At 35.5% G+C, this 72,089-nt stretch overlaps 3 protein-coding genes across 3 annotated transcripts; all 3 read left to right on the forward strand.

Moving 5' to 3' along the window:
- Window positions 1-27,338: 27,338 nt before the first annotated feature.
- On the forward strand, window positions 27,339-28,946 carry LOC131179456 (uncharacterized). The gene has a single exon (XM_058146304.1). The coding sequence runs from the start codon at window positions 27,339-27,341 to the stop codon at window positions 28,944-28,946; it is 1,608 nt and encodes a 535-aa protein (XP_058002287.1).
- A 132-nt stretch (window positions 28,947-29,078) lies between these two features.
- LOC131179457 (uncharacterized) lies at window positions 29,079-30,654 on the forward strand. Its single transcript, XM_058146305.1, has 5 exons — window positions 29,079-29,161; window positions 29,244-29,561; window positions 29,650-29,835; window positions 29,987-30,485; window positions 30,604-30,654. Exons 1-4 carry the CDS (start codon window positions 29,079-29,081, stop codon window positions 30,477-30,479), a joined length of 1,080 nt encoding a protein of 359 aa, XP_058002288.1. The 3' UTR covers window positions 30,480-30,485; window positions 30,604-30,654.
- Window positions 30,655-31,084: 430 nt separating this feature from the next.
- LOC110658629 (uncharacterized) lies at window positions 31,085-32,828 on the forward strand. Its single transcript, XM_058145709.1, has 4 exons — window positions 31,085-31,205; window positions 31,592-31,879; window positions 32,012-32,116; window positions 32,231-32,828. Exons 1-4 carry the CDS (start codon window positions 31,110-31,112, stop codon window positions 32,702-32,704), a joined length of 963 nt encoding a protein of 320 aa, XP_058001692.1. The 5' UTR covers window positions 31,085-31,109; the 3' UTR covers window positions 32,705-32,828.
- The last annotated feature ends 39,261 nt before the right edge of the window (window positions 32,829-72,089 follow it).

Below are 72,089 nucleotides of genomic sequence, written 5' to 3' on the forward strand. Positions count from 1 at the left end.
TCATAAATAATATCACAAATAAACTTTCAACAATTCAAAGCAAAAGTAAAATACATATTTCATTCACTTTATCAATGAATTTTAAAGCATAGTGATGTTGTTCACAAACCTCAAGTGAGTCGCCTCTTGGCCTTGACTCGGTTCCTCGAGTTCTTGTCCTGTATTCTTTTCAACTGAAACACACAATTTTACAGTGTTTCAGTACCATAACTTAGCATAAAGCCAAAAATAAATTTAACTTCACTTTTACCTAGCTCTAACGTTCTAAACTCGACATTCTTGAAATTTTGTGTTTCGGGGTTACTATTCACTACACTATTCAAGTCAAATTATTGACTTTCTAAGGCTTAATAGGTATGGGAATTCCAACTTCACCTACATACCACATTTTGGTCACTAAATTTGTTGGTTTTGGTTGTTTATTCAAATTCTAAGTCTTTTAGGCAAATTTGATAAATTTTCAGTTTTGGTGTCTAAGGTTGCACTGTTCCATTGGTCACTTTACTGTTGGAATTTGACAAAACTTCCTTCACAGAAAATGTTCCCTATTGTCTTAATTTTATTCTCCTTTTTGAATCACTCTAATTAGATTTTTGTAGCCCAAGTTATAGCCATTTGAACCATGGCTACCGGATTAGACTCAACCCAGATTTCTGGGCAAATTTTGGTTCTGGCAGTTTTAGGTCACCAACTTTGGGTGGCCAAATGACTTTGTTAATGGCATAATTTGGGTTTGTGTTCTTCATGAAAGTTTTAGGTCTATATCTCGTCTAACCACTAGTAAAATTTCAGGTCATTTAGACCTGCTTAGCTCAAGTTATGGCCAAATGAACAAACACTATTCATTTGGTCAGTTTGTACTGGGCAGACTGAGATTTTTCAAGTTTGATCAATTTGTTCACTAGGTTTTTGTCACTTTTTGGGCATGCTTCCTCAATGAAAATTGTGTCATTTAGTGTCTATTTTCATTCCCAATTGGTCTCATACCAATTGGACTTGTAATTTTTCATTTTTGGTCCCTCAAAGGGACCTTGGTCATGCTGCTAGCAGCATGACCACACTCAATCCGAATTTGGATTTTATTCAAACACTTCTAACACACTTCATTAGGTCACAAATGACCATTTCTCACTTCACATTAGGTCAAAGACATCATTTACCAATTCCTCATATTTTTGTCTCTAAACCCTAAGTCCAAAACCCTAGTTCACAAATTCTTGCATTTAGCTACTTTCAAAGCCTTAAACCATAATAACTCAACTACTTAAGGTTCATATCCCCATCCAAATTAATCAAACCATGCAATAAAACCCCCATACACATGCTGGCCGAAACTCACTCATAGTCCCTCAATAATTTATTTCATTTCATTTAAAGTTTATTTACAAGCTCAATAAGTTAGAAATGTAAGAATCAAACTAAAATTATCAAATTTGCTTACTAACCTTTCTTAGAACTCCAATTCCTTCAAATCTCTATCTTTTGTATTTCTTTCCTCTTTCAATCTTCTTCTCAAGTGACTAAAACAAGCTCTAATGAGGTTTTTATAGAAGTTATTAAGGTTTAGTGAAGAATTTCAAGCTTGAGTGCAAGCTTTAATGGAGGTGTAACAATGGAGAGGGAGAGAGAGATGGGAGACGGCAACATGTGAGGAAGATGACTTTTTGTCTTTTTTTTTTTTCTTTCTTCTTTTATGTATTTTGTCTTATGGAAGACCCAAAACTCCATTTAATTAAATTTATTAATTATAGGATTTATGGCATCATGCATGATGTACCTCCCTTCACTTTTTCATTTTCTCTTTTTTTTATTAGTTCTTTAATTTAATTCTCGATTCCGAAATTTTCTTTTCTTCGATTTTATTTGACAGTTAGGTTAGGAGTCAGCTCTCGGGGTCAATTGACCAAATTGCCCCTCGCCGGTTCAACCCGGTTTGCAAATAATTTAATATTTCTTCCGGCTCCCTAACCTAATTATTTGACTGGCTTAACAATTCTTTTTCGTGATTTTCTCTTTTCCACTGTGTTTGTAATGGTCCTAAGGACAGCGGCGTCATATTTTACGGTTCCAAATTTAAGTTTAAATCGACTTCGCAATCGTTCCTGAGACGGTCACCCATCATTGTGACTCTCGGCTCATTTAACTTATTATGTTCTGTTTTTCTTATTTATACTTAACTAATTGGCAATTGCTAATTATTTGTGTTTATGGCTTCTTTAGTTGTCTTAAGTATGGTTCTAATCCCCTTAAGTATTCGGATCGACACCGGTCACCGGAATAGTGAAATATACCAGGCTATACAAATAGGGGTGTTACACCAGAAGGTTACACGGGCATGTATTACTATATGCATGGCTCGTGTAAAGTTCTGGCTTTCCAATTCTCTCTGTATGAAAATTTTATGCTAAGGTTTTCCTACTACTATGAATCAAATGAATGTAAAAATTAGCGACAGAGTTACTTCCCTGGTTTTGTGCAGTCTCATCTTGTGTGGTTTTGACTTGACGTCTCCTCTCCTCCCTTGCCTTCGGTTCCTTGCTTTTTGCAAAATTACAATTTGGGTTACCTTACAAAATAAAACATGAATCAAACATAAACAAAAATAAAATAAGAATGAAAATAAAGCAAGTTTAAAAATTTTGGGTTCTTGTTTATAGTCTTTAGCTTGAATTTTCTTTCGTTGTTCATGGTCTGTCTGAAGGATTATCGAAGGTGTAGTTGGCTCCTTTCTCTATGGGTTCTCCCTAAAAATATGGCTTCAGCCTTTGCTCATTCACTTTGAATGCACATGAGGTTTCGCTCCAAATCTCTAAAGCTCCGTGCAGGAATACTTGCATAACCTTAAAGAGCCTAGACCATCTTGACTTCAGCTTCCCTAGAAAAAGTTTTAACCGTGAGTTGAAGAGCAGGACAAGGTCTCTTTCTTTTATTTCTTTTCTTGCTATGCATCTGTCATGCCATCTTTTGGTCTTTTCCTTAAAGATCATAGCATTCTCATGCGCATCCTGCCTGATTTTGTCTAACTCACTGAGCTGTAGGAGTCTTTTTTCACCAGTAGCTTTATGGTCAAAATTAAGGGTCTGAATTGCCCAGTAGGCTTTGTGTTCAAGTTCAACAGGGAGATGGCATGATTTCCCATGAACCAGCTGAAAGGGTGTTGTTCCAATTAAAGTTTTATATGTAGTGCGGTATGCCCACAGTGCATCATCTAACTTCACAGACCAATCCTTCCATAAGCGGTTTACTATTTTCTCTAGGATACGTTTCAGCTCCCTGTTTGAAATTTCTACTTGACCATTGGTTTGAAGATGATAAGGTGTGGCCACCTTGTGAGTCACTTCATACCTTTTTAATAGTATTTTAAATTATTGGTTGCAGAGGTGACTTCCTCCATCACTGATTATTGCTCGTGGTGTGCCAAATCTCATGAAGATGTTCTTCTTAAGGAATTTTGTGACCACTCTGGTATCATTGGTTGGTGCAACTATTGCTTCTACCCATTTTGACACATAATCAACACTAACCAGAATATATTTGCTTCCAAAGGAAGATGGGAATGGAACCATGAAGTCTATCCCTCACACATCAAATAGCTCTACTTCAAGTATACCATGCAGTGGCATTTCGTTCCTTCTTGAGATATTACCTGTTCTTTGGTATTGATCACAAGCCAGCACGAAGGATCTCACATCCTTAAATAGATTAGGCCAATAGAATCCCGCTTGCAAAATCTTGGTTCGTGGTGCCAAAATGTCTTCCATATGGTAATGAATGGCAATGCTGAAAAATGCTCTCAATATCTTCCTCTGGTATGCATCGTCTTATCAACCCATTATTACATCTCTTGTACAACAAAGGTTCTTCCCATGTGTAGTATCGCACATCATGCATGAACTTCTTCCTTTACTGGTGAGACATGTTGGGCAGCAAAACCCTGCAAACAAGAAAATTCACAAAATCAGCATACCATAGGGCTTGGGATAAGGCTAATAGGTATTCATTTGGGAATGAGTCATCTATTGATAGCTCTTCAGCTTCTTCTAAGTCCTCTTGTCTCAGCCTTGAAAGGTGATCAGCTACCACATTCTCAGTCCCCCTCTTGTCCTTGTTTTTAAGGTCAAATTTTTATAGGAGTAAGATCCATCGAATCAACCTTGGCTTGGCTTCCTTCTTATTTAAAAGGTACCTGATAGCAGCATGGTCTATGTTTAAAAGGTACCTGATAGCAGCATGGTCTATGTATACAATGACTTTTGATCCAAGAAGATAGGATTCGAATTTGTCAATTATAAACACCACTGCTAGGAATTCCTTTTTTTGTGGTAGCGTAATTGATTTACGCATCATCAAGTATTCTACTGGCGTAGTAAATGGCTTGGAGCTTTTTATGTTTCTTTATCTGAGTACCGCTCCAAGAACATAGTCACTTGCATCGCACATGATTTCAAATGGTAGCTCCCAATCAGGTGGTTACATAATGGGTGCTAAGATTAAGGCCTCTTTTATCCTGTTGAAAGAAGCAAGTCAATTTTCATCAAAATTAAAGGAAACATCTTAACTTAATAAATTAGTCAATGGCTTAGCTATTTTGAAAAAATCTTTGATGAACCTTCTGTAAAAGCCTGCATGTCCCAAAAAGCTTCGCACTTCTTTTACTGATATTGGTCGTGGCATTTTTTCGATGATCTCAACTTTCGCCTTGTCAACTTCAATCCCTCTTTCTGATATTAGGTGGCCAAGAACTATGCTCTCCCTTACCATGAAGTGACATTTTTCTCAATTCAGAACCAGATTTGATTCTTCACATCTTTACAACACTTTGGACAAGTTAGCTAGGCAATTATCAAAAGTTCCATAGACAGAAAAGTCATCCATAAAAACTTCCATGATATTTTCAATATAATTGAAAAAAATGGCCATCATACATCTTTGAAAAGTAGTAGGGGCATTACAAAGACCAAAAGTGTGACACCCCTTACCCGTCTACAGTATATCCGAGTAAGATATGTCACACGGTATACCGGAACACTCTATTTTATCTTAATCATTTTTATTCTTCCTTAATTAATTTTTATCATAGTTTTGAATATAACTTGTGAAATATAATTCATTTAAGTCATTTATTGAAATTATTATTTATTTGAGGTTTCGAAAATTTTATAGAAAATCCAGCAGAGTACCGGCTAAAAATGGAGAAAACAGTTCTTCGGAACCTGTGAAAAACAATTCCAATAATCATATCCAATCATTCTCAAACTCCAATATCAAAATCTCAATATTTTTCAACAACATTTCCATTTCTCAATCATTCATCTCATATGATAATCATGTAAAAGTTATAAATAAATATTCACTTGTTCATTCACAAACACAATTTCCACTATATACATTAATACCAAAATACATTACATAAGTTTCAATTACATATGAGAAAATAAAAGTTATTTACAAAATACCAAAATGAAACCTAGTGTCCTACCAATGCACTGCTGACGGTGAGGTGACACGGACACTATGCAGAGCTGCAGGAGGTCTCACCCAGTCTGTGGTCTACTGGGCTCTCGGTCAGTATCTCCAGAACCTACGCGTGGCAAAAGCAACGCGCTAAGCAATAATGCTTAGTGGTGCCAATAATAAAATAAAAATAAATAACAGAAAGTAAATATGCAGTGAATGTATTGATGTTTCATTTCAAATAAATTTTCGATGAGTATTTGTAATCTTACTTATTTTGTACTTGTTATATTCATTATTTCATTAAATTTGTCCACTTTTATGTTTGGTTGCCCAAGTAACCTATACTGGACGACTGGACTGGATAAACGGGTAAACTGGCACTGGGTATCAAGTACCTCGGGCCGTCACACCATCGGTCACATATGTATCTCCGGCAGTAATGAGCGGCTAATAAGTCAGAATAACATTAGGCACAAGGCCAAGTCTCAACACAATGTCAGAATGGCTAAAAGCCATGAAATCACAGAATGGCATAATGCCATGTGCAGTACTGCTAACTGAACCCTATTGGCATGCCAAACTATCCAAACCAATCTTGTTAGGTATACTAGGGCATTTGATACTTTTGAATTTTGTAATTTTTGAATTTCAAGCTTTGGTGTTACTATTCACTTCATTAGTAAAAAAAAATGTTGACTTTTGCATAGAAAATAGGTACATTGATTTTAACACTCCCAACATACCACATTGTGCATTCAAAACTTGTTGGCATTAATCACCAATACCATTTCTAAGCTTAAAACTAATGGAGCAGAATTTTCAGTTTTTATACCATAACTTTACTGTTCCATTAGTTATTGTTGCAGTGGGAATTTGAGAAAATGATAAACATGAAAGTTGTTGGTCTATATCTCAGCTTATTGCTGTAAAAATTTCAGGTCAATTGGGCCATTCTACAATGAGTTATGGCGAAATGAACAATCACTGTTCATTTGGTCATTCTGCAGAAACTGGTTGCAGGGCACCCGGATTGGGGTAAGTTTTTGGTACACTTGGTTTGGTCTTATGGGCATGGTTTCTTCACCAAAGTTGTGCCATTATGGGTCTAGTTTCATGTCCAATTGGCCAAACACCAATTGAACCTACACAGCCAAAGTTATGGCTGTCCAAACAGGCTGGACTCACAGCCACACCTGCAGGTCACACATGGCAGCCCTATCAACCTCAAATCCCACAACCCAATTCACTTCATTTTTTATTCAAACCAAACCAAATGGTCACTAATTGACCATTAAAACCTACTTCCATCATCACAAGATCAAATCTCATTCTTCAACCTAAACCCTAACTCAACAATTCAAAACCATGCATAATCATTGAATTTATCAATTCACCTATAAGTCACACACTTTAAGGGCAGCCATACTTGCATGTTAGCTCCCCAAAAATTATCACCATATTACCCTAACCATGGCTGCCAAAATTTAGGGTTAGCATACCAATGTTTTTCATCAAATTTCTTGGTCATTTGCTCACCTATATAGTTCTTAAACTTGAAATTAAAGTGAGATTCAAAGGTTTAGGTCACTAACATCTTATGGAATGAATTTCAAACTTATAAAAGCTCCTCCTTTGTTCTTCCTTTTGCTGTATTTAGCTTTCCCAAAGTGTAGAAATAATTTTTTGTGAAGACCAAGATGAGTTTCAAGGAGGTTTAATGGGTTATCTCAAGCTTTCCTAAGCTCCCATGGAGGTTTCTCTTCTCTTTCCCTTTCTCTTTCTCTAATATTCCCGTTGGTTTGGGAAGAAAATGGTTGATAGAATTTTCCTCTTTGTTTTCCAGCCCATTTGGGCTCTTTTAACTTAGTTTATGCCATGTGTCACCATGTAATTGGGTGAAGGCACACTAATGACATCATGTGATGTCATAAATTCCCATTTAATTCATTTTTTTTCTTTTCTTTTCTACTCATTTTCAATTCAATTTTTAGTAATATTTATTCATATTTTATGTTATAATAATTATTTACTTAACTGGACAAGTCGGCCAAAAATCGTCTCTGAAGGCGAAATGACCAAAATGCCCTCCGTTTGGCTTAACGGGTCAAAATTGTCTGTACCGATTGAAAAATTTTTCTAAATATTTTCTTGGAATTCTAATGCCATAGGAACCTCAATGACCCTTCTCTGGAGTCCAAAAAATTATTTTATGAATTTTCTCTCGGGTCTAGGGCTCCTAGTTGCGAGAACCGCAACTTCCCACTGGGTTACCCATCACTTGGGCACCGGCTCATTTGACTTAGTTGTATTTTATTTCTAAAATTTTTACTAAATTTTTCTTATTAATATTTGAGTTAATCATGGTTCCTCACTTTAGTTTAAATATTTTTTTCGGACATTCTAGTTGTCCAGACCGACACTGGTCACCGAAATAGTATAATGTACGGAGTTGCTACAGGGAGGGTGTTACAAAAAGGCATCCTTCTATATGCAAAGGTTCCACAAGGGCATGTGAATGAGGTTTTTTCCTGGTCTTCTGGGTGAATAGAAATTTAGAAAAATTCTGAATACCCATTTAGATAACAAAAATCTTGAATTCAAAGGTTTCACTAGTTCATTATTTGTATTTTGAACGACAGTTGTCCTACCCTTCTTAGGTACTACATGTACTGGACTAACCCATTTACTATCAGAAATTAGGTATACAATACCTACATTTAATGGTTTCATAATTTCTTTCTTAACTATTTCTTTCATGTTTGGGTTAAGTCTTCTTTGGTGTTTAATAGTGGGTTTGCTGTTTTCCTCCATAGGTATCCTGTAACACCCTCTTTATAGCAACTTTGTACATTCTACTATTCCGATGACCAGTGTAGGTCCGGACAGCTAAAACGTCTGGAAAAATATTTAAACTAAAGTGAGAAACCATAATTAACTCAAATATTAATAAGAAAAATTTAGAAAAAATTTTGGAAATAAAATACAACCAAGTTAAATGAGCCGGTGCCCTAGAGATGGGTAACCTAGTGGGAAGTTGCGGTCTTCACAACTAGGAGCCCTAAACCCAAGGAAAAATTCATAAAATAATTTTTGGGACTCCAAAGAAGAGTCATTGAGATTTTTAAGGCATTAGAATGCCAAGAAAAGGTTTAGAAAAAATTTTCAATCGGTACAGACAATTTTAGTCTGTTAAGCCAAACGGAGGGCATTTTAGTCATTTTGTCTTCAGAGATGATTTTTGACCTACTTGTCCAATTAAGTAAATAATTATCATGACATAAAATGTGAATAAATATTGCTAAAAATTTAATTGAAAATGAGTAGAAAAGAAAAGGAAAGAAAATGAAAGAAAATGGGAATTTTGACATCATAATGATGTCATTAAAATAATTTTAACCAATCACATGATGACACAGGGCTAGCACTAGCTTAAAATAAATAAATGGGCAGAAAATGAAAGAAAAAAAAATCATAATTCCTTATCTTTTTTCCTTTGGCCGAACCAGCACCTCCATCCTCTTCCTCCATTAATGCTTTTCCAAGCTTTGGTTCACCCATCAAACTACCTCAAAACCCTAACTTGCCTTCATTAAAAATTATCCCTACCACTATAGCAAGCCTTGGGCAGCAATTTGAAAGGAAGAAAGTGAAGTTTTTAAGTCTTGGAAAGTGCCTAAGTCAAGGTTAGTGCCAATTTCTTTTAAAAATTTTGTGTATGGCTGCCATTGAACATGATTTTGGTGTTGTAAACCATGGATTGTATGTGTATGAAAATTTTAGTTGTTGGGGTTAGGGTTTGGACACAAACTCGAGATTTTGTTCATGTAAGGATGAAAATAAGTTTTAATGGTCAATTGGTGACCATTTGAATATGCATAATGAGGAAATGAAGTGAGTTGAGACTTGGCATTTGTGTATGGGTGAGCTGCCTTAGCTGACCTGTAAGACTGAGCATGAGTCCAACAGGTTTGGGTAGCTATAAATGGAGTTGTAGAGGTTCAATTGGTGCAAAGCCAGTTGGACATGAAACTAGATACATAATGGAACAACTTTGGTAAAGAAACCCTGCCTAGAAAACCAAAATAAGTTGACCTAAAAATTGCCCTAATCCAGGTGACTTGCATTCTGCCTGGGCAAAATGATCAAATGAACAGTGTCTATTCATTTGGTCATAACTCAGTGTAGAAAGGTCCAATTGACTTGAACTTTTACCAACAGAAAGCTGAGAAATAGACCTACAACTTTCATGAAGAACATAAATCCAAATTCTAACCATAACCTAGTCAAATTGCCAACCAAACTTAGGTTACCAAATCTGGCAAAACCAGTTTTGCCCAAAATTTTGGATTCTATCCAATCCGGCCAGTTGTGATTTTTAGGCCATAACTTGAGTTACAAAACTCCAAATGGAGTGATTCAAAAAAAGAAATGTAACTAGACAAAATAAGGAACAACTTTCATGAAGACAATTTTACCAAATTCCTACTGTACAAATGACCAATGGAACAGTAAATATGGAACTTGAAATCTGAAAATTTTGAATAACTAACACTAAGTTTAGAAATGGTATTGGCAACCAATACCAACAATTTTAGAATGCAAAAATGTGATATGTTGGGAGTATTAGAACCAATGAACCTATTGTCTATGCAAAAGTCAATATTTTAGTTGACTAATGAAATGAATAGTAACACCTAAACTTAAATTTCAAGAATTATACAATTTAAAAGTGTAACATGCCCTAGTACACCTAACAAGATTGGTTTGGATAGATTGGCATGCCAATAGGGTTCCATTAGTAGTACTGCACATGGCATTATGCCATTCTGTGATTTCATGGCTTTTAGCCATTCTGACATTATGATGATACTTGGCCTTGTGCCTAATATTTATTACAGCTCATTAGCTGTTCTGTTGTGCACCGGGAGATACATATATGACTGATGGTGTGACAGCCCAAGGTACTTGATACCCAGTGCCAGTTTACCCGTTTATCTAGTCCAGTCATCCAGCATAGGTTACTTGGGCAACCAAAAATGAAAGTGAATAAATTTAATGAAATTATGAATATAACAAGTACAAAATAAATAAGATTACCAATAATGATCGAAAAATTTTCTGTATAAGACATCAGAACATGCACTGCATATTTATTTTCTATTATTTCTTTTTATTTTATTATTGGCACCACTAAGCATTATTGCTTAGCGCGTTGCTTTTTGCCACGCGTAGGTTTTGGAAAGACCGACCGAGAGCCCAGTAGACCACAGCCTGGGTGAGACCTTCTGTAGCTCTGCATAGTGTCTGTGTCACCTCACCGTCATCAGTGCATTGGTAGGACACTAGGTTTTATTTTGATATTTTGTAATTAATTTTTACTTTCTCATGTGAAATTGAAACTCATGTAATGTATTTTGTTATCGATGTAAATAGTGGAAATTATGCTTCTGAATGAAAAAGTGAATATTTATTGATGACTTTTACATAAATATCATATGAAATGAATGATTGAGAAATGGAAATGTTGTTGAAAAATATTGAGATTTTATTGATGAAATGGAGTTTGGGATTGATTGAAAATTTTGAAAGTGTTTTTCACAGGTTCCGAAGAACTATTTTCTCCATTTTTAGCCGGTACTCTGCCTGATTTTCTATAAAATTTGCGGAACCTCAAATAAATTGATGTTTTCCATAAATGACTTAAATAAATTATACTTCACCAATTGTACTTCATAACTATGATAAGAATAAATGAGGAAGGATAAAAAGGATTAAAAGAAAAGGGTGTTTCGGTACACTATGTGACATAACTTACTCGGCCATACTGTAGACGAGTAAGGGGTATCACATTTTGTAACACCCTCTCTGTAGCAACTCCGTACATTCTACTGTTCCGGTGACCAGTGTCGGTCCGGACAGCTAGAACGTCCGGAAAAATATTTAAACTAAAGTGAGGAACCATAATTAACTCAAATATTAGTAAGAAAAATTTAGGAAAAAATTTTAGAAATAAAATACAATCAAGTTAAATGAGCCGGTGCTCTAGCGATGGGTAACCTAATGGGAAGTTGCGGTTCTCGCAACTAGGAGCCCTAGACCTAGGGAAAAATTCGTAAAATAATTTTTGGGACTCCAGAGAAGGGTCATTGAGGTTCCTATGGCATTAGAATGCCAAGAAAATATTTAGAAAAATTTTTCAATCGGTACAGATAATTTTGGCTCAATAAGCCAAACGGAGGGCATTTTGGTCATTTCGTCTTCAGAGATGATTTTTGGCCGACTTCTCCAATTAAGTAAATAATTATTATAACATAAAATATGAATGAATATTGCTAAAAATTGAATTGAAAATGAGTAGAAAAGAAAAAAAAAGAAAATGGAATAAATGAGAATTTTGACATCATTATGATGTCATTAAAACCCCAATGACCAATCATATAGTGACACATGTCCTTAACCCATTTAAAATCAATAAAATGGGCAGAAAATGAAAGAAAAATCCAGCTTTCTTCTTCTTCCCATTTCGAGCCGTGAACCTTTTCTTCTTCCATTAAAATTCCTTTTATTTTCTCTCTTCCAAACCTTGAATTCTCACCACTAAACCTTAAGTTCTCTTCATTAAAAATTATCCTTACCTCTTGGGAAGGTGTTTGGCAGCCAAGAAAACTAAAGAAAGTGAGGGAAAAATCTAAGTTGGGTCAAGAGAAAATTCTGCCACTAAGGTTAGTGCTATATCTCTCCATTTTTTTCCTTTAAATTTGAAGTTAGGTATATGGATTTAGTTAGAAATTCATGAAATTAAAAGAACATATCCATGTATGGACCACTTAAAATTTGTTGGCAGCCTTAGTGATGGAAGTGTTGATGAGTTTTGAATGAATTTAAGTTGTATATGGGTGGTCTTGAACATGAGTATGAGACATAAATATCATTAAATATGTTGAATTGATGTATGTGCATTAATGGATATTGAAAAATTAGGGTTTTGAGCTATATTAGGGTTTGGCCATATTGATGGTAAATGGAAGTTTTAATAGTCAATTAGTGACCATTTGGTTATGGGTAAACAAGAAATAAAGTGTGTTTAGTGATGGGATTTGGGTTTAGTGTGGCTGCCCTAGGTGACCTGCAGAATTGACATGAGTCTAGTAGGTTTGGGCAGCCATAACTTAAATTGTAGAGGTTCAATTAGTGTTTGGCCAATTGGAAATGAAACAAGACACATAATGGCACAACTTTGGTGAAGAAACCATGCCCATAAGACCAAACCAAGTGGACCAAAAGCTTGCCCCAATCCGGGTGACCTGCAGTCTGTTTCTGCAGAATGACCAAATGAACAGTGTTTGATCATTTAGCCATAACTCAGTGTAGAATGGTCCAATTGACCTGAAATTTTACCCACAACAAGATGAGATATAGACCAACAACTTTCATGAGGAAACCTAACCCAAATTATGACCAAAACCTATCCAATAAGTGAGTTGAAGTCACTATTCACTGCACTGTAGATATGGTCAGTCCAGAAAAATTTCAATCCGGCCAGTTGTGGTTTTTGGACCATAACTTGAGCTACAAAACTCCAAATGAAGTGATTCAAAAAAGGAAATTCAACTAGACAAAATAAGGAACAACTTTCATGTTGATTATTTTACCAAATTCCTATTGCAAAATTAACCAATGGAACAGTAAAACAAGGAGTAAAAACTGAAAATTCTGCCCAACTAACATTAAGCTTAGAAATGGTATTGGCAACCAATACCAACAAATTTTGAATGCAAAATGTGGTATGTTGATGATATTAAAACCAATGTACCTATTGCCTATACAAAAGTCAACATTTTTATTGACCAATAAATGGAATAGTAACACTAAAACTTAAATTCCAAAAATTGTGAAATTTAAAAGTGTGAAATGCCTTAGTATACCTAACAAGATTGGTTTAGATAGCTTGGCATGCCAATAGGGTTCAGTTAGCAGTACTGCACATGGCATTATGCCATTCTGTGATTTCATGGCTTTTAGCCATTCTGACATTGTGTTGAGACTTCGCCTTGTGCCTAATGTTATTACAACTTATTAGCTGTTCTGTTGCACACCGGGAGATACATATGTGACCGATGGTGTGACGGCCCGAGGTACTTGATACCCAGTGCCAGTTTACCCATTTATCCAGTCCAGTCGCCCAGTATAGGTTACTTGGGCAACAAAAAATGAAAGTGGATAAATTTAATGAAATAATGAATATAACAAGTATAAAATAAGTAAGTCTACAAATACTCAATGAAAATTTATTTGCAATGAGACATTAATACATTTACTGCATATTTACTTTATGTCATTTCTTTTTATTTTATTATTGGCACCACTAAGCATTATTACTTAGCGCGTTGCTTTTGCCACGTGTAGGTTCTGGAGATACTGACGGAGAGCCCAGTAGACCACAGACTGGGTGAGACCTCCTGCAGCTCTGCATAGTATCCGTGTCACCTCACCATCTTCAGTGCATTGGTAGGACACTAGGTTTCATTTTGGTATTTTGTAACTAACTTTTATTTTCTCTTGTGTAATTGAGACTTATGTAATGTATTTTGATGTTAATGTAAATAGTGGAAATTGTGTTTATGAATGGAAAATTGAGTATTTATTTATTGCTTATATACGAATACCATGAGAAATGAATGATTGAGAAATAGAAATGTTGTTGAAAAATATTGAGATTTTGATGATTATTGGAGTTTGAGAATGATTGGAAATGATTATTGGAAGTATTTTTCACAGGTTTCGAAGAACTGTTTTCTTCATTTTAGCCGGTACTCTGCCAGATTTTCTATAAAATTTTCGGAACCTCAAATAAATTATAATTTCAATAAATGACTTAAATGAATTATATTTCACAAATTATATTCAAAACTATGATAAAAATAAATTAAGGAAGAATAAAAATGGTTGAGATAAAATAGAGTGTTCCAGTACATTGTGTGATATATTTTTCTCGGATATACTGTAGACGGGTAAGGGGTGTCACACATTTAGTGGTATCAGAGCACGGTTTAGGCGTTGTTGGGTCTAGATTGAGTCCATACTATGCATTACGTTTGTAAGAGTCGAGGTGACACTAATGCAGATCTATTTGTCTTTGTTATTTTGATTAGGATATGGACCCCACATCTCAGAGGGCAATTAAGGAGGAAGTGGAGAGTCATGCTCCACCTGCAGTAGCTGAGACTGGAGGTAGGGGAGAACCTACTCCACCAGCTCTAACAGAGCCTGCTCAGCCTCCACAGGCCCTATTCCAGCAAATGGCCGAATTCTTCAGACAAATGGCTGGAGTAATGCCACCACCACCACCATCTCCACAGCAGAAATCACATCTGGAAAGACTGAGAAATTTTGGAGCAGTAGATTTCTTTGGCAAGAGAGAAGATGATTCTATTGCAACCAAAATCTGGTTGAACAGAACAGGGAGAGTTTTAAAACAACTCCACTGCACTCCAGAGCAAAACCTAGAAGCTGCTGTATCTCTGTTGCAAGATGATGCCTACCAATGGTGGGATACAGTGTCTAGTGAAGTGCAGCTAGAAGTAATAACTTGAGACTTCTTCCTCTCAGAATTCAAGAAGAAATATGTGGGTAGTGTATACCTAGAAGAGAGAAGAAGAGAGTTCATTAACCTAAGGCAGAGACAGCTGACAGTGGCCGAGCATGAAAAGGGATTTATCAAACTGAGCCACTATGGAAGGGAGATAGTCCCCAATGAGGCCAAAAAGTGTAAGAGATTTGAAGAGGGATTAAATGACAATATAAAGATTATGATCACTGCCTTGGGAATCACAGACTTCACCAAGTTAGTGGAAATTGCAATAAAAGTTGAAAAGGTTAGAATAAGTGAGCAAACCAGAAGAGAGAGATAGCAGAAGAGGGGCCCAGGTCAGTCTAGTTCATCTCTTACACCTGGGAAGAAGTTCAAAGGTCTACCTGCATAGAGTTCAGGTCAACCACCCCTAGGAGAGGTCAGTCCACACCATCAGTGGGTAGCTCTCTAGGGACGGGGTTCAGGGGACCAGCCCCAGCATCTTCTGCATGTCCACATTGCCTGAAGTGGCATAAGGGGGAGTATTGGGGAGTGAAGGCTGCCTGTTTAAGGTGTGGGTCAACAGAGCATCAGTTGAGGAACTGTCCCACCTTGAAGCACTACTGTTGCTCCAACACAAGCGACAGACACCTTACGCACCACAAAGGGGTAGGAAATCTGGAAAATCTGAGGTAGTGGGACCATTACAGAGGCCTGCATCTGAGCCAGCAGAGAGGCCTGAGGGTAGAGCACCTGCCAGAGCCTATGCCATAAGAGTTCAGGAGGAGCAAGATGCCCCGGACGTCATCAGGGGTACGTTCTCCCTCTACAATACATCTGTACATGCATTGGTGGATCCAGGATCCACTCATTCATACATCTACATCAACCTACCTGTAGAAAGGGGGATATTAGTAGGGGAGAGTGACCGAGACATGCTGGTCACTAATCCTTTGGGCCACAGTGTAGTGGTGAACAAAGTATAAAAGGGTTGCTCGTTAAGGATGTTAGTAGTATGCCCTAGAGCATATCATTTAGTATGTATCTTGTATATATTTTTATTAATAAAAGGCATTTCCACTTTTCCGTTTACATAATATATTTATGTGTAATAGAAAAGGTCCATTGATATTTTGTTAGAAATATTATTCTTAAGTTGTTAAGAATATGAGTGACAATATTTCTAGCACAAAGTATCATAAATAGGTTCACAATCGAGGATACTTCATAATAAGGACATGACTTATCCAGAAAGATTGTATTCATGTTTGTTCCCAAGTTATTTATATGAGATATAAATAAGATGGAATGGTGAGTCTCATGCCATATGACAAACATGATAGGCACTTATAAATGATAAGTAGGCCGAACCAGTGACACTTATGAGAAGCACATGGAGTTTACTCTTGTCAATGTTTTGTCATAAATCATATCAGTGCATATAATCTTTAGACCTGAGATAGCACAGTTATCTTGTATATAGGTAGTTTGAGTTTGATACTGCTTTCATACTTGTACTGTGTATGGGTATATGGGCATGTGTTGGCTCCTACTAGTTATATATGGAGGTAGATGTTGATCAAGATGGAATCTGTTCCTCTAAATAAATAGAGATAAAATCCTATGTTCATTTAATTGTTCTTGATGTTTCAAGTTCCTGGCTAGGACAGATAGATTTATTCAGAAAAGAGTTTCTGATGAGAAAATCTTTTTAATCAAGAACTGGAATTAAAAGAGAACATAATATTCATATCAAATGGAGTTTGACATACTCCAGCTTGAGTTGGGATTTTGTAACAGAGAGATTCTAGTGCATGGTAACATATGATTATAGGTTCATTTAAGGTAAACCTTATTACTAATTGGGTGGCCATGGCATGCTATGCTAGGTGTTAACCATGGTCTATGAGGTTCATAAAATGATTTAGAGAAATCATTTATGGTAAGAAAGAGTTCTGATGATATTAAGAGTTGATATCATGTCTCATTGCCAATTAGTGATGAGCCTAGTAAGTCACACACATACACAAGTTATCACCTATTTAAATATGATTTAATTAATTAATTAAAGAGTTTAATTGATTAATTAAATTGGTTTGGTTTGCAATTAAATTGCAAAGTCCCTAGCATGACTTGAAACCAAATCAAGATTATTGGATGTGTAGTATAAATTAAATTTATATTTAAAGTGTTTAAATATGAATTTAATTAATGAGAAATTAATTAATAGAGATTAATTAATTAATTTATATTTGATATAAATTAATTAGAAGAAGAAAATAATTATTTTGGGTTAAGAACTCAAAATTAAGACACAGGGGCATTTTGGTCATTTCACAGTGTGACACGTGGCATCATGAGATGGTGACACATGGGATTACACATAAGCTTGCCAAATGTTTTTTAATCATGTAAGATGATTAAAATCAAGATTAAATATAGGTTTGACACTTGGCACAATGTGATTTGGTCACTTAAACCTAGAGCTAATCAAATGGTGACATGTGGCAAGGGTTTAATGTGTTAACCTAGCTATTTAAGTGTTGTTATGAGAAAATAAAACACAACCAGCAGCCACACTCCTTTGTCACGCCACTTTGAGGGTTTTCATCTCTTCTTCTTCATCTCTTATCAATTCAAAGAGATTAGCCATCAATCTCTTGAATTAAGAACACTAGAAATTGTTTCTAGTGTCCTGTTTACATCTTTAATCTCTTAAAAGGCAGAACTTGATTTTCTAATTAATAGAAAAAGCTTTAGAAGCTATTCAAGGGCTGCCATAGGTGTTCTTGGTGTGAACAAGCTAGAGGGACAACATCTGGTGTCCTGAAGACGAATCTCAAAGGCGCAGACACGCTGTAGTGCATCAAGAGGTTAGTGTAATCGTTCTTGATTTAATCTAGGGTTCTAAAATTAATCTGATTAATTTTAAAATCTTAAATGGCAAATACAGATCTAAAAACATATTAAAAGAGTTTTAATATGTTGTTTATCATTGAAATCAAATAGATAAAAATAAATCTTGCATGATGCATGTGACCCTAGGTGAAAATTTTTGAATTCAATGGTATAAACTTGTGTTTTTCACGCTTCCGTTCCTTCAATTGGTATCAGAGCCACTATATTTGCCATTTAGATTGTTGATTATATGATTTAATTGTGTGTTTGATCATGAGATCAAAAGTTCATTGCTGGTTGCAAAGCAAGTTGGCGGCATACTTGAAAAAACACCATCAATGGTGCGCATGGTTTGGCTTCCATGGGTGGTTTAAGGTTTGGCTTTTAATTCTGCAATTGTTGTATGATCTAAGGCCTATTCTTTGACTAATTAAAGTGTTTAATTAGTAGCTTTTATCACACAATTAAATTATGATTTAAATCAGAATTTTAAAAATTGTTTGAATGTGATTCAAATCTGAATTTTAAAAGTTGTTTGAATGTGATTCAAATCTGAATTTTTAAAGTTGTTTGAATCATATTTAAATCTAATTTTTTAAAATTGATTGAATAAAATTCAGATCTGATTTTTTAAAAAATGTTTGAATGTGATTCAAATCTGAATTTTTGAAGTTGTTTGAATGTGATTCAAATCTGAATTTTTAAATTTGTTTGAATGAGATTCAAATCTGAATTTTTAAATTTATTTGAATCATATTCAAATCTGGATTTTTAAGTTGAATATGAGATATTCAATTTAATTTAAGTATGTATGTTTTATTTAATTGTTAAATAGTGATATGCATGATAGATGACCATGGACTATAAAAGACCAATGTGATTGGATTTATTTCTTTTATGTTTCTTTGGGATTGTAAATTAATTAATTTATTTTAATTTATTTAGGGCATGTATTATTAAGTTTGTAATAATTTTTGGGTTGTAATTTCATTTATTTAAGTTCTTGTAAATTCGCCTTGGTATGCCAAGGATTACTATGTAATATTGGATTGCAAGAAGTTCAAGGAGGTCAAGAGCATTGGTGGGACCAGTGGGAGGAATTCAAGATCAAGTGTTGATTATGTACTCCTTCAGCAACTCTTGTAAAATGAATGAATGAAATGCACCTAGGAATGCCCTGATTCAATTCTTGGTGGCCCAGAATTGAATCCCTTAGAAAGTCCATGATTATACCATATTTACTGCTTATCCATGAATGCATGAGATGTATGGGAATGTATGCAATTATATGATATATGCATGCTAAATGGATAATGTGCAAAGTGAGACCTTAATAGTAAATAGAATGACCATAAAATCTTCCAAACAAATGATTAAGTTGGAAATGCTATAATTAAAGTAATTATAACATAGGCCCTCCATTGGGGCAATTATTTTAAGAAATTTTAAATAGTTGCATAAGATGCAATTTATTTAAGAGATTTTCTTAAGAATAATTGTTAAGCATGAGATGTTGTAAATATGTAAATGGTTTAGTGGCCAATATTGGATGTACCTGAGGACATTAAAATTATTTGCATAATTACTGGCTCAATGGGATCAACTTAACTAATGCAAGATAAGTCAATAATGGATGTACCTGAGATTTTGAGCATTAGGGGCTAGGTAAAGGATTGAACCTCACATGAGATGTGATGGGCAAAGAGTTGCTCACTTATAGTTTATTGTAATTCCAATAATGGATGTACCTGAGGATGATCAATAGAATTATAAGAATTCAATCACCCACTAGAAATCCATCCAACTAGGATTTTCGTTTTCTACTTTGGAAGTGTAGGATTCGCTAAGTTAGTGGGAGGACCAATTTGATTAAAAGACCATAATCATGTTGATTAATTACATGATACATTTACTAATTAATCTGGTTATTTTTTGCAGTTAATTTTCTGATAAAAATGAGCACAAAACAACCACCACCATCCAATATCCTTGCAAGCATACTTGATCACAATAGGTTGACAGGACCTAATTTGTCTGATTGGCTAAGAAATTTGAAACTTGTCCTGAACCTTGAACATATAGGATATGTTCTAGATTCAAATGTTCCTGGTCCCTTACCTCCAGAGGCCACTTAAGAGGAACATGAAACTTTGGACAAGTGGAAGGAGCATGATATGATAGCTAAGTGTTACATGTTTGCTTCCATGAGTAATGAGTTACAGAAGCAGCATGAAAACTTGCAGAGTGCAAGTGAGATCCTCCTTCACCTGCAAGAGTTGTATGGTGAGCACAGTAGGAATGCTAGGTATGAGATATCTAGACAGCTATTCCGTATGAGGATGTCTGAGGGACAGAATGTTGGGGATCATGTCCACAAGATGATTCAGCTAATTGAGCAGTTGGAACATCTTGACTTCAACATGGATTTCCAACTATAGACGGATTTGATCCTTCAGTCCCTTCCTAAGCCTTTTGGGAATTTTGTGACAAATTTCCATATGACTAAACAGGAATGCACCTTAGCTGGTTTACTCAACATGCTGGTTATTGCCCAAAAGAATATGCCAGGCAATAAAGGAAAAGAGGTAGCTTTGGTTGCATCTTCTTCTACTGGAAAGTCCAACCAGAAGAAGGGCAATAAGAAAAAGAAACCTCAGATTCCTGGTCCTTCCAAGAAAATAGCTAAACAGAAAAGGAAGACTAAAGCTGATGTAGGCAACAGGAAAGTGTTTCCATTGCCAACAGAAAGTGTTTCCATTGCCGAAGAAAGTGTTTCCACGGCGGCAGTATAGCAATCTAAAAAAATGCAATGCCATGGTGAAAACCAACTCTAGTTAAAAATATATTTGGCACTTAAGGTTATGTCATGTTGCGTAAGATAGGATTGCAAAACTGGAGAAAATGGGGATTCTATCCTCATTGGGCTCTGAGCCTACTCCAACTTGTGAATCTTGCCTTCAGGGTAAAATGACTAGATCACCCTTTGTTGGACAAGGGCTAAGAGCTGAAAATATTTTGGAGCTAATACATAGTGATGTATGTGGTCCATTTAAAGAAATGGCTAGAGGGGATTTTCATTATTTTATTACCTTTACTGATGATAAATCAAGGTTTGGGTATTTGTATTTGATGAAATACAAACATGAATCTTTTGAAAAGTTCAAAGAATTTAAATCTGAAGTAGAAAATCAAATAGGAAAGAATATTAAAGCTCTTCGATCAGATCGTGGAGGTGAATATTTGAGTACTGAATTTGATGAATACTTGAGAGAGCATGGCATTGTTTCTCAGCTGACTCCTCCAGGAACGCCACAGCTGAATGGTGTATCTGAAAGGAGAAATCGTACCCTATTAGATATGGTACGTAGTATGATCACTACAAGAAAATATCGGAACAGAAACCGAATTTAGAAACGGATTTATATCGGTTTATAATTTAAAACGGCTTTTGCAACGGAAATTGAGTAGAACTAGTTAAATTTATCAAAAACCGATTAGAAACGGATTTGAAACCGAAATTTGAAACAGAAAAACATCGGTTTCAAAATGCTAAATTAGCATCAGTTTAGAAACCGATTAGAAACCGAAATCTAAAACTGACATATTTTTGTTTCTAATTTGGAGGCTCAAAATTAGTTCTATTGTATTAGGTCATATTAGAAACCAAATAACGTCGGTTTCTAATTCATTGAATTTAATTTAGAAACCGATTGAATTCGGTTTCCACAATGAATATATTTTCTATTTATATTTAGAAACCGATTTTTATCGGTTTCAAAATTAATATAATTTCTATTCTATTTATTAAATTTTAAAGTGAAAATAAAAACCGATTATTTTTGATTTCTAATTTATTGTAGAAACCGATAACTTTCAGTTTCAAAATTTATTTATTGTATATTTTATTTAATAAATTTTAAAGTTAATTTAGAAACCGATTCGTTTCGGTTTCTATTTCTATTAGGTATATTTAGAAACCGATTTTGTTGGTTTCAAAATTAATATTATTTCTACTTTTTTATGAATTTTAATGTCAAAATAGAAACCGATTTTTATCGGTTTCTAATTTTCTTTTTTGAAATTTAGAAACCGATATTTTTCTGTTTCAAAATTTATCTAATTGTGTATTTTATTTAATATATTTAAAGTCAACTTAGAAACCGATTTTTATCGGTTTCTATTTCTAGTAATATTTAGAAACCGATTTTTATCGGTTTCTATTTCTAGTAATATTTAGAAACCGATGATATTCGGTTTCAAACTAATCGATTAAATTTAAAATCAAATTAGGAACCGATTCACATCGGTTTCTAATTCTTTTGGTTAGTTTTAGAAACTGATTATTTTCGGTTTCAAAAATTAAAGTGTTATTTAATTTTATTTAGAAATCAATTATTTTCGATTTCAAATTTAATCAAATTAGAAACTGATTCATATCGGTTTCTAATTCTTCTATTTATATTTTGAAACCGAGTAATTTTGGTTTCAAAATTAATCTATTATTTATTTTATTTATTAAAATTTTAAAAGGAATTAGAAACCGAGTTTTATCGGTTTCTAATTTATTTTGTTATAATTAGAAACCGATTTGTGCGGTTTCAAAAGTTTATGTATACTTATGTATATTTAGAAACCGAATATTTTCGGTTTCAAAAAACTCTTGGATTAGAAACCGATTTTAGTCAGTTTCTAATTGCCATTTATTTATTTAAGAAAAAAAAAACTCTCATCTAATATCACTCAGTTGCCGATGCTTTTTCTCCCAAATACCCAAATAGCTTTCTTTGCTCTCTAGAACAAATCTCCTCAATTCGGTGGATTGAAGCACGAGTGGGATCTGCTCTTAAGGTTTGCCATTTAATTTGATGGTCATTTTGTTTCTTTTAGTTGATATGTAATGTTATCTCATCATATATGAAGGAAACTAGGCAAAATCACAATTTTTTTAGTTGGAAACAGTCAGGTTTGTTTTTCTTGATTTGGTTTCGGGTGTTTCATCTTCCGATCCAGTTTTTGGTCTTTCATTAATCACAATTCAACAAGCTCTCGATCCCCTACTTGCCTGACGCCTGTGAATTAGTTCTATTCTTCTGTTTGGACCCATTACTCTGTTTATTTAACAGAGAAGCAGTGTTATTTGATGCTTCGTTCTTCACTGCAACTCCTTTCTCTTGCTTCCCAGAATTTCCTTTCACGGAAGAGACAGAGTTCGGGGACGATTGTGGATTCTGATTTGCCGACCACGGTGAGATCATGTCGTGGATGAATTTGCACTCGATTTGCAGTGAGTACTTATTGGAGCTGAAATTGTGGTTTGATTTGGCTTCAATGCATGATCTTTATTAGAATTCGCATATTTTGAGTGTGATTATTTGCGGTGTATGGCACCTCACCGACAATTGAACCATTATCGACTGATTTGCTTCCAAAACCAGGGGTTTAACAGAATCAGCTGTTAATAAAATGTGTTATTCCAAAAACCTTTGCTGCACCCACAACAGAACTGCCATTAGGATCCATAGACATTACTTTACCTTGTTTGTGTCCACATAGAAAGATTTTTGGTTGGAGTGAGGATAGTTTTAAAACTTTCATGTGACTTTACTGAGAGGCATCACCGTTTATTCTGAGAAGGCCCTCAACATCTCTAGTTGAGGAGGATGACATTTTTAGTTTATTTGCAGAATCTCTGAACTATAAAGAATCATCTGATTCATTTCTTTCTCCTATGTTTCAGAGTTTCATTTCTTGTCTGTCTATTACTTCAGATGAATTAGACATCTTAAATTTCCTGGAGGGGGTAAGAAATGAATTGGGCATACCTATAATATATCAGCAGGACTTATGGGTATTAAGAACAGAGAAACAATAAAAAAGTAAGTTGCATTTCTTCCTGAGAATTTAGATCCATTTTGCATTAGGATTTCCATTTTTTCCTCTATTGATGATATTATGAAGTGTGAAGATGTCTGTATTAGTACGTAGTTTACCCTGTATATATTATAACCGATGTATGCAGCGAGAGCAAACCTGTATGCTCATTCTGCGTATCTTTTCCTTTTCCTTTAGGTGGCACTAGCGCCTTTTGAAGTGAAGGCAGTTGCTTCCATCGTGTGGACGGCTGTTTCCTATAGCATGTGATGTACATAGTTAATTCCAATTTTTAGAGCTTTTCTTATTCCCCCTACAGCTCCCAAATTTATTTTTGCTGAATTGGCTTTGCTTGTTTTGATTTTGGACTGGATAATTTGACCTTGGTTTTAGATATAAGAAACTTAACCTATCTTCGAAGCCATACAGAGTTGCTTTCTGGAGGTAAAAAAGTCTCTATGTGAATCAAAATGGACAATAGTTTTTATGAAGCTGAACCTAAATTTTAGCAATTTGGAGTGTTAGCTGAGCGCATTTGAGGGAAAGCAATTGCGTTTCAGGCATTCATGAATAAGAGAATTGAGAGAATGGTAGTTGGTGGTCCTTTTTACCACCTTGCGGGTTAAGACATTTTTAATCACAAGGAAGTGCTGCAGAAGGAGGAAAAAGGAAAAAAAAAAGAATTAACAACATTAACAAAATTTCATTGCTATTACCACTCTTCTTACTACAATAAACAAATTCAAAGAACTTAACACTGATGTAAGGCAAACAGCATGTTACACTAACATATGGAACTCATGGGAGACTCTCAATCAAGGGTTGAAACACTGGTTCGAAAGAAGTAGCCTTCTATTTCAGATGAAAGGCTTAACCAGCAATAGCTAAATAGTCTGCTGATTTTATTGGTTGATTGATAATAGGCAACTGTATTTAATGCACACTGATCCTAGTAGTTATCTTTGGCTGAGATTCTGCCAAGGCAATTGATCCATGTGAGATGTCTAACAATCTTATTTGTTAAAAAGACAAATTGATGCATCACTGTGTTGGGCCACTCAATCAATGGAATTTGTTTCTTTGTAAAATGTGAGATGCCCCATGAACTGCAGCCAGTATTCTCAAGACCTGTAGCTGCTTTTAATCTTATTCTTGCCTTTATATTTTTAATTTATAATGATTGAGGTGAATATAAAAGAATTTAGAGCATGAAACTTTCATGGATTCCGCTTTTCCAAACTTCCCATTTGCTTCACTTTATTTGCAATATATGTTTCTGTCATTCTCAGGGTAAATATATGTTTCTGTCATTCTCAGGGTTTTGTAATACCCACAACTACATACATGCGTTGAAGTACAAGCGGTGTGTCTGTTATATGGTGGTTTATTGTCTGCTGACATTTGTTTTGTTTGCTTTATGATCATCAGCATCTCCCCTTGTGTCTTCCTTATATGACTTTTGGCTTTTTGTATTTTCTATTCAATTCTATTTTCACTGTTTCTTATTTTCCTTAATTAGCTCAAAAAAATGTTTGTAGTTAGTGCATCAATTTCATCTCAATGCATTTTGGATCTCCTTAACGTAGATTCAAAAATCTTTTGTGATTGTAGCTAAAGCTAACACTCAAATCACATGCTTCTCGACCTATGATCCGGACAAAAATTGTGTAATGAAGGAGTCTTGTCTGTGAGACATGGAGCATGGCTTTGGGCCAATGTCTCTAAAAATTGTGTAATTGGGGTCCAATTGGACACAGCCAAATCCCTTACGGGGTCAAGAAAGATCCACGTGGACAATACCCATTTCATTTTGTCTGATCTGTGGGAACACTTAAGAAAAACTTATTAATAATTTATATTTTTATCTAAATTTTAATATGTTAATTTTTTTAGAAATTAAATAAGTCAATTTTTAATAATAATATTTAATTATTTACAATAAAAAATAAATATTAATAATTAATTAAAAATAATAAAATAAAAAATTAATTTGATACAATATTAATTATTTTAATTTAAATCACATTCTAATCACACCTAATTCAAATAAGTCAATTCTCACACAACAAAGCACGCATATTTTTTCCCCTTTTCTCATCAACAATTCAATTTTGTGACAACAAGTCTTGACCAATGAAAATAACTGAAATCTAATGAGTGCAAAGCTACCTATATGCTAATAACATAATATATATATATATATATATATAATACAAACATTATACATACAAAAATTATATTTTAAAATTTTTTTAACATGAACTTCACTCATGAAATTCATGATTAGTTTTTAATATTTATAATATATTTATAATTTTTTAATTTAGATATGTATGAATTTTTTTACTTAAACTCAATTCATTATGAATTCAAGATATAAAATATATTATAGAATTTATCTATTAAATATATAAATCTCATATACTTATATTTTCGACCCATAATAGACTAGGAAAAATTTCCCATATATATAATATATGCTCAATTTTACCTTAAGCTAAGAGTGAGGGGACAACAAATCACAAAATTACACTATATTAGGTCCGGCCTCTCTCAGGGATCTTAGCTTACACGTGAGTCGTCCATGTGATTGTAAATTACACTATATTTATAATTACACTATATTTATTTATTTATTTACTTTGAGGTGTTAAATTTTATACAAGAATTTACTGACAGAATTTCTTTTTTTTTTTTTTGGAACTACAGTCTGTCTCATTCTCTTTTGGTCACTATCTCTCGTTATTTTGTCCGTTGCTTTCAGTATCACACAGGTAAGTAATATTTTAATATGGCGTTTTAATTTGTAGATGCATGCATATCAATTTTTGAGGTGATAATTTTTTCTATTTGTAGAAATTTTGTAACATCTCTCATTGTTCTCTGGGTGCAAATTTTATGTTGTGCACTTTGAGAACTAATGGGAGATCCTGCTGGAATTTTTACAAATATATGACATGTCATTATCTGTCTGTTATTGGTAGAGATGATACAATTCTAATTGGGTTAGGGCCTTACCTTTCAACGCATGATTGGGGATATGATGTAATTCTGATATATGACATATCATTACTAATATTCACTTAATTATTACACAGCTATTAGCAAAATGGGATCAGATCGGAGATGGATGTATGCTAGGTTAAAAGATGGTCTATTGACCTCAGAATTCATAGAAGGTATTGAACAATTCATAACATTTGCTAAGCAACATCCAGAGTGGATGGATGGGGATAAACTGAAGTGTCCATGTAATCATCGAAAGTGTCAGAATCGTAATTATGCCGATGAGAATACAATTCGGTTACATTTGATGAAGCATGGATTTGTGCCATATTATTATAAATGGATTTTACATGGGGAACCCCGCACAAGTGATATTGATAGTCAAAACATAAATGTTATGATAGCGGAGTCTGTTCAAGAGGTTGATAATAGCACAAGCAATACCTATGAGCAAATGGTAATGGATGCAAAGAGTCCCGATTTCTTTCAGATGTAATGGAGGAGCCTCCAAATCCATCACTCAAAATTGTATGACATGTTACAAGTCGCTAATCAAGAGGTGTGGCCAGGTTGTGAAAGCCATTCAGACTCGCTTGTTGCAAGGATGTTGAACATCAAGGCAGAACATCATTTGTCAGAAAGGTGTTTTGATGACATTTGTCAACTTATGAAAGAGGTGTTACCGGATGAAAATTTAATGACTGAAAACTTTTACAGTACGAAGAAGTTGGTTCAAGCATTGGGCCTACCTGTTGAGAAGATTCATTGTTGTACTAATGGATGTATGTTATATTGGGCTGAAGATAGTGAGTTAACGAATTGCAAATTTTGTGACCATCCACGGTTCAAACGACATAGTCGAGGCTCTTCTAATTTTCAAACCAATGTGCCACATAAGAAAATGTACTACTTTCCTCTCACACAAAGATTGCAAAGATTATATGCTTCGAATGCAACAGCAAAAGAAATGAGATGGCATGCTGAGCATGACCATGAAGATGGGGTAATGTGTCATTGTTCAGATGCAACTACATGGAAGCATTTTAATAAAACACATCCTTCATTTGTCTTTGAGGTTAGGAATGTAAGGCTAGGACTGCAGATGGGTTTCAACCATTCGGTCACCGACAACAATATTCATCTTGGCTATCATTGTCACTCCTTACAATTTGCCTCCTTGGTTATGGATGAAGGAAGAGTATATGTTCCTAACGGTAATAGTTCCTGGTCCGAGAAACCCAAAAGACAAATTGGATGTGTACTTACCCCTTATTGCAGAGTTGAAACAGTTGTGGAAGTTGGAGTTGAGACATATGATGCATCAAAGAAGAATAATTTTAATATGAGGGTTGCGTTATTATGGACAATAAGTGATTTCCCTGCATATTCAATGTTATCCGGTTGGAGCACAGCAGGCAAGACTGCTTGTCCATATTGTAGGGACGATTCAGATGCATTCACATTGACAAAGGGTGGTAAACAATCATGGTTTGACAATCACCGTAAATTCTTACCAGCTAACCATCCTTTCAGACGGAATAAAATTGCTTTTAGAAAGAACAAGACAGTTACAAAAAGTGCTCCCCCCATTCTATCTGGTGAGGAAATTTTAGAACAAATAGAACATCTAGGATTAATGTGTGTCACAGATATGGGTGCAGATGAGAATAACAGTTGCAAAGCAAAAAACACGGGTTGGAAGAGACGGAGCATTTTTTGGGATTTGCCATATTGGAGTACTAACATGCTTCGCCACAACCTGGATGTCATGCATATAGAGAAAAATGTATTTGAAAATATTTTTAATACTGTGATGAATGTTGAAGGGAAGACGAAGGACAATGTAAAATCAAGGGAAGATTTGAAAGAGTTTTGTCACAGACCTGAGTTAGAGAGGGATATGGCAACAGGAAAGTATCCTAAAGCATGTTACACATTAGACAAACAATCAAAAGCAGTGTTGTGTGAATGGCTTAAAAATCTTAGATTCCCAGATGGTTATGTGTCAAACATGGGTAGGTGTATAGACATGCGAAAACTAAAGTTGTTTGGGATGAAAAGCCATGATTGTCATGTCTTTATGCAAAGATTACTCCCAATAGCATTTAGGGAATTGCTTCCAAAAATGTGTGGCAAGCATTGACCGAATTGAGCAATTTCTTTAGAGAGTTAACTTCAACAACACTTAGAGAAGAAGCCATGTTACACTCAATGAAGAGATTCCTATTATATTATGTAAACTAGAGCGTATATTCCTCCAAGTTTCTTTGACTCCATGGAACACCTCCCAGTGCATTTGGCTTATGAAGCATGGATTGCTGGTCCTGTGCAATATCGGTGGATGTATCCATTTGAGAGGTAACTAGTTTAATGTATTGTTGTATACTATCATTACATTGAAAAATGAAAATTTGTTGTGACTAAATAGTAAATGGTACAGGTACCTTAGGAAGTTAAAAAATAATGTGAAAAATAAAGCCAAAGTGGAAGGTTCCATATGCAATGCATATTTAGTTGAAGAAGCATCGTCATTCTGCGCTCATTATTTTGAACCCCATGTCAACACAAGGCATCGTAAGGTTCCACGCAATGATGATACAGTCGAACATATGGATGAACATCTAGGGAATCTATCAATTTTCACTCATTCCGGTAGGCCACTGGGAAAAGGAAAGGTTAGATATCTCACAGAACAAGAATTTCAAGCAGCACAAATGTACATCTTGTTGAATTGTATAGAAGTAAAACCGTACATTGAGTAAGTTTTTCTAATATTCAATTATTATAATTGTTGCAATGCCATTATTGATTCCAAACATGTAATTAACTATTTTCATTGTGTGCAGCATTTTTGTTAATGAGTTACACATGGCCAATCCAAATATCAATGATAAACAAGTTGATGAGAAACTAGAGCGTGAATTTGATAAGTGGTTCAATAAATATGTTCACAATCCCTCCAACAATATATCAAGCCAGTTTTTAAAGGATCTATCAAAGGGTCCATTAAGAAGTGTTATGTGCTACAATAGGTCTGTAGTTAATGGTTATAAATTTCACACTAAAGGTTATGGTTCGCATAGGGCAACGCGATGAGCGATGGGGTATGTATCAAGGGGACTAATTACGCATACTAATGAAAGTGACTACTATGGACAATTAATTGAAGTGCTACGATTGGAGTACTGGATTACCAATCAAAAGAATCGTATTGTTTAAATGTGATTGGTTTGATCCAACACCAAATGTGGGAACAAAGATTCATCCAAAATATAAACTTGTGGATATTAATCATAAAAGATCCTTCAATAGGTATGAACCATTTGTTCTTGCTATCCAAGCTGCTCAGGTGAATTATTCCATATATCCAAGCTTAAAACGTGACAAGGATGATTGGTGGGCTGTGTTCAAAATCAAAGCGAGATCTGTTATTGATCTTCCTGAGCAAGTGAATGTCACAACCCCCCCTGCACGGGAAGAACCATTTCAAGAAGATGAAATGGAAGTCCCTTTGATTCAAATTGACGATGATGATGATCAACAACAATACTTGAATGATCAAAACGGTGTACTAGTTGAAATTAATGAAGAGGATGTTGAAGATGAAGAAGAGCTTGAATTGGACTCAGAAAGTGATGAGGAATGCGATGATGTATATGATAGTGATACTAATTAGAATTAGGTATTTCTCTTAATGAATTTATATTTCTAAACTTGAAGTATAAACTCTAACTAATTTCATCTGTATTATGTATCATAAGTTGAATGAAGCTAACTAATTAATACAATTATTTATGCAGGATGCGAGGCAACGGTCGCAGGGGAGGTTTGTTGGGTCATTCACAGTCAAGCGATTACATGCGTGATGAGCCCAATGATCAACTAGACCAATCTACATGTGGTCACCTCAGGTTCCTTCACGATCCACTGGGAGGTCGGCACCAGATCCAGAGGGGTCTACTGCTTCAACACAGCATCGAGCTATACCTCCACCTCCACCGCCACCACCTATTACCCCATCTTCTGAGCCTGCAATTGGATCAACCTCTGGTCATGAAGGTCATTCAGTTGGGGCAGCACCAATATCATCGATGGATGGCCTATCACTCACTACATTTGGAAGAAAGAAAAGAATAAAGCTCATTAATGGCACGTAAGTATTTAAAATTAATTAACTTTATCTATGATTTGGTATTACATATCATTGGGAATTGAAGTACTGTGTTTCTACATTTACATAAAATCAATGTATTTCTTGTCTTTCTTTTGTACAAAGTTACATCCATCTGAGGAATGTGCTAAGAAGATGAAGAATATCTTCAAGGAGAGGATGGACCCAGAGGGGCACTGTTGGAAAACTATCACGCCTGAAACAAAAGAGTTTTACTGGGATGAATTTCAAGTAATAAAATAAATATTTAAATATTAGCTATCAGATAACTAATTTGCATAGTTTATGAAACCTCAAAAAAGAATGTTATGAACAAATATCATTTAAGTGATGAGAATTTGTGAATTAATGTAAAAGAACACAATTGAAGTATATTAATGCTTAAATGATCTATATGTACAGCTTGTGTGATATTGAAAATATATATTGTTGTGAGTTATTGTAGTTGGGGTGGATGTTATTTATTGTTGAGAATATATGAAGTGTTTTTAACAGGTGCAATTAATACCTAATAACTAGGTTGGATTGTCCAAAATTAAGGGGAAATGCTGTCAATTTTTTTCTAAAATATTTTCATACTAATACAACTGTCTTAATTTTTATTTATTTTATACCAGAAATACTTTGATTGGCAAGAGGTGACTCCACTAGTAAAGGAAGCTTGGAGGCGTAAGGCTGCAGAGCGCTATAAGGCCCTAATGTGGAATGTCAGGAAAGGAAAATCCAAGGTCATCGTGCCTAATAGTACAATGCAAAAATGGAAGGAGGCATGGAGTAGCCCAGAGTTTAAAGCCAAGAGCCATCAATTCACTGCTAACCATTGTAGTGAGATAGGGGGAGTTGGGGCAGGCATCTCTAGACACACAGGGGGTTCAGTTTCACATGCTACTCACGCAGATAGAATGGTAATGATTTCATATTTACTATAGGATGGTAATGATTTCATATTTACTAGTTTTGTTATTGTCTGTCTACATATTAGTAGCAAATAATCGAACATTATTATAAACATCACTAAAATCATTATATCTTTTCAGGAAGCCCAGCTTGGCCGAAGACCTTTTCCTTATGAACTTTTCCATAAGACCCACACTAGGAAAGGCACCTCCGATATGGTTGATTCACGAGCGCAATCAATTAAGGTAAGTGAACAAGTATTTTATGTCTTTCAATTATATGAAAAAAATAAATAAGTGAGTTTGTTTATTCAATTGCCAAGAAAAATAAATTTAAAATATGTGTATTGACTTATGCAGGATGCATTTTTGGCGCTTAAGGAGCAGTCGTCTCAACCACAAGAGGGGTGCAGTGACCCTCCTATTGTAGATGAGGTCGCACTATATTATCAAGTTGTGGGGGGGGAGAAGAAGAACAGGGTTTATGGCATTGGATCTCAAGCATCAATTTTTTACCCTAGCTCATCACATGGATCATCTTCTACTGCATCCTATTGTGCTCAGTCAGAGGCAATGGAGGAAGAGATTCAACAATTGCATCAGACTATTGCAACGCTCAAGGATAGTTTGGTTGCAATGGAGGAGAGAGATCGACAACGCGAGTTGATGCTAGAGGAGAGATATAGACAACGTGAGCAGACACTGGAGGAGCGCATGCAACAAATGATGCAAAACATGATGGCACAAATGATGCAGGGTACGCAGTTTACAGCCCCAACTCCACATGCGACTCATCAAGATGATGGTAGAGAGGCTGATAGTGTTGATGAGTGATTATCTTGTTGATGACAAGTAGCTTGTTTTTTTGTTATTATGATATTTTATTTTTCCATACAGTATATTATTGTCATAACCCTTCACTGTCATATTTATATATAATATTGACTGATATTTGATATTTGATAGCCTGATATTATAAATATTATGATATTGAGCATTTAAAATTAATATTATATTATATGCTTCAATACAGGAAATAATATATTAAATAAAAAAATAAAAATTTTCTACTATTAATTTGAAACGGATTAAAAACGAATTTTTCCGTTTCTAATCCAATAACACAAGGATCGGTTTCAGAATTTAGAAACCGATTTGAAACGGAATTTATGTTTCAAAAAAATTGAAACCGAAATATCAGTTTTTAAATTAAAACGGAATTTGAAACCGAATATATGTGGTTTCTAAATTTGAAACGGAATAGTGGTTTGAAAATAGATTCAGAATTTGAAACGGACGCCATTTTCCGTTTCAAATTTATTTAGAAACTTGCGGATTTAAAACTGAATATTTCGGTTTCAAATCGGTTTCTAAATGTATTTAGAAACCGATTTTCACTGATTTGAAACCGAATATTCGGTTTCAAATCTCCTTTTTTCTTGTAGTGGATGAGCTATACTGATATGCCAATCTTCTTTTGGGGATTTGCATTAGAATTAGCTTTGTATATTCTGAATAGGATTCCATCAAAATTAGTTTCTTCCACACCTTATGAGATATGGCATGGAAGAAAACCAAGTCTTAAGCATGTTAAGATTTGGGGTTGTCCAGCTTATATCAAAAAGATGAACACTGATAAATTGGAGACCAGATAAAAAAAGGGTCGATTTGTTGGACATCCAAAAGATAGTTTTGGATATTATTTTTGTTTGCCTACTTCACAAAAGGTTGTGATAAGTAGAGATGCCACATTTCTTGAACAACAGTTTGTTCAAGAAGGAGGCAAAGGAAGGCAAATAGAGTTAGAATTGGAGAATTCTGACCAACCAACAGATAAGATGGATATAGATCCATCTAGTCAACCAATACCCGTTGATGAAACATCTACAGCTGTTCCTCGTAAGACAACCAGGGTATCTCACCCACCAGTGAGATATGGTTTTCTTCATGAAGAAGAACAAGAGTTGTCTACTCATAAAGAAGTAGATCATGGAGATGATCCACTTACCTATGAAGAAGCTATATCAGATATAGACTCTTCAAAATGGATTGATGCTATGAAATCCGAGATTGATTCCATGTATAAGAATCAAGTTTGGGATCTTGTTGACCCACCTGAAGGTATTGTACCTATAGGGAACAAATGGGTTTTCAAGAAGAAAATTGGTTCTGATGGAAAGGTAGAGACCTATAAGGCAAGGCTAGTAGCGAAAGGGTTTCGCCAAAGGCAAGGAATCGACTATGAGGAGACTTTCTCGCCTATTGCCATGCTTAAATCAATTAGGATTTTATTAGCAATAGCTGCGTACTATGATGATGAGATTTGGTAGATGGATGTCAAAACAGCTTTTCTCAATGGATACATTGAAGAAAACATTTTCATGGAACAACCTAAGGGATTTGAATCCCAAGATGGTTCCAAGGTATGCAAGCTAAAGCGATCCATCTATGGGTTGAAACAAGCTTCGAGGAGTTGGAACATTCGTTTTGATGAAGCCATTAAATCCTTTGGTTTTATAAAAAATGAGGATGAGCCATATGTATATAAGAAGGTTAGTGACAGTGCTATCACTTTCCTTGTCTTATATGTGGATGACATACTGTTGATGGGTAATGACACAGGTATGTTGATGACTATAAAGGTATGGTTGTCAAATACATTCTCCATGAAAGACTTAGGGGAGGCACCCTATATTCTTGGGATTCGCATCTATAGAGATAGAGCGAAAAGAATAATTAGTTTATCCCAAAGTCTATACTTGGAAAAGGTGTTAAAGAGGTTTAACATGCTTGATTCCAAGAGAGGATTGTTACCAGTGAGACATGGTATCCATCTTTCTAAAGAGATGTCTCCAAAGACACCTGAAGAAAGAGATAAGATGGCCAGGATTCCATATGCTTCGGCTATTGGAAGTTTAATGTATGCAATGTTGTGTACTAGGCCGGATATCGCATATGCTGTTAGTTTGACTAGCAGGTATCAATCCAATACAGGTTTGGAACACTGGATAGCTGTCAAGAATATTCTTAAGTACTTGAGAAGAACTAAGGATTTATTCTTGATTTATGGAGGTGGAGACTTGCAATTGGATGGTTATACTGATTCTGATTTCCAATCAGATATTGAGTATAGAAAGTCTACCTCTAGATATGTGTTCATTTGTAATGGAGGTGCAGTCAGTTGGAAGAGTTCCAAACAGAGCACGACTGCAGATTCCACTACAGAGGCTGAGTATATTCTCGCATCGATGTCGCAAAGGAAGCTGTTTGGATAAAGAAGTTCGTGACAGAACTTACAGTAGTTCCTTCCATTGAGTCAGCAGTTCCACCACACTGTGACAACAATGGAGCAGTCATACAGGCTAAGGAACTAAGGTCTCACCCAAAATCCAAATACATAGAAAGGCACTACCACATTATCAGACATATAGTTGGGCAAAAGCGATATAGCCATGCAGAAAAATAACATCAGCTGAAAAAATTCAGCTGATCCATGCACTAAGCCTTTGTCACAAGCTCAGTTAGACTGACATCTTGAGAAGATGGGTCTAAGGTATTGTAATGAATGGCTCTAGTGCTAGTGGGAGATTGTTAGTAGTATGCCCTAGAGCATATCATTTAGTATGTATCTTGTATATATTTTTATTAATAAAAGGCATTTCCACTTTTCCGTTTACATAATATATTTATGTGTAATAGAAAAGGTCCATTGATATTTTGTTAGAAATATTATTCTTAAGTTGTTAAGAATATGAGTGACAATATTTCTAGCACAAAGTATCATAAATAGGTTCACAATCGAGGATACTTCATAATAAGGACATGACTTATCCAGAAAGATTGTATTCATGTTTGTTCCCAAGTTATTTATATGAGATATAAATAAGATGGAATGGTGAGTCTCATGCCATATGACAAACATGATAGGCACTTATAAATGATAAGTAGGCCGAACCAGTGACACTTATGACAAGCACATGGAGTTTACTCTTGTCAATGTTTTGTCATAAATCATATCAGTGCATATAATCTTTAGACCTAAGATAGCACAGTTATCTTGTATATAGGTAGTTTGAGTTTGATACTGCTTTCATACTTGTACTGTGTATGGGTATATGGGCATGTGTTGGCTCCCACTAGTTATATATGGAGGTAGGTGTTGATCAAGATGGAATCTGTTCCTCTAAGTAAATAGAGATAAAATCCTATGTTCATTTAATTGTTCTTGATGTTTCAAGTTCCTGGCCAGGACAGATAGATTTATTCAGAAAAGAGTTTCTGATGAGAAAATCTTTTTAATCAAGAACTGGAAGTAAAAGAGAATATAATATTCATATCAAATGGAGTTTGACATACTCCAGCTTGAGTTGGGATTTTATAACAGAGAGATTCTAGTGCATGGTAACATATGATTATAGGTTCATTTAAGGTAAACCTTATTACTAATTGGGTGGCCATGGCATGCTATGCTAGGTGTTAACCATGGTCTATGAGGTTCATAAAATGATTTAGAGAAATCATTTATGGTAAGAAAGAGTTCTGATGATATTAAGAGTTGATATCATGTCTCATTGCCAATTAGTGATGAGCCTAGTAAGTCACACACATACACAAGTTATCACCTATTTAAATATGATTTAATTAATTAATTAAAGAGTTTAATTGATTAATTAAATTGGTTTGGTTTGCAATTAAATTGCAAAGTCCCTAGCATGACTTGAAACCAAATCAAGATTATTGGATGTGTAGTATAAATTAAATTTATATTTAAAGTGTTTGAATATGAATTTAATTAATGAGAAATTAATTAATAGAGATTAATTAATTAATTTATATTTGATATAAATTAATTAGAAGAAGAAAATAATTATTTTGGGTTAAGAACTCAAAATTAAGACACAGGGGCATTTTGGTCATTTCACAGTGTGACACGTGGCATCATGAGATGGTGACACATGGGATTACACATAAGCTTGCCAAATGTTTTTTAATCATGTAAGATGATTAAAATCAAGATTAAATATAGGTTTGACACTTGGCACAATGTGATTGGGTCACTTAAACCTAGAGCTAATCAAAGGGTGACATGTGGCAAGGGTTTAATGTGTTAACCTAGCTATTTAAGTGTTGTTATGAGAAAATAAAACACAACCAGCAGCCACACTCCTTTGTCACGCCACTTTGAGGGTTTTCATCTCTTCTTCTTCATCTCTTATCAATTCAAAGAGATTAGCCATCAATCTCTTGAATTAAGAACACTAGAAATTGTTTCTAGTGTCCTGTTTACATCTTTAATCTCTTAAAAGGCATAACTTGATTTTCTAATTAATAGAAAAAGCTTTAGAAGCTATTCAAGGGCTGCCATAGGTGTTCTTGGTGTGGACAAGCTAGAGGGACAACATCTGGTGTCCTGAAGACGAATCTCAAAGGCGCAGACACGCTGTAGTGCATCAAGAGGTTAGTGTAATCGTTCTTGATTTAATCTAGGGTTCTAAAATTAATCTGATTAATTTTAAAATCTTAAATGGCAAATACAGATCCAAAAACATATTAAAAGAGTTTTAATATGTTGTTTATCATTGAAATCAAATAGATAAAAATAAATCTTGCATGATGCATGTGACCCTAGGTGAAAATTTTTGAATTCAATGGTATAAACTTGTGTTTTTCACGCTTCCGTTCCTTCAAAGGATTCAGGGGTATAAATTCTTGGCAGACCTGATTGAGTTACCTTTCCATGAGTTTGACGTGATTTTGGGAATGGACTGGTTGTCACGTCATCAAGCAATGGTTGATTGTAAGTTGAAGAGGATCTCATTAAAAACTCCTGAGAGTAATGAGATTACAGTTGTGGGAGAAATGATAGATTTTTTGTCCAATGTCATCTCAGCCACAGTTGCAAGAAAACTGATGAGAAAAAGCTGTGAAGCCTACCTAGCACATGTGGTGAATACTAGACAGGCTAAGCCAGATCTATGTGACATACCCACAGTAAGAGACTTCCCAGATGTGTTCCCTGAAGAATTGCCTGGTTTGCCACCAGAAAGAAAAGTTGAATTTGCTATTGAGATATTACCGGGTACAGCACCAATCTCTATTGCTCCTTATAGGATGACACCTACTGAGTTAAAGGAGCTGAAAATCCAGTTGCAGGAGTTATTGGATAAGGGGATTATACACCCCAGTGTGTCACCATGGGGAGCTCCAGTGCTGTTTATAAAGAAGAAAGATGGGACTTTGAAGTTATGCATCGATTATCGGTAGTTGAATAAAGTGACTATGAAGGACAAATATCCATTGCCTAGAATTGATGATCTGTTTGATCAGTTAAAGGGAGCAGGAGTATTTTCTAAAATTGATCTCAGATTAGGGTATCATTAGTTGAGGGTGAAGGATGCAGATGTGCCAAAGACTGCATTCAGGACCCGGTATGGGCATTATGAGTTCCTAGTGATGCCCTTTGGCCTAACAAATGCACCAGCAGCATTCATGGACCTTATGAACTGTATCTTCCATCCATACCTAGATCGGTTCATAGTGGTTTTTATTGATGATATTTTGGTGTATTCCAAGACCAGGGAAGAACATGATGAGCATTTGAGGATTGTTTTGCAAACCCTGAGAGAAAAGAAGTTGTATACTAAGTTGTCTAAGTGTGACTTCTGATTGAATAAAATTGTATTCCTTGGACACATAGTGTCAGCTGATGAGATTAGAGTGGATCCCAAGAAAATAGAAGCAGTGATGGAATGGAAGCCTCCTAGAAATACAACTGAGGTCAGAAGTTTCTTGGGGCTAGCTGGGTATTACAAAAGATTTGTAAAGGGATTTTCCTTAATAGCTGCTCCAATGACCAAGTTATTACATAAGAATGTCAGATTTGACTGGAATGACAAGTGTCAGACCAGTTTTGAGAAGTTGAAGGCTATATTGATAGAGGCACTAGTGTTAACACAGCTAGTGTCAGGAAAGGACTTTGTGGTCTATAGTGATGCCTCTCATAATGGGTTAGGGTGTGTATTGATGCAAGAGGGGAAGGTGGTCACTTATGCTTCTAGGTAGTTAAGGCCACATGAACATAATTACCCTACCCATGATCTAGAGCTTGCAGCAATTATCTTTGCACTGAAGATATAGAGTCATTACTTGTATGGTGAAAAGTGCTATATTTACATAGACTACAAAAGTCTGAAAAACTTGCCAACCCAGAAAGAGCTCAACCTCAAACAGAGGCGATGGATTGAGTTTCTGAAGGACTATGATTGTGTGATTGACTATCATCCTGGGAGGGCAAATGTAGTTGCTGATGCTTTGAGCAGAAAATCCATCACAGCTTTGAGATCATTGAATGCTCGTCTATCTTTGGCTCGAGATGGAGCTATTTTGGCTGAGTTACAAGTGAGGCCAAACCTACTACAGCAGATTTTAAATAGGCAAAAGGTAGATGAGAAGCTAAAGGCTATTATGAGCAAAATCCTAGAAGGGAAAGAAACTAACTATAAAGTGAAAACAGATGGGTGTCTATACTACAAAGGAAGATTATGCGTACCAGATAATGGGAAATTGAAGGCCAGTATTCTAAAAGAGGCACACACCAGTGTTTATGCTATGCACCCAGGAAGTACAAAAATGTATCATGATCTGAAGCTTCAGTATTGGTGGCCTGGTATGAAGAAGGACATAGCTGACTATGTGACTAAATGCTTGACATGTCAGCAAGTCAAGGCAGAACATCAAGTTCCATCGGGTTTGCTACAACCTATACGCATACGTGAATGGAAATGGGATCAGGTCACCATGGATTTTGTAAGTGGTCTACCTCTCACCTAGAAGAAGCATGATGTAGTATGGGTGATAGTAGATAGATTGACGAAGTCAGTACACTTTCTGTTAGTTAGAACTGACTACTCACTAGAGAAGTTAGCAGAATTGTATATCAGTGAGATAGTTAGACTGCATGGAATTTCACTTTTCATCATATCTGATCGAGACCCAAGGTTTACATCGAGATTCTGGAAGAAGTTGCATAAATTCTTGGGTACACAACTCCACTTCAGCACAGTTTTCCATCCTTAGACGGATAGGCAATCAGAAAGAGTAATCCAGGTAAACAATTGAAACCAATTGAACTAATACAAATATTAAACTGAAATGATAATATTAACATGAAATATATGTCAGGTCCTTGAGGATATGCTGAGGAGTTGTGTCATTGAGTTTGAGGGAAGTTGGGATAGATACCTCCCACTGATAGAATTTGCATACAATAATAGCTACCAAGCTAGCATTCAAATGGCCTCATATGAAGCACTGTATGGGAGGAAATGTAGAACTCTAGTGTGCTGGACTGAATTGGGCGAATACAAACTAGTAGGGTCAGACTTGGTGAAACAGACTGAGGAGAAGGTAAAACTAATCAAAGCCAATCTGAAGGTTGCCTCAGATAGACAAAAATCTTATATCGACCTGAAGAGAAAAGAAATAGAATATGCGGTTGGCGGCAAAGTGTTCCTCAAGGTGTCACCGTGGAAGAAAGTACTAAGGTTTGGAAGAAAAGGTAAGTTAAGCCCTAGGTTCATTGGCCCATATAAAGTCATTGAATGTATGGGTCCAGTGGCCTACAGGCTAGCTTTACCACCAGAGCTGGACAAGATCCACAAAGTGTTCCACGTATCTATGCTAAGAAGATACCGCTCAGATCCTTCACATGTCATCACCATGGAAGAAATTGAAGTACAACTGGATTTGACATATGAAGAAGAACTCATGCGGATCTTGGCTCGGGAAGTGAAAGAGTTGAGGAATAGGCAGATTCCACTGGTGAAAGTTTTTTGGAGGCACCACAACACTGAGGAGGCAACTTGGGAAAGTGAAGAGATGATGAGGCAACAGTTCCCTCAATTGTTTGCATCAGGTAAATTTTGAGGACGAAATTTTTAATTAGAGGGGAAGAGTTGTAACACCATAATTGTAGCAACTCCGTACATTCTACTGTTTCGGTGACTAATGTCGGTCTGGACAGCTAGAATGTAACACCCCTAAGTTCGGTAGTGCGTTCTGCTGCTCCGGTGACCAGTGTTATCCGGACAACTAGGATGCCTAGAATTACACTTTGATATGAGAGAGAAGACATAAAATAATGAAATACAAGAAAAGAAAATACAAGAAAAACAAAGGAAAAATAATAGCAAAGAAATGTGATCAAGTTAAGCGAGCCGGGAACCCTAACGATGGGTGACCGCACTGGGAAGTCACGGCGTGTATCTTTGACTAGCTCCTCGGATCATGGGAACCCTGGAAAACATTTTTAGGACTTAAATAGACCCTTATTGAAGAATAAATATCATTAGAAAGATCAAAGAAAAATTAAATAATTAGTACAAAGAAAAGTGAGAAACCGAAAAATAGACAAAACTCGGTGTTACTGAAAAATGCAATCCGAACAGGAGCATTATGGTCATTTGACACCCCGAATTGTCTTTTGACCTAAATGTCCATTAAAAATAAATGATATTACACTTAGAAAATAAAATGAAAAATTAATTTGGTGGTACCTAAAGTAAATAGTGAGAATTAAGGGTTTAATGTGGAATAAGTGAAAATTAAGCTTATTATATGATTTAAATTTTGTGAGTGGACCACTAGGGATTTAATTAAACACTAAATGGCAGCTGTAATTCCATTATCCAAGCTGAAACTCCATCTTCTCCAAGTGCTCTCAACCTAGCCGAATTGAAGAAGGATAAACCTCCATTGCCGTTTTCTTTAAGCTTCACCTAACCTCTCCATTTCACCTCCAATCACTTAGAATTCTTCATTAAAGATTGTCTACACATCATAAGGAAGAGCTTGATACCAAAATCAAGAAGTTTAATCAAGGTTTGGCAAGTCCCAACCATAGGTAAGTTTACATTTTTGAATATTGCTTTGTTAAACTTTGTGTACATGTTATGGGTGTTGGATTTGTGAAGAAAATTTTCAAGTTTGAGAAGTTATTGATATGTTCATTTTGGGACAGCCATGGAGTTATATATTTAAGGAAATATTTATACATATATTTGATGAGAAATGATGTTGATTAGGGTGATTTAATATCCTAGTAAATTATTCCACATGTATATGGTGATTGTGCACTTGGAATGGAAATTGATGAATTGTAGGACACTTTGGCATGGTGAAGATTTTCGGCAGCCTTGGGACTTTTGGATAAATGTATGTGTTTATGAAGGTATTGGCAGAATATTGACATTGAGGATTGATGGATATGTATATAGAGTGATTGTGTAAAGTGTATGTAAGAATTAGTAATGTTTAGGTTTATATGTGATTGTACTTAGACTTTGTAAATTTGAGTTTTAATTGGTGTATTGAGGATAATTGTAATATGCCCAAAGTGACTTTAAAGTGAAGTGGTATATGGTTTTGGTAATGTACCAAAACAGAATTGGTAAGGGAAGTGGACATATAGTAAGATAAATGTGTCATTGATGTATGTTTAAGCAAGGTAATTAAGGGCAGTATGCATTTTAGCCTATAACTTTAAATGTGTAACCTCAATTGGTATGAGACCAATTGGAGGTGAAACTAGGCACAAAATGTGTCAACTTTCATTGAGAAAGCATACCAAAATTCTGCTTGCAAGGTGACATGAAAAATAACCAATTCCGATTAAGTGCAAGTGAGGCCTGAAAACTGACCATTTGGGCAGCAGTTAGTGTTTAGGCCATAACTCACTCAAAACAGGTCCAATTGACCTGAAATTTTAACCATGAATAGTTAAGACCCATACCTACAAGTCTTATGAAGACACCAAAACCCAGAAATGACCATAAGCAAGTCAAACAGCTTGCACAAGTTCGGGTCCAAAAACTGGCCGAACCAAAGTTGACCAAATTGACCTAATTTGATGCCATTTGACCAGCAATAGTATAATGACCATAACTTGGTCTACTTAACTCAGAATGACCTAAAATTTTGCCCCGCTTTCCATAAGACATAGATCTACAAGTTTGTAGTTTTAACCAAAACTCGAAAACCGAGGGAACTAGGTCGTCCGGCTAGGTCAAACTAGTATTCCGGAATCCAGCAAGTTGCATTAAAATGCACTAAACAAGGAAATGAGTTTGGTAAAACGTACCAACCCTAAAACCCAATCGAATGTGACATATTAATGATACTAAAACCTAATTTACCTAAAACGCATCGAGGGTCGGTATATTAAGTGATTGAGCAAATAATAGCCTTCAATGAATTAATTATCGAACATTATCATTAGAGACAATTTAATTTAGTACTGAAACATTTCAAATTGTGTTTCTCAGTTACCAAAGACTCAGGAAAAGGGAAGGAAACACTGAGTCCAGACCAGGAGACAATTATCAGAGGTTTGTGCACAACTAGTTTTCAACTGATTTTGCTCTGAATAATATTTCATATGATTAATTGTATGTTATTGTTTTAAATTGTGTTTGTGCACAACAGTTATTTCTTTTGAATTTTTCAATTGAAATAAATTATGACTATTTGAATATTATTATTTTCAATTATGGAAATGTGTTTGAATGGATACTTATTTCTTGAAAAGCATTGTAAATAGTTTGAAATTGTGAAAAATTGTTTGAATGACATTGATGGATACTTATTGCTTGAAAAGCATTGTAAATGATTTGAAACTGTGGAAAAACTGATTTAGTGTGATTTGTGAAAATTGAAGTTAATTATGAATTGTGTTGCCATTTTGTGAATGAAATTATGACTTTGGAAATTTATTGGATTCTCACGAATCATTTGAATAAAATGTTTGGAATTGATTTTGTGTTCACACTTAGCATGACAGTATCATATCATTCCTTCTCCATTTATGGGGTTGTGATTGTTTATTTTCCTTCTCCATTTATGGAGTCGTGATCGTTTATTTTTCTCCCTCTCTGGTTTACCAGTTGAAGTGATCGGATGAGTACTCATTATATAGCTAGCTCCCTTCCTCATTGATTTTGATTAGTGGGGTTGTGATTGCTTTGTCGTGGTGTACAACGCGGCATTGATCGGAAATTTGTGTCATGGCTTAAGTTGTGAATGAATTGGCAACACTGTATTCTTAACTTATTCGACTAAATTGTGTTGTTATGCGATTTGATAATTTGTGAAATGAAGTTTAAATTCTTATTGACATTTACTGTCTTTCGAATTTAACTATGTTTTGATTATTGAGATTTATTGTGATAATGTGTTAAATTCCTTATGACAGTATTGTCTTGAATTTAACTATGGTTTTTAAGTATCCACTATTTATTTGAATTATGAATTGTGATTTAAATTTGTATTTAGTTAATGTTGTGCACCACTAAGACATTGTTTCAGCGATAGCTTTTTATTGCTGTCGCAGGTAGACAGACAGACAGTGCAGCAGACTAGGCTGCTAGTACCTCCAGCGAGAGACTACCGGGTATAATGAGTATACTAATATTTTGTATTTTGTAATGTAATGTATGTTCACTGTATGTACATATGGTTGTTGGTTTTGAGCAGTTGTAAATAAAAATTGTACATTGAAGTTGCAAAATAGTTATGAGTTATTTTGGCTTGTAAAAATTGTATTATATTTCTTTTACCTCAGTCTTTGAAAAATCACTGTGGATTTGAGTTGAGAAATGTGTTGTGTTGAGAAATATGTTGGAGTTGAGATTTGGAAATCTATTGAAGTGCTTTTTACAGGTTTTCTGAAGAACTGTTTTATCCAAAATACAGATGGCACTCTGCCAAAATTTTTACAGAAACTCCAAATAATTCAAATGTGTTAGTTCTATCACTTCAGTTCAAAAAGGTTTTTAACACTTGTAAATAGTGCTCACCCCTGTAAAAGAAGTAAGAAAAGTTTATAAAATCCCTTGTAGTGTATTTAATGGATTATCAGTAGACGGAGTTGGTAATTCATTAGGTATACTACGGGATCATGTTATGCCTTACAGAGGGGTAGGGTGTGACATGTTTTAGTGGTATCAGAGCAAAGTTTTTAAATTCAGTTTTCACCTGTTATTTGAATATTCTTTCTTCATAGTACAACTGCTCAATATCATTATTTGATACATACAGTACATTACATTATAAATACGCACTAACGGGAGGAAATCTCCTTGTGTTATTTGTTCAGGAGATCTAAAATCCTCGCATTGACTATGGAAGAGGGTGATCGTTCAGTCGATCAATCTATTGAGGCTGAGGTGCAAGGGGATGCCCCAGGCCTACATAATATCAGTGGTTCAAGACACCAGCCCTGCGATCGCAGCTTCGCTCGATTCGCTCAACAGATGGCTGCAATGTTCCAACAAATGGCTGGTAATGTGCCTACTCAAGTCCCAATACAGACACCAGTGGTACAACCACAGTCTCCTACTAAGCAGTATGACAAATTGATGAAGTATGGGGCTACAGAGTTTAAGGGGACAGTAGATCCTCTAGAAGCTGAATAATGGTTAGAGAGGATGGACAGGGTATTCAAGAAATTGCATTGCACGGAAGAGCTCAGATTTGAATACTCAGTGTCTTTGCTACAGGGGGATGCTTATGACTGGTGGAAAACCATTCCCCATAGTCTGGTAGAACCTGCATTGTTAACATGGAATGACTTCCTCAGGGAATTCAGACAGAAATATGTCCTTGATGCTTATGTAGACCAGAAGCTGCAAGAGTTCCTAAGTCTGAAACAGGGGGGTAGATCAGTGGTGAGTTTACTTTCTACCAGCAGGGAGAGATGCAAGAGGTTTGAAACTGGCTTGAAGCCCAGTATCAGATTACAAGTAGTCGGCTTCAAACACACTAACTTCTCTGAACTTGTTTCTCAAGTCCTAGAGTTGGAAAGAATTGAGTTTGAAGCTGCTCCTGAGAAAAAGAGATCAGAGAAGACAAAGAAAGAGGAAAAATCTGTAGAACAGAGTTCCAGTGGTCCCACTGGAAAGAGGAAGAACTATGAGGGACACAACAGAGGTGGCAAGAAGTCTGGTAGGGGAAGACATTCAGGACAGAAACCTCCTCTATCTAGTCAGCAGAGTACCGGAGGTTCCTACCATTCCCGCCAATGTGAAAATTGTGGAAGATATCATGGTGGGATATGCTATAAGGCTATTGGAGCCTGTTATAACTGTGGAGGCACAGGACATTTTGCCAAGGACTGCACCAGTAGTCGCAGAGTTGGACCACCTCCTACTACTGCAGAAGGGTCAGTTCAGAGCCTTGTCACCAGAAGCTCACAACCACCTAGCAGAGGTAGAGGCAGGGGTAGAGGTAGCCCAGCAGGCAGCCAAGGCACGGTAAAACATTCAGAGCAAGACAGTGCTCCGGTCAGAGTCTATGCAATGAGACAGAGGGAAAATGCCGAGACATCTAACGTTGTGGCTGGTACCTTCTCAACTTTTAACCAAGATGTGTTTGTGTTATTTGATCCGGGTTCTACCCATTCTTATGTGAGTGCTAGCATCATTGATTGCATTGCTGTTCCATGTACAAAAATGGACTTTGAGGTGCTAGTAACAAGTCCGCTAGGACAGGAGGTCAGGGAAATAAATTTTGATACATTAGTGATTAGTCCTTTAGGATAGGGATTGTGATAATAAGTGAAATTAGTTTTGGAAGAGTTTATCGGCGAAAAGTATTTCCTGACACACCATAAATTATAAAGCTAATTGGCAAGCCTATTTAATGTAAAGCAAGAGGACGTAAAAGTAAGTTACAGTAATAGAATTGCTCTAGATGAAGGCAGAGATGTTACTGTTAGTAATTGTTAATGGATATTGTAATTAGAATAAGTTCGGATATCAGTGAATTCGAAAAGGACAAAGGATAGGAAAGTTTGATCTATTGGGATATATTGTAGTAACTATGCAATGTTCTTGATTGTTTATACTGTAAACTGCGGATTACAGTACTAACTTGAGATTATTGTGTAGAGCTACATACTATCTGATAGTACACCTAGATGAGGATAGTTGCCAACGGCATCTGTTTTTGTATAGTTATGCCAGGACATAATTTAATTGTTAGAAATAAGTTTGAAAATCCTACTTAGGGATCTAAAACTCAAAAGTTAGAATATAGAAAGGTTATAGTTCAGTACAAAAGAAAGTAAGTTATAAAATATTAACAGATAAAAAGAGTTATGGAAGTAGAGATTTGAACAGTTGATTCATATATAACAAAGAAATATTACTAATGTGAGGAAGACTATGGACCAGAATGGTCAGAGGACCAATGACTGATGAATGATTCTAACATGACCTCAAGGGTCATTCAAGAAGCAATGTGAACCGAAATATTAGACAGCATAATAGTAAGAGGAGATTGGTGTTATCCAAACAAATTAAATATTGTATTAGATTGTTAAAAGTCTTATACAAATTTGAAAAAAAAAAAGAGAGATTATACGATCATATAGAAAGGAGAAAATAAACGTATGACTATTGTAAGATGGCTATTGGGTAAAATTTCGTGGACGAAATTTATTTAAGGGGGGGAGAATTGTAACACCCCTAAGTTCGGTAGTGCGTTCTGCTGCTCCGGTGACCAGTGTTGTCCGGACAGCTAGGATGCCTAGAATTACACTTTGATATGAGTGAGAAGACATAAAATAATGAAATACAAGAAAAGAAAATACAAGAAAAACAAAGGAAAAATAATAGCAAAGAAATGTGATCAAGTTAAGCGAGCCGGGAACCCTAACGATGGGTGACCGCACCGGGAAGTCACGGCGTGGATCGTTGACTAGCTCGGATCATGGAACCCTGAAAAACATTTTTAGGACTTAAATAGACCCTTATTGAAGAATAAATATCATTAGAAAGATCAAAGAAAAATTAAATAATTAGTACAAAGAAAAGTGAGAAATCGAAAAATAGACAAAACCCGTTGTTACCGAAAAATCGGGAATGCAACTCGAACAGGGGCATTATGGTCATTTGACACCCCGAATTGTCTTTTGACCTAAATGTCCATTAAAAATAAATGATATTACACTTAGAAAATAAAATGAAAAATTAATTTGGTGGTACCTAAAGTAAATAGTGAGAATTAAGGGTTTAATGTGGAATAAGTGAAAATTAAGCTTATTATATGATTTAAATTTTGTGAGTGGACCACTAGGGATTTAATTAAACACTAAATGGCAGCTGTAATTCCATTATCCAAGTTGAAACTCCATCTTCTCCAAGTGCTCTCAACCTAGCCGAATTGAAGAAGGATAAACCTCCATTGCCGTTTTCTTTAAGCTTCACCTAACCTCTCCATTTCACCTCCAATCACTTAGAATTCTTCATTAAAGATTGTCTACACATCATAAGGAAGAGCTTGATACCAAAATCAAGAAGTTTAATCAAGGTTTGGCAAGTCCCAACCATAGGTAAGTTTACATTTTTGAATATTGCTTTGTTAAACTTTGTGTACATGTTATGGGTGTTGGATTTGTGAAGAAAATTTTCAAGTTTGAGAAGTTATTGATATGTTCATTTTGGGACAGCCATGGAGTTATGTATTTAAGGAAATATTTATACATATATTTGATGAGAAATGATGTTGATTAGGGTGATTTAATATCCTAGTAAATTATTCCGCATGTATATGGTGATTGTGCACTTGGAATGGAAATTGATGAATTGTAGGACACTTTGGCATGGTGAAGATTTTCGGCAGCCTTGGTACTTTTGGATAAATGTATGTGTTTATGAAGGTATTGGCAGAATATTGACATTGAGGATTGATGGATATGTATATAGAGTGATTGTGTAAAGTGTATGTAAGAATTAGTAATGTTTAGGTTTATATGTGATTGTACTTAGACTTTGTAAATTTGAGTTTTAATTGGTGTATTGAGGATAATTGTAATCTGCCCAAAGTAACTTTAAAGTGAAGTGGTATATGGTTTTGGTAATGTACCAAAACAGAATTGGTAAGCGAAGTGGACATATAGTAAGATAAATGTGTCATTGATGTATGTTTAAGCAAGGTAATTAAGGGCAGTATGCATTTTAGCCTATAACTTTAAATGTGTAACCTCAATTTGTATGAGACCAAATGGAGGTGAAACTAGGCACAAAATGTGTCAAGTTTCATTGAGAAAGCATACCAAAATTCTGCTTGCAAGGTGACATGAAAAATGACCAATTCGGATTAAGTGCAAGTGAGGCCTGAAAACTGACTATTTAGGCAGCAGTTAGTGTTTAGGCCATAACTCACTCAAAATAGGTCCAATTGACCTGAAATTTTAACCATGAATAAGACCCATGCCTACAAGTCTTATGAAGACACCAAAACCCAGAAATGACCATAAGCAAGTCAAACAGCTTGCACAAGTTCAGGTCCAAAAACTGGCCGAACCAAAGTTGACCAAATTGACCTAAAATTGACCTAATTTGATGCCATTTGACCAGCAATAGTATAATGACCATAACTTGGTCTACTTAACTCATAATGACCTAAAATTTTGCCCCGCGTTCCATAAGACATAGATCTACAAGTTTGTAGTTTTAACCGAAACCCGAAAACTGAGGGAACTAGGTCGTCCGGCTAGGTCAAACTAGTATCCCGGAATCCAGCAAGTTGCATTAAAATGCACTAAACAAGGAAATGAGTTTGGTAAAACGTACCAACCCTAAAACCCTATCGAATGTGATATATTAATGACACTAAAACCTAATTTACCTAAAACGCATCGAGGGTCGGTATATTAGGTGATTGAGCAAATAATAGCCTTCAGTGAATTAATTATCGAACATTATCTTTAGAGACAATTTAATTTAGTACTGAAACACTTCAAATTGTGTTTCTCAGTTACCAAAGACTCAGGAAAAGGGAAGGAAACACTGAGTCCAGACCAGGAGACAATTATCAGAGGTTTGTACACAACTAGTTTTCAACTGATTTTGCTCTGAATAATATTTCATGTGATTAATTGTATGTTATTGTTTTAAATTGTGTTTGTGCACAACAGTTATTTCTTTTGAATTTTTCAATTGAAATAAATTATGACTATTTGAATATTATTATTTTCAATTATGGAAATGTGTTTGAATGGATACTTATTTCTTGAAAAGCATTGTAAATAGTTTAAAATTGTGAAAAATTGTTTGAATGACATTGATGGATACTTATTGCTTGAAAAGCATTGTAAATGATTTGAAACTGTGGAAAAACTGATTTAGTGTGATTTGTGAAAATTGAAGTTAATTATGAATTGTGTTGCCATTTTGTGAATGAAATTATGACTTTGGAAATTTATTGGATTCTCACGAATCATTTGAATAAAATGTTTGGAATTGATTTTGTGTTCACACTTAGCATGACAGTATCATATCATTCCTTCTCCATTTATGGGGTTGTGATCGTTTATTTTCCTTCTCCATTTATGGAGTCGTGATCGTTTATTTTTCACAATTTATAGTTTACCAGTTGAGGTGATCGGATGAGTACTCATTATATAGCTAGCTCCCTTCCTCATTGATTTCGATTAGTGGGGTTGTGATTGCTTTGTCGTGGTGTACAACGCGGCATTGATCGGAAATTTGTGTCATGGCTTAAGTTGTGAATGAATTGGCAACACTGTATTCTTAACTTATTCGACTAAATTATGTTGTTATGCGATTTGATAATTTGTGAAATGAAGTTTAAATTCTTATTGACATTTACTGTCTTTCGAATTTAACTATGTTTTGATTATTGAGATTTATTGCGATATTGTGTTAAATTCCTTATGACAGTATTGTCTTGAATTTAATTATGGTTTTTAAGTATCCACTATTTATTTGAATTATGAATTGTGATTTAAATTTGTATTTAGTTAATGTTGTGCACCACTGAGGCATTATTTCAGCAATAGCTTTTTATTGCTGTCGCAGGTAGACAGACAGACAGTGCAGCAGACTAGGCTGCTAGCACCTCTAGCGAGAGACTACCGGGTATAATGAGTATACCAATATTTTATATTTTATAATGTAATGTATGTTCACTGTATGTACATATGGTTGTTGGTTTTGAGCAGTTGTAAATAAAAATTGTACATTGAAGTTGCAAAATAATTATGAGTTATTTTGACTTGTAAAAATTGTATTATATTTCTTTTACCTCAGTCTTTGAAAAATCACTGTGGATTTGAGTTGAGAAATGTGTTGTGTTGAGAAATATGGTGGAGTTGAGATTTGGAAATCTATTGAAGTGCTTTTTACAGGTTTTCTGAAGAACTGTTTTATCCAAAATACAGATGGCACTCTGCCAAAATTTTTACAGAAACTCCAAATAATTCAAATGTGTTAGTTCTATCACTTCAGTTCAAAAAGGTTTTTAACACCTGTAAATAGTGCTCACCACTGTAAAAGAAGTAAGAAAAGTTTATAAAATCCCTTGTAGTGTATTTAATGGATTATCAGTAGACGGAGTTGGTAATTCATTAGGTATACTACGGAATCATGTTATGCCTTACAGAGGGGTAGGGTGTGACATAGAACATTTGGAAAAATATTTAAACTAAAGTGAGGAACCATAATTAACTCAAATATTAATAAAAAAAATTTAGGAAAAATTTTAGAAATAAAATACAACCAAGTTAAATGAGTCGATGCCGTAGAGATGGGTAACCCAGTGGGAAGTTGCGGTCCTCGCAACTAAGAGCCCTAGACCCGAGGGAAAATTCATAAAATAATTTTTAGGACTTCAGAGAAGAGTCATTGAGGTTTCTAAGGCATTAGAATGCCAAGAAAAGGCTTAGAAAAATTGTTCAATTGGTACAGACAATTTTAGTCTGTTAAGCCAAACGAAAGGCATTTTGGTCATTTCGTCTTCAGAGATGATTTTTGACCGACTTGTCCAGTTAAGTAAATAATTATCATGACACAAAATGTGAATAAATATTGCTAAAAATTTAATTGAAAATGAGTAGAAAATAAAAGGAAAGAAAATGAAAGAAAATGGGAATTTTGACATCATAATGATGTCATTAAAACAATTTTAACCAATCACATGATGACACACGGCTAGCACTCACTTAAAATAAATAAATGGGCAGCAAATGAAAGAAAAAAAAATTAGAATTCCTTATCTTCTTCCTTTGGCCGAACCAGCACCTCCACCCTCTTCCTCCATTAATGCTTTTTCAAGCTTTGGTTCACCCATTAAACTACCTCAAAACCCTAACTTGCCTTCTTTAAAAATTATTCCTACCACTAGAGTAAGCCTTGGGCAGCAATTTAAAAGGAAGAAAGTAAAGTTTTTAAGTCTTGAAAAGTGCCTAAGTCAAGGTTAGTACCAATTTCTTTTAAAAATTTTGTGTATGGCTGCCATTGAACATGATTTTGTTGTTGTAAACCATTGATTGTATGTGTATGAAAATTTTAGTTGTTGGGGTTAGGGTTTGGACACAAACTTGAGACTTTGTTCATGTAAGGATGAAAATAAGTTTTAATAGTCAATTAGTGACCATTTGAATGTGCATGATGAGGAAATGAAGTGAGTTGAGACTTGGCATTTGTGTATGGGTAAGCTGCCTTGGCTGGCTTGCAGGACTGAGCATGAGTCCAGCAGGTTTGGGCAGCTATAATGGAGTTGTAGAGGTTTAATTGGTTCAAGGCCAATTGGACATGAAACTAGACACATAATGGCACAACTTTGGTAAAGAAACCCTGCCTAGAAAACCAAACTAAGTTGGCCTAAAAATTGCCCTAATCCGGGTGACTTGCATTCTACCTGGGCAAAATGACCAAATGAACAATGTCCATTCATTTGGTCATAACTCAGTGTAGAAAGGTCCAATTGACATGAACTTTTACCAACAGAAAGCTGAGAAATAGACCTACAACTTTTATGAAGAACACAAATCCAAATTCTGACCATAACCTAGTCAAATTGCCAACCAAACTTAGGTTATGAAATCCGGCAAAACCAGTTTTGCCCAGAATTTTGGATTCTGTCTAATTCGGCCACCTATGGTGTTTAGGCCATAACTTGAGCTACAAAACTCCAAATGGAGTGATTCAAAAAAAGAAATGTAACTAGACAAAATAAGGAACAACTTTTACGAAGATAATTTTGCCAAATTCCTACTGTACAAATGACCAATGGAACAGTAAATATGAGGCTTGAAATTTGAAAATTTTGAATAACTAAAACTAAGCTTAGAAATGGTATTGGCAAGCAATACCAACAATTTTAGAATGCAAAATGTGGTATGTTGGGAGTATTAGAACCAATGTACCTATTGTCAATGCAAAAGTCAACATTTTAGTTGACTAATGAAATGAATGATAACACCTAAACTTAAATTTCAAGAATTGTACAATTTAAAAGTGTAACATGCCCTAGTACACCTAGCAGGATTAGTTTGGATAGGTTGGCATGCCAATAGGGTTCCGTTAGCAGTACTGCACATGGCATTATGCCATTCTGTGATTTCATGGCTTTTAGCCATTCTGACATTGTAATGATACTTGGCCTTGTGCCTAATATTTATTACAGCTCATCAGCTGTTTTGTTGCACACCGGGAGATACATATGTGACTGATGGTGTGACAGTCCAAGGTACTTGATACCCAGTGCCAGTTTACCCATTTATCCAGTCCAGTCATCCAGTATAGGTTACTTGGGCAACAAAAAATGAAAGTGAATAAATTTAATGAAATTATGAATATAACAAGTACAAAATAAATAAGATTACTAATAATGATCGAAAAATTGTCTGCATAAGACATCAGAACATGTACTTCATATTTATTTTATGTTATTTCTTTTTATTTTATTATTGGCACCACTAAGCATTATTGCTTAGCGCATTGCTTTTTGCCACGCGTAGGTTTTGGAGAGACCGACCGAGAGCCCAGTAGACCACAGACTGGGTGAGACCTTCTGTAGCTCTACATAGTGTCCGTGTCACCTCACCGTCATCAGTGCATTAGTAGGACACTAAGTTTTATTTTGATATTTTGTAATTAACTTTTACTTTCTCATGTGAAATTGAAACTCATGTAATATATTTTGTTATTAATGTAAATAGTGAAAATTGTGCTTCTGAATGAAAAAGTGAATATTTATTGATGACTTTTACATAAATATCATATGAAATGAATGATTGAGAAATGGAAATGTTGTTGAAAAATATTGAGATTTTATTGATGAAATGGAGTTTGGGATTGATTGAAAATTTTAGAAGTGTTTTTCACAGGTTCCGAAGAACTGTTTTCTCTATTTTTAGCCGGTACTCTGCCGGATTTTTTATAAAATTTGTGGAACCTCAAATAAATTGATGTTTTCCATAAATGACTTAAATAAATTATACTTCACCAATTGTACTTCATAACTATGATAAAAATAAATAAGGAAGGATAAAAAGGATTAAAAAAAAAAAGGGTGTTCCGGTACACTGTGTGACATAACTTACTCGGCTATATTATAGACGGGTAAGGGGTGTCACATATCCTATGCATGCAAATTGAAGGATTAATTCCTTTCAGGTCTTCTATTTTATACCCTATATGTGACACCCCTCACCCGTCTACAGTGTGACACCCCTCACCCGTTTACAGTGTAGCCGGGCAAGGTATGCCACACAGTGTGCCGGAGCACTAATTCACATTTCCATTACAATTTACCCTTTTTTATTCATTAATTTACAATTTTGATTAATCTGAATTTTTTTGAATATTTTATAGAAAATCTGGCAGAGTGCCGGCTATAAATTGGAAAAACAGTTCTTCTGAACCTGTTTAAAAGACACTTCCAATATAATTTTCAAATCTAGAACTCCATTATACACACATCTCAACTCAATGTCAAAATCTTAACACTATTTTCAGAATTTTTCTATTCACATCATTACTTGAAGCACATTCGTGAATATTTCTCAACATTTCATTTTTCAAAATAAAATACAGAAAATTTCAATAACATGAAATTTCATATCTTTACATTATCACATAAGTTCAAGAACTTGGAATTACAATCAAAATTAATACAAAATTCAAAATACAAAATGCCACCTAAAGTCCTAATGTCCTACCAAGTGCACTGTAGATGTGAGGTGACTCTGGACTCAGTATGCAGCTTTGAAAGTTCACCCGGTCTGATGTCTGTTGGGCTCTCCAGTTATGTCTCCAGTACCTGAGCATGGCAAAAGCGACGCGCTAAGCAATTCTGCTTAGTGGTGATAATATAAAATAAAATAAAATAACTAAAATAATATAAATATGCAGAATGTATATTTATATTTTAGGTAGATTTAATTTTTGGCATTTATTACAGTATAATTTGATTAAAATTTTGTATGATTCATTATCATTGCCTGAGTAACCCATACTAGTCGGCTGGACTGGATAAACGGGTAAACTGGCACTGGGTACTAAGTACCTCGGACCATTATACCATCAGTTACATTGTGTCCCCCGGTGTGCAACAGAACAGCTAATAAGCTGTAATAATTTTCAGGGATAAAACCCAAGTATAACAACTCAACCAACATAGCCAAAGGCTATTATGTCACAGAATGGCACGTGAGGCCATAAAACATAGAATGGCATGAAGCCATATGCAGTACTGCTAATAGAACCCTATTGGCATGCCAACCTATCCAAACCAATCTTGCTAGGTGTACTAGGGCATGTTACACTCTTAAATTATACAATTCTTGAAATTCAAGTTTAGGTGTTACTATTCAATTCATTAGTCAACAAAAATGTTGACTTTTATATGGACAATAGGTACATTGGTTTTAATACTCCCAACATACCACATTTTGCATTCTAAAATTGTTGGTATTGGTTGCCAATACCATTTCTAAGCTTAATGTTAATTGTTCAAAATTTTCAGATTTCAAGCGTTGTGTTTACTGTTCCATTAGTCATTTTTGCAGTGGGAATTTGGCAAAGTGGTCAACATGAAAGTTGTTCCTTATTTTGTCTAGTTACATTTAGTTTTTAGAATCACTCCATTTGGAGTTTGGTAGCTCAAGTTATAGCCCAAAAACCACAACTGGCCGGATTACAAATTTTTCATATTTTCTGGACTGACCAAATCTACAGTATTTTGAGTAGTGACTACAGCTCACTTTTTGAATATGTTATAGTCATAATTTGGGTTAGGTTTCTTCATGAAAGTTGTAGGTCTATTTTTTAGCTTGTTGCTGGTAAAATTTTAGGTCAATTGGACCTTTCTACACTGAGTTATGACCAAATAACTAAACACTATTCATTTGGTCATTTTACCCAAGTAGATTGCAGGTCACCCGGATTAGGGCAATCTTTAGGTCAACTTAGTTTGGTTTTCTGAGCATGGTTTCTTCACCAAAGTTGTGCCATTATGTGTCTATTTTCATGTCCAATTGGCCTTGCACAAATTAAGCCTCTACAACTCTAGTTATTACTGCCCAAACCTGCTGGACTCATGCCCAGTCCTGCAGGTCACCAAGGGTAGCCACACTAACCTCAATTCCCACTCCACAAACCACTTCATTTCTTGTTTACACATAACCAAATGGTCACTAATTGACCAATAAAACTCACTTTCACCATTACATGATCAAGGTCACCATTTTATACCCAAACCCTAACCCTAACATCTCACATCATGCATTTAACTTGCATTTCATCATTTCACTTAAGAGACTAATGTTAAGGCAGCCATACTACCATTTCTAGTTCCATGAAATCCTCAAAACCTCACCATATCCAAGGCTTCTGAAATTATGGGATGGGTATACACATGATATTTATTTAATTTCTTTGCAAATTTACACTCATTCATACTCCTTCAACATGAATTGAAAGAGAAAAGCAAGTTAAGTCACTAACCTCTAATGGAGTGAAATTCAAACTTGTAAGAACTCTTCTTTAACACTTCCTTTTGCTCCCAAAAGCTTCACTATGAGGAAAGAACAAGTTTTTGTGTTGGGAACTTAGGCTTTAGTTGGGTAAAAACCAAGAAAATCAAGCTTGGCAAAGCTTGGCTATGGAGGGCTATGGTGCGGCAAGGAAGGAGAGAGGAAGAGCAATTGGTTGTTCCAGAATTTTTGACTTCTTTTCTGCCCATTTTACGTATTATAAGTGTTTTTCTTTAATTTGATTGGCTAAGCATTTTAATTACCTCATACTTACATAAGCATGAGGTAATAAATCTCATTTATTTACAATTTCTCTTCTTCCTTTTTCCTATTCATTTTTAATTAATTTTTTTCATTAATATTTGTTCATATTTTATGTCATACAATTCACTTACATAAATGGACAAGTTGGTCAAAAAGTATCTCTAAAGACGAAATGACCAAAATGCCCTCCATTTGGCTTAACAGACCAAAATTGTCCATACAGATTGAAAATTTTTTCTAAGTATTTTCTTGGCATTCTAATGCCATAAGAACCTCAATGACCCTTTTCTGGAGTCTCAAAAATTATTTTATAAATTTTTCCCAAGTCTAGGGTTACTAACGGCCTTCACCGTCACTTCCCTTTCGAGTTACTCATCCCTAGGGTTTCGGCTCGTTTAACCTTAGTGTATTTCATTCCTATAAAATTTCCTTGATTTTTATGAGCATTATTTAGTTTCCTTATAACTCTCCACTTTAGTCTAATTATAATTTCAAACATTCTAGCTGCTCAGACTGACATTGGTCGCCTGAACAGTAGACTGTATGGACTAGCTAAAGTGAGGATGTTACATACAGTGTAGCCGAGTAAGGCATGTCACACTCTGTGCCAGAGCAGCCTATCTTATCTTACTTTATTCCTTTAATAATTTTGTTCTCGTTATATTTTAATATCAATTATTTTTCTAAGGAGAAACCAGTGGATTTCCCCTATTTCTATTACCATTTGACGTATTTCACTATTCACTTACTTAAAAATCTCAATAATATTTTCCATACAATATACATAATTCATCCATACTCATTTCATCATTTCAAAAATCGTTATGTAATTCAAATCTATACTCATTTGTGCAAATTCATTCATGCTCATTTCGTATATCAAAATTCTCAAATTTCCATTAATTACATAATTTACAAACTCATTACAATTCCATAAAAAATACATAATGTGATCTACATGGGCCTTAGCTATATGCATTGCTGAAGAGGTGACAACCTTGAATACTTCAGACCCTTCTGCAGATCCAGACTCCAAAATCCCAGTCTAATGTCCCTTGGGTTTTATCTTCAGTACCTGCGCGAGGAAACAAATCTATCGCGCTAAGCATTGTTGCTTAGTGGTGCAATAATATAATAAGAAAATAATATATAAATAAAGAAAGAAATGGATTATACTTTGGATACTCTGGAATTTAATCAAATTTAATATAATACTTCTAGTATCAACTATCTTTCATTCTAATTTATTCCACTTAAGAAGTAATTTATTCCTAAATTCACAGTAGTAATATACAATCCCCAAAAATTCTACGAATATTATTATTCCTAACTTTATATTATTATAAAAAAAATAAGTGCATTTGTAATGCTTATTTAAGTTATATCTATTTTGCAAATCTTTTTATCATTTCACTGAATACTTTCTAGATTATCACAAATTATTTCTTAATAATTAAATTTTAATATCATTCTAATTCATTTCAATTCTTTCTACTATATAACTAATCTAATTTATTTTAAATATGCTTACTCATTTATTTAATTGCTAATATTTTCAGTTGCTAATGTTCTTAACTTATTTCAATAAATTTCACTTTCCAAGTAACCTATTACAGGATGATTAAACTGGATAATGGGTCGTTGGCATTGGACACCGCGGTGCCTCGGGCCGTCATACCATGAGACGTGAAATGCGAAACGTCAACCACTTATGCAGTCAATATGGCTAAAAAGCCATGATAACATATCAGTATGGCTAAAAGCCATGATAACGAATAATGGAGTATAAAAGCCTTGAGTGTGGGCATAAAGCTATGAATATAGGCATAAAGCCTTACGCAGTACTGCTAAAACAATACTCTATTGGCATGCCAATCTATCCAATCTGACACATTCTAGGCAATAGATCGGCACATTAGTACTATTGAGCATTAATATGTATTATTATGTCATTATTTCATTATACGGTTCAATTACAATTAATAAAATTTTATTCTATTTCTAGTGAAAACATAAATTCCTAAATTACAATTACACATAATTCATGCATTTCTCGTAATTTATACATTCATCATTCCATTTATGATAATTGCGATTCACATCAATAAATTTTTGTGTACTATTTGTACATCGAAATATTTTCCTAAGGCCCTCCATATGGATTATTCCTTTCTGTCCTAGAGTCACTAAAGTTTAAGAATTTTTAATTTACTAATTATACTATATATTAGTACTCATAATGGCTTCTTTAATTTCTTTTATTATTCCTTATGTTTTTTTTGTTACTATTCACATATTATTATTCACTCAATTTGTTAACTTTTCATACATAATAGTTACATGAATTCTAACCACATGAGATTACCACATTTTGGTTCACAAAAGTGTTGGCATTGGTTGCCAATCAATAATTCAAACCAATAGGAAATAAATCAAAAATTTCAGTTTTAGGTGCTAGAGTTCACTATTCCATTAAGCAATTCTACAGTAAGCATTTGGCCATATGTTCTTAACCAAAGTTGTTCCTTATTGTGTCTAGTTCAATTTCTCTTTTTGAATCACTCCATTTGGAGTTTTGTAGCTCAAATTATGGCCATTTTATCATAACTAGCCAGATTGAACTGTACCTAGAATTATGGGCAGAATTGGTTCTACCAGATTTAGTGTCCTGACTTTGGTGGATAATTCCATTAGGTTAAGTCTAGAATTTGAGTTTGTGTTCTACATGAAGGTTGTTCTAAATTGTCTAAGCTTTTCATTGATATAAAATTTAGGTCAATTGGATATTTTTACACTGAGTTATAACCATTTGAACAAATACTATTCATTTGGTCATTTTCCAGGGATAGCTTGTGTGTTACTCGGATTCGGTCAATTTTTAGGGTATTCTAAGTTTGTTTTCTGGGAAAGGTTTCTTCATCAAAGTTGTTCCATTATGTGTTTAATTTCATTTTCAATTAGCCTTACACCAATTAAACCTACATCTCTCAAGTTACAGCAGCCCAAACTTGCTGGACTCTCATCTAGCCCTATAGGTTACCTAAGGCAGCATACCTAACCTCAATTCCATTAGCATAAATCACTTCAATTCCTCATCAAATATAGCAAATGGTCACTAATTGAGCATTAGGACTTCCATTCACCAACTCATAATTAAAACCCTAATTCATGATCACTAACCCTAATTTCAAATTTTCAAATTAGTGCAAACTCAATTCATTCTACTTCCTAAGCATATCAACTTAACAAGCATCATCATGGGATAAATTTTCATCAAAAAAAACATAAACCCTAAAGGATTTCATGGCTGCCAAATTTAGGAAGTTTAAGTTTTTAGTCATTTCTTTAAATTTTTTTGCCATTCACCCTTATTTAGGCATGCTCACCATATCTAAAGTTATAAAAGAAGAAGTTAGAGCACTAACCTTTTGTTACCAATTTTTCTACTCACTAAATCTTCAATCTCCTTGCTCCCTTTTGCTTATAATCTCTTAAGCTAGGTCTAAAATCAAGTTTTTGTGTTTGATGATTGGGAAAATATGAATGATTTTGATGGAAAATTAGAGCTTCAAAAAGCATCCATGGAGGAAAGCTCAAGGGGTGGTTCGGCCAACATAAACCAAATGAAGAAGATAAGCTGATTTGTTTCTAATTAATCTCTTTTTATCCCATTTTAATTAGTTTGTCAAGTTGTGATTGGGTGAAGCTTTTTAAATGATATCATAGTGATGTCATAAGTCCCATTTTAATTCATTTTCTTTTCTTTTCTTTTCTACTCATTTTCAATTTAATTTTCATCAATTTTTATTCATATTTTATGTCATATAATTCACTTATATAAATGGACAAGTTGGTCAAAAATCATTTCTGAAGGCGAAATGACCAAAATACCCTTCATTTTGCTTAACGGACTAAAATTATCTGTACTGATCTAAAAATTTTTTTAAGCATTTTTTTGGCATTCTAATGCCATCGAAACATTAATGACCCTTATCTGGAGTCCCAAAAATTATTTTACGGAATTTTCCTTGGGTTTAGGGCTACTAGCTGTGAAGACAGCAACTTCCTATTAGGGTCACCCATCACCAGGGCACCGGCTCGTTTAACTTCATTGCATTTTATTTCTTAATTTTTTTCTTAATTTTTCTTATACTTATTTGAATTGTTTATGACTCCTCACTCTAGTCTAATTATAGTTCCAGACATTCTGGCTCTCCGGACAGCCATTGGTTACCGAAACAGTAGAATGTATGGAACTACCTAAAGTGAGGGCGTTACAATTCTTCCCCTCTAACAAAAATTTCGTCTTCGAAATTTACCTGTCACACCCTATCCCTTATAAGGCACGACATGTTCCCGTAGCATACCTAATGAATTACAAAACTCCACCTACAGATAACCCATTAGTTATGCTACAAAGGATTTTAAAACAAACCATAACTTTTTATCTTATCAATTCTTTTGCGGAAAACTGCATGAGAATAGTTAAAATTCCATGTAAACATTCATTGGAAATAATGATAGACTAAATATTACAAAAGTTACATTTTCATAAGTCTCAAAGTAAAATACAAAATAGTTACAAACTCAAAATGAGATAACAATGCAATGCTTTTAGATACAAACTGCTCAATATCCGTACATCCACACATATAGGTACAAAATACATCCAAAGGAATCACAAGGATATACCTAACGTAAATACCCATAAAAAATACCAAAATGCTGCTTTCAACTCTCTCACTCGGCAGCCCTCTCCTTTCCCTTACCTGCGACAGCATAAAGAAGCTATCGCTGAGTATATCACTCAGTGGCGCACAACTAATAAATTTAAAACTTAAGATAAAAAACAATTTGTCAAAGCATAATAAATCACATTTTTCTTAAGCATGAAAACTTCACAAGAGTTCTAAGTTCATAAGAGCCATTTATTTGAATAACATTGCAAATGAGAAATCATACTTCATAAATCACAATTCACAAAGCATTAGTGTTGCCAACACCAACACACAGTTCAAGCCATGACACAAAATTTCACGATCAGTGCCGTGTTGTACACCACGACAAAGCAATCTCAACCTCACTAACCGTTATTAATGAGGGAATGACTAGCTAGCTAATGAGTACTCATATAGTCTTACCCCACTAACAGTTATTAATGGGAGACATAATTAATATCAATTACCAACCCCAAGTACACATTACTCGGAGAGTTCGAAAGGGATCATGCTAACTGTGGTTTCAAAACAGTTTCCAAAAATTTTCCATTCAACAATCACATTTATAAACCAATAAACACATTTAAATTCATCATAATATCCAAATAAAGGTAGCAACACCTAAATTTCTTAAATGCAAGAGAAAAACCATATTTCTGTCAAAGTAAACTTGTTCAAAGCAAACTCATTCAATTTAACACATTCCAAGCAATTTACAAATTTAAAAACGAAGAAAATGTTAGTTGTGCACAAACCTTCAATGCTCCCCTTTATTGTTACCTACTTCTCCTTGTTCGTTCCAACTTCTTTTTCTACTGAAAATACACAAATAGAATACCTCAATACCAATCTCAATTGCTACCAAGAACTCATTATATGCATGTCTAATGCATCCCAAGTTAGCTTCGAAAATTTTAGAATATTTTGGTTTTGGGACAGCTTGGTGCCTTAATTTTTGAACCCAATTTTTACCTAGTTTCGATCATAATTTGGTGAGGTGTTCTTCATGAAAATTGTTCATTTAGGTCTTAACTTTATTTTCCTTTTTGAATCGCCTAATTCGGAGATGTGTAGCTCAAGTTATGCCCAAAACACCATTACTATTCGTGTCACTGTTCATGCTGGAGATTTTGTTCTGGCAGATTTATCGATCCAACTTCGTTCAGCAATTTAACCAAGTTAAGTCCATAATTTGGTCTAATGTTCTTCATATGAAATGTTCTATTATGTCTTATGTTTCCATCGGTTTAAGAATCGCCTAAATCGGAGTTTTCTAGAAAGAGTTATAGCCTTGCAAAGTTTACTATTCATTTGGTCAATTTTAGGTGCCCAGATTCTGGCAGATTCGGTGACCCAAATTCGTTTCTCAATTTGATTGAGTTAAGTTCATAATTTGGCCTAGCATTCTTCATATGAAATATTCTACTATGTCTTAGGTTTCCATCGGTTCAAGAATCACCTAAATCGGAGTTTTCTAGAGAGAGTTATAGCCTTACAAAATTTACTGTTCATTTGGTCAATTTTAGGTGCCCAGATTCTGGCAGATTCGGTGACCCGAATTCGTTTCGCAATTTGATTGAGTTAAGTTCATAATTTGGCCTAACATTCTGCATATGAAATATTCTACTATGTCTTAGGTTTCCATCGGTTCAAGAATCACCTAAATCAGAGTTTTCTAGAGAGAGTTATAGCCATTGAAACTTTACTGCTCATATGGCAATTCTGCAGTTTTGCAGATTCAGTAACTTAATTTTGCTCAATAATTTGATTAGGTCAATGGCATAATTTGGGTTTGTGTTCTTCATGAAAGTTTTAGGTCTATATCTCATCTAACTACTGGTAAAATTTCAGGTCATTTTGACCTGCCTAGCTCGAGTTATGACCTAAACACGATTACTGTTCATGTGTCATACTGCAGTTTTTCAAGTTTGGTCAGTTTGTTCACTAGGTTTTGGTCACTTTTTAAGGCATGCTTCCTAAATGAAAATTGTGTCATTTAGTGCCTATTTTCAGTCCCAATTGGTCCCATACCAATTGGACTTGTAAAATTTCATTTTTGGTCCCTCAAAGTTGACTTTTGGTCATGCTACATACCCAATCCGAATTTGGCTTTGATTTAAACACTTCTAACACACTTAATTAGGTCACAGATGACTATTTCTTTCCTTAAACTATTTCAAAGACATCATTTAGCACTTCTTCACATTTTTGGTCTCTAAACTCTAATGTTCAAAACCCTAATTTTTCTCCCATTTGGCCAAAACCCTAGTTTAGGTTCCATATATGTTTTCTTTCATTTTCTTATAAAATTTCATCATAAATTAACTTCATTCCAAGCTTATACAACTAATCTAACATGAAAAGAAAATTACCTCTTGTTGATTTCTTTCCAACTTCACTTTTCTTCCAATTTTTATTCTCCTTGCTTTTAATCTCTCAATCAAAGATCTCTTCGATGCTTTCTTTTAGTGGGCTATGGAATTTATGAAGGGAATTTAAGGGAATTAAAACTTGGGAGGGGAAATTAATGAGGGAAAGAAGTGGAAGAAGAAGAGAAAAAGAGAGAGAGAGAGAGAGAAAGAGAGAGGAGAGGGTGGTGGCCTGTGACACCCCTTACCCGGGTACAGTGTATCCGAGTAAGCTATGTCACACGGTGTACCGGCACACTCTATTTTACCTTAATTAATTTTTTTTTGTCAAAGTTTTGAATATAATTTGTGAAATATCGTTCATTTATTGAAATTATAATTTATTTGAGGTTCCGGATATTTTAAAGAAAATCCGGCAGAGTACCGGCTTAAAATGGAGAAAACAGTTCTTCGGAACCTGTTAAAAACACTTCCAAATAATTTCCAAACAACCCCAACTTCAATTCATCAACAAAGTCTCAATATCAAGATCTTCACAATATTTCTCAATTTCAGTTCTCAATAACCTTTTTATTTCTCAAACATCCATTTCTCATATACAAACAATAAATAAATGCTCAAATGTCACATGTGAAGGATCTGAGCGGTATCTTCTAAGCATGGACACGTGGAATACGTTGTGGATCTTGTCCAGCTCTGGTGGTAAAGCTAGCCTATAGGCCACTGGACCCACACGTTCAATGACTTCATATGGGCCAATGAACCTAGGGCTTAACTTACCTTTCCTTCCAAACCTCAACACCTTCTTCCACGGTGACACCTTGAGGAACACTTTGTCGCCAACCGCATATTCTATTTCTTTTCTCTTCAGGTCGGCATAAGATTTACATGCATGCGAGGCAACTTTGATTGGCTTTGTTTAGTTTTTCTTTTTCCTCGATGCTTTTACTGTGTCCGGCCCTACCAATTTGTCTTCGCCCAATTCAGTCCAGCACACTGGAGTTCTACATTTTCTCCCATACAGTGCTTCATATGGGGCCATTGGGATACTAGTTTGGTAGCTATTGTTGTATGCAAATTCTGCCAGTGGGAGGTATCTATCCCAACTTCCCTCTAACTCAATGACACAACTCCTTAGCATATCCTCAAGGACCTGATATATATTTCATGTTATTATTATCATTTCAATTCAATATGTGTATTTGTTTAATTTGTTTCAATTGTTTACCTGGATTACTCTTTCAAATTGCCCATCCGTCTGAGGATGGAAGGCTGTGCTAAAGTGGAGTTGTGTACCCAAGGATTCATGCAACTTCTTCCAAAATCTCGATGTAAACCTTGGGTCCCGATCAGATATGATGGAAAGTGGAATTCCATGCAGTCTAACTATCTCACTGATATACAATTCTGCTAACTTCTCCAGTGAGTAGTCAGTCCTAACTGGCAGAAAGTGTGCTAACTTTATCAATCTATCAACTATCACCCATGCTGCATCATGTTTCTTCTGGGTGAGAGGTAGATCACTTACAAAATCCATGGTGACCCGATCCCATTTCCATTTAGGTATGCGTATAGGCTGTAGCAAACCTGATGGAACTTGATGTTCTGCCTTGACTTGCTGACATGTCAAGCATTTAGTCACATAGTCAGCTATGTCCTTCTTCATACTAGGCCACCAATACTGAAGCTTCAGATCATGATACATCTTTGTACTTCCTGGGTGCATAACATATACACTGGTGTGTGCCTCTTTTAGAATACTGGCCTTCAATTCCCCATCATCTGGTACACACAGTCTTCCTTTGTAATACAGACACCCATCTGCTTTCACCTCATAGTCAGTTGCTTTTCCCTCTGAGATTGTGCTCATAATAGCTATTAACTTTTCATCTGCCTTTTGCCCATCTAAAATCTGTAGAGTGATTTGGCCTCACTTGCAACTCAGCCAAAATAGCTCCATCTCGAATCAAAGTTAGACGGGCATTCAATGATCTTAAAGCTGTCATGGATTTTCTGCTCAAAGCATCAGCAACTACATTTGCCTTCCCAGGATGATAGTCAATTACACAATCATAGTCCTTTAGGAACTCAATCCATCACCTCTGTCTAAGGTTGAGCTCCTTCTGGGTTGGCAAATATTTCAGGCTTTTGTGGTCTGTGTAAATATAGCACTTTTCACCATACAAGTAATGCCTCCATATCTTCAGTGCGAAGATAATTGCTGCAAGCTCTAGATCATGGGTAGGGTAATTCTGTTCATGTGGCCTCAGCTGCCTAGAAGCATAAGCGACCACCTTCCCCTCTTGCATCAATACACACCCTAACCCATTATGAGAAGCATCACTGTAGACCACGAAGTCCTTTCCTGACACTGGCTGTGTTAACACTGGTGCCTCTGTCAACATAGCCTTCAACTTCTCAAAACTGGTCTGACACTTGTCATTCCAGTCAAATCTGATATTCTTGTGTAACAACTTGGTCATTGGAGCAGCTATTAAAGAAAATCCCTTCACAAATCTTCTGTAATACCCAGCTAGCCCCAAGAAGCTTCTGACCTCAATTGTGTTTCTGGGAGGCTTCCATTCCATCACTGCTTCTATTTTCTTGGGATCCACTCTAATCCCATCAGCTGACACTATGTGTCCAAGGAATGCAATCTCATTCAACCAAAAGTCACACTTGGACAACTTAGCATACAGCTTCTTTTCTCTCAGGGATTGCAGAACAATCCTCAAATGCTCATCATGTTCTTCCCTGGTCTTGGAATACACCAAAATATCATCAATAAAGACCACTACGAACCGATCTAAGTGTGGATGGAAGATACGGTTCATAAGGTCCATGAATGCCGCTGGTGCATTTATTAGGCCAAAGGGCATCACTAGAAACTCATAATGCCCATACCGGGTCCTGAATGCAGTCTTGGGCACATCTACATCCTTCACCCTCAACTGATGATACCCTGATCTGAGATCAATCTTAGAAAATACTCCTGCTCCCTTCAACTGATCAAACAGATCATCAATTCTAGGCAACGGATACTTATTCTTCACAGTCACTTTATTCAACTGCCGGTAATCGATGCATAACCTCAAAGTCCCATCCTTCTTTTTCACAAACAGCACTGGAGCTCCCCACGGTGACACACTGGGGCGTATGAACCCCTTATCAAGCAACTCTCGCAACTAAGTTTTCAACTCCCTCAATTCAGTGGGTGCCATCTTATAAGGAGCAATAGAAATGGGTGCTGTACCCGGCAGTGTCACAATAGTAAATTCAACTTCCCTTTCTGGTGGTAAACCAGGCAACTCTTCAGGAAATACATCTGGGAAGTCTCTTATTGTGGGTATATCACTCAGGTTTGGCTTAGCCTGCCTAGTATCCACCATATGTGCTAGGTAGGCTTCACAGCCTTTTCTCATCATTCTTCTTGCAACTGTGGCTGAGATGACATTGGACAAGAAATCTGTCCTTTCTCCCATAACAATAATCTCATTACCCTCAGGGGTTTTCAAAGAAATTCTCTTCAATTTGCAATCAACTATTGCCTGATGACGTGACAACCAGTCCATTCCCAAAATCACGTCAAACTCGTGGAAGGGCAACTCAATTAGGTCTGCCAAGAATTCATACCCGTGAATCCTTAACGAGCAACCCTTATACACTTTGTTCACCACTACACTGTGGCCCAATGGATTTGTGACCAGAATGTCTTGGTCACTCTCCCCTACTAGTATCCCCCTTTCTATGGGTAGGTTGATGCAAATGTAGGAATGAGTGGATCCTGGATCCACCAATGCATGCACAGGTGTATTGTAGAGGGAGAACGTACCCCTGATGACGTCCGGGGCATCTTGCTCCTCCTAAGATCTAATAGCATAAGTTCTTGCAGGTGGTCTGCTGTCAGGCCTCTCTGTGGCTCGAATGCGAGCCTGCGTGATGGTCCTCTGACCTCGGACTTGCAGATTTTCTACCCCTGCGTAGTGCGGGAGCAGTGCATGCGCTTGTGTTGGAGCAGCTGTAGTAGTTCTAAGTGGGCAGTTCCTCAGCTGATGCTCTGTCGACCCACATCTTAAACAGGCACCAGTTACTCTCCAACATTCCCCCTTGTGCCATTTCAGACAGTGTGGACATGCAAAAGATGTTGGGGCTGGTCCCCTGAACCCCATCCCTAGAGAGCTGCCCACTGATGGTGTGGACTGACCTCTCCTAGGGGTGAACTGTGGCTTGGGCCCCTGAGACTGACCCTGACCTTGTAGCTGACCCGAACTCTGTGCAGATGGACCTCTGAACTTCTTCCCAGATGCAGGAGATGAGCTAGACTGACCCGGTCCCCTCTTCTGCTGTCTCTCCCTTCTGGTCTGCTCACTTATTCTTACTTTTTCAACCCTTATTGCAGCTTCCACTAACTTACTAAATTCTGTGATTTCCAAGGCAGTGAGCTGGATCTTTATATTGTCATTTAGTCCCTCTTCAAATCTCTTACACCTTTCAGCTTCATTAGGGACTATCTCCCTTCCATAGCGGCTCAATCGGACAAATTCCTTCTCATACTTACCACCGATAAATGTCTGCTCGCATTAATAAACTATCTTCTTCTCTCTTCTAGGTATACAGTACCCACATATTTCTTTTTAAATTCGGAGAGAAAGAAGTCCCAAGTTATAGTTTCTGGCTGCACTTCACTGGACACAGTATCCCACCATTCATAAGCATCATCTTGCAACAGGGATATGACAGCTTCTAGGTTTTGCTCTGGGGTACAGTGGAGTTGTTTTAGAACTCTGCCCGTTCTGTTCAACCAATTCTCGACTGCAACAGAGTCATCTTCTCTCTTACTGAAAAAGTCCACTGCTCCAAACTTTCTTAGCCTTTCCAAGTGTGATTTCTGCTGTGGAGGTGGAGGTGGTGGTGGTGCTGGCATTACTCCGGCCATTTGTCTAAAGAAATCGACCATTTGCTGGAACATGGCCTGTGGAGGCTGAGCAGGCTCTGCCTGAGTTGGCGGAGTAGGTTCTCCCCTACCCCCAGTCTCAGCTGCTGCAGGTGGAGCATGACTCTCCACTTCCTCCTCGACTGCTCTTTGAGATGAAGGGTCCATATCCTATTTAACAAAGACAAACAGATCTGCATTAGTGTCACCTCGACTCTTACAAATGCAATGCATGGTATGGACTCAATCTAGGCCCAGAAACGCCTAAACCGTGCTCTGATACTACTAAATGTGACACCCCTTACCCGGCTACAGTGTATCCGAGTAAGCTATATCACACGGTGTACCGGCACACTCTATTTTACCTTAATTAATTTTTTTTGTCAAAGTTTTGAATATAATTTGTGAAATATAGTTCATTTATTGAAATTATAATTTATTTGAGGTTCCGGATATTTTAAAGAAAATCCGGCAGAGTACCGGCTAAAAATGGAGAAAACAGTTCTTCGGAACCTGTTAAAAACACTTCCAAATAATTTCCAAACAACCCCAACTTCAATTCATCAACAAAGTCTCAATATCAAGATCTCCACAACATTTCTCAATTTCAGTTCTCAATAACCTTTTCATTTCTCAAACATCCATTTCTCATATACAAACAATAAATAAATGCTCAAATTTTGCATTCATAGCCATAACTTTCATTATTTACATGAACATCATAATACATTACATAAGTTCAAATACATATGAGAAAGTAAAAATTAGCTACAAAATATCAAAATGACACCTAGTGTCCTACCAATGCACTGCAGAAGTTGAGGTGACACGGACACTGTGCAGAACTGCCGGACAGACTCACCCAGTCTGCGGTCTACTGGGCTCAAGATCTGTATTTCCAGTACCTACGCGTGGCAAAATCAACGCACTAAGCAATAATGCTTAGTGGTGCAATAGTATAATAAAAGAAAATAGCAGAAAATAAGTATGTATAGAATGTGTATGATTTCTTTGTTTGGTATTGGTGTATCCATTATTTCATTATCTTTGTCCATTTTCATTCATTTGGTTACCCAAGTAACCTACACTAGATGACTGGACTGGATAACGGGTAAACTGGCACTGGGTATCAAATACCTCGGGCCGTCACACCATCGGTCACATATGCATCTCCCGGTGTGCAACAGAACAGCTAACAAGCTGTGATAACATCAGGCACAAGGCCAAAGCTCAATACAAGGTCAGAATGGCTAAAAGCCATAAAATCACAGAATGGCATATTGCCATGTGCAGTACTGCTAACTGAACCCTATTGGCATGCCAAACTATCCAAACCAATCTTGTTAGGTATACTAGGGCATTTGAAACTTTTTAATTCTTTAATTTGTGAATTTCAAGTTTTGGTGTTACTATTCACCTCATTGGTCAACAAAAATGTTGACTTTTGGATAGAAAATATGTACATTGACTTTGGCACTCCCAACATACCACATTTGGCATTTAAAACTTGTTGGAATTGGTCACCATTACCATTTCTCAACTTAAATCTAAGAGGGCAGAAATTTCAGTTTTTGTGACCCAACTTTACTGTTCCATTGGGCCCTGTTGCAGTGGGAATTTGAGGAAATGGTAAACATGAAAGTTGTTCCTTATTTTGTCTAGTTGAATTTCTTTTTTTGAATCACTCCATTTGGAGTTTTGTAGCTCCAGATATGGTCCAAAAACCACAGCTGGCCGGATTGCCAAAACTGTAGAGTTACCAAAGATACAGTACCATGAATAGTGACTGCCACTGCTTGGTTGGATAGGTTATGATCATAATTTGGGGTAGGTTTCTTCATAAAAGTTGTTTGTCTATGTCTTTCCTTGTTTCTGTAAAAATTTCAGGTCAATTGACCATATCTACAGTGAGTTATGGCCAAATGAACAGTTACTATTCATTTGGTCATTTTTGTAGGTGCTGTTGCAGGGTATCCGGATTGGGACCAACTTTTGGTCCTCTTGCTTTGGTCTTTTGAGCATGGTTTCTTCAGCAAAAATGTGCCATTATATACCTAGTTTCATGTCCAATTGGCCAAACACCAATTGGACCTACACAGCCAAAGTTATGGCTGTGTAAGTGGGCTGGAATCTCAACCACCATGCTGCTGTCTTTAGGCAGCCTACCATTCCACTTTGCCATGCCATTTTTCAGTCCAATTTATGGTCAACATACCTCAAATGGTCACTAATTGACCATTAAAATGTTCTTTAACCATTTCATAAGCCAAGTCAAATTTTCATTCCTAAACCCTAGTTAAATTTCAAAGTTTTCACAATTTCCCTAATTAACTCTTTCATTCTCTATATATATATGTATACACTTTAAACCTAAGCTCTAGTTCACTCTAAGTCCATCAAACACTCCATTTCTATTCCTTCAATAGGGCTGCAAAAATGCATGGCATACATACACATAAATTTTTTTCATTTTAGTTACAATTCCTTACCTATTTTAAGTCCCTTAGCATAGAAATAAAGAGTTTTAGGTGTGTATATGCACTAACCTTTAAGTGACACTTCTTGGACTTGTATTTTCCTTAGAATTTCTCCTCTTTGTGGCTGCCTAGAGCTTCCTTAGGATGTGTAGATTAATTTTAGTGAAGGTGACTTAGGATTTTATGATTGGATGTTGGGAGATTTCAAGCTCAATTTGAGCAACAATGGAGGGAGGAAGAATGGGCAAGGGTTTCGGCTGGTTTGGGGAAAGAGGTGGTTGCTGGTTTTTTTTTTTTTTTATTTCTTGGTCTCAATTATCTCTTTTATTAGTTAGTCAAATGGTTGCTTAATTGTGATTGGTTATAGTTTTCTTAATGACATCACCATGATGTCATAAATAAGCCTTTTCCTCATTTTCTTTTCTTTTCTTCACTACTCATTTTCAATTTAATTTCTAGTAATGTTTATTCATATTTTATGTCATATTAATTATTTACTCAACTGGACAAGTCGGCCAAAAATCACCTCTGAAGGCGAAATGACCAAAATGCCCTCTGTTTGGCTTAACGGGTCAAAATTGTCTGTACCGATTGAAAAATTTTTCTAAGTATTTTCTTGG

This window comes from Hevea brasiliensis, chromosome 4 (assembly GCF_030052815.1).
Source record: "Hevea brasiliensis isolate MT/VB/25A 57/8 chromosome 4, ASM3005281v1, whole genome shotgun sequence".
Lineage (NCBI taxonomy): Eukaryota > Viridiplantae > Streptophyta > Magnoliopsida > Malpighiales > Euphorbiaceae > Hevea > Hevea brasiliensis.

Bases quoted from the DNA above. Each gene is read 5' to 3' on its own strand.
- LOC131179456 (XM_058146304.1), top strand. From the start codon at position 27,339: ATGTTACAAGTCGCTAATCAAGAGGTGTGGCCAGGTTGTGAAAGCCAT.
- LOC110658629 (XM_058145709.1), top strand. From the start codon at position 31,110: ATGAAGAATATCTTCAAGGAGAGGATGGACCCAGAGGGGCACTGTTGG. The intron at 31,880-32,011 runs GTAATGATTTCA...ATATCTTTTCAG, and splicing joins CTACTCACGCAGATAGAATG to GAAGCCCAGCTTGGCCGAAG. The intron at 32,117-32,230 runs GTAAGTGAACAA...TGACTTATGCAG, and splicing joins CACGAGCGCAATCAATTAAG to GATGCATTTTTGGCGCTTAA.
- LOC131179457 (XM_058146305.1), top strand. From the start codon at position 29,079: ATGGAACACCTCCCAGTGCATTTGGCTTATGAAGCATGGATTGCTGGT. The intron at 29,562-29,649 runs GTAAGTTTTTCT...CATTGTGTGCAG, and splicing joins GAAGTAAAACCGTACATTGA to CATTTTTGTTAATGAGTTAC. The intron at 29,836-29,986 runs GTCTGTAGTTAA...CTACGATTGGAG, and splicing joins AGTGTTATGTGCTACAATAG to TACTGGATTACCAATCAAAA.